Raw genomic sequence first — 71,516 nt, 5'->3', positions numbered from 1 at the left:
GTACTCTTCTAGTGCAAAGTTGGTTGTTCATCGTCCTAGGAGGACAGTGATCCTAAGCAAATACATGTTGACCCCTTATATAATGCCTCATTCGAAGATAACAGTGTCCAGACTTGAAACTGACGTAGATGAGGTTGTTTTGAAAATGGCAAAAACTGAACATTCCAAGTAAGTTTTAAATGTTTACAACCTCCTTAGCATTTTCACCACTCTTGAGTACACTTGAATCAAGTAATTTTGAAATGTTTTCATTTATTTTAGTCTTGCAGTAATCGATTATGGGCAAGTGGCTGTGAAATTAAGTGCAATTGCAAGTTCTCTTAAGCCTCAAGGAAAGGTCCATTACTTTGTAGTGAATGCTTTGTGCAGATTGTTATTCCATAGTAAACACCTTAAGAATTCTTACAAGCATTATTTCTTCTCTAAAGTTGGTGTAAGTGTCATTTATTTCTTGTTTTTCCTCAATTACATGTGGTAACTATATCAAATAAAATAATATTAACCAATTTGTTTTTATAGGACTATTTTATTGGAAATCACGGTCCTAATGATAGCAAGGAGAAGAGCTATATGATAATACAGTGAAATGCTTTAAGGGTGCTGGTCGTGCAAGGTCATTAGCATATAGCCAATATGTGAGTAACACATCCTTTTAATTTTTTAAGCTTTAGCACATATGTTGTGTGCATTGCAGTTATGCTAATAATCCCTTCTTTTTCATTTTGTGTTATTTTGTCAGCTTTATTTTCCAATTCTCTTCCATGATCGGTGGTATGTGGTTGTTGTGTATATCACTTGAAGATTGATTGTAATCTTGGATTCCTATACTCTACATTTTGGAATAGACTCACATTTCCATAAAGCTATCCGTGATGAATTTGTAAGTAGCAATAGCACATGGATTCACATCATTTTGTTTGAATGCAATGTGAAATTTTGTTCAAATAAGAAAAAATATATATATGTACTCTAATTATTTCCTCTACCTGCTTTTAGATACCAACCTTGACCATAATCTAGAGTGAAGTTGTTCAAATTGACTTTGGGTTCCATGGATATGAAGTTATCTATGCAGATGTACCTCAGTAGACTGAGAAGTAGGTAATGTACAGTCTTTTTTTAAATTTTTTAGATCATATCATTTTGTGTGGTGCTTATAATATTATGTCTTGTCTTTCTCATATCTTGTTTCAGCTTTAGCAATGATAGTGGTATCTTTATGATGAAGAATCTAAAGCTTTGGGAGCTAAATTTCTATTTGATGGACAAGTTTTCTAAAGCTGATATTAGGCATCTTCGTATCAAGTACGTCAATGACATGATTTTTAATGAATACAATAGTTCTGATGATGGTCGATCTAAAGTGATGAAATATGATGCTGAGGTAATACTAGTTGCAATGTCACTTTGTGTATTGTTCCATCATGTACTCAATTGATAGTTGTTTCTAATATTTTTTCTTAGGTCTACGAACAGTACTATAAGAGAGCATGACATGCGTGTTGTGTTTAGATCTTGTGTTTAGGTTCCTGTCATGTAGTGTGTAGGTTCATGCTATGAGTGCATGGTACTTTGTAAAGAAGCAGCTACGTTGATGAGAATAGTTGGTGCTCAGATGGTTGTAAATATTAATCTACAGTCAAGAGGCTAAACTAAAGTGGATGATAATATTTGGTTAGATGGTTTATTTGGATGCTTGATGTTAACTATTTTTACCATTATTCTAAGTTTATGTCCTTTTGTGTTAGTGTGTCTTTTTTGTCCACTATGTGTCAGTGTAGTAACCTTTGATATCGAAGACAAGGACAAGCTTGAGGGTTGTGGAGGTCCCTCTTGTTCTTGTAAAGATGACGGTCTGATCCGATTAGTGATCTTACATGCATTATGTTTTTTTAGTTTGAGCATGATATACTTTACTGAATGTGTTGTATGTTGTATTGACACATGCTTTATCCCATTACTTATTGTAAATATTTGGTTGTTTTCAGTTACCAATGGAGGAAGTTCACCCTCAGAGGTGGAACTCTTATCAGGAGCAGCAACCTGTTTGAGGAAGTTGCTTTTTCCTAAAGTTATATAGTTTGGTATGTGTTCTTCCATTTACTTCTTCTGTGTGACTGTATAATATTTGCAGTGAACTATGTATATAGGTCAATATTAGTCTTTCTGACAAGTGATTACAAGTCAATATCATTTGTGATTTGTGCTAGCACATTTTCAAATATGTTTATTTTGATTTATGCCAACACACACCTCTTTTTTGTCCTTGTCCTTTCATAGAAAAAATATCTCTTGTGATCTGTGCTAAAACATCTTGGAATCTATTTTTTGTGATTTGTGCCAACATACACCAAGTTTTTGTCCTTGTCCTTTCATAGAAAAAAATTGCCTCTTGTGATTTGTGCTAACACTTCATGAACTTTGATAATTCTAATTTGTGCCAACGCACATCTCATTTTTGTCCTTGTCTTTACATAGAAAAAAATTATTTAATGTGATTTGTGCTAACACATTTTGATGTTTGTTTTTTATGATTTGTGCCAGCACAAACCAATTTTTTGTCCTCTGAGCCAAATAAAATCATTCAGTTACACAATTGCAATTCTAAGGAAAATGGACCCTAGGCCCATTTACTTTGGATTTTGATGTTTGATGATCAACACAACTAAATTGGACTAATGAATTTGTAATGTGATTGTTTTGTAGTTCAATAGGGTGCAAGAGGTGACTTGGACGAAGGCAACGTGATGATCCCACGATTAACACCTTAAGAAAGACCCTAGAAGCATAAGAGAAGACCCAAGATATCAAGCAAAGTCTAAGCACGAAGATAGGAACCAAGCCGGACGCAAGATCGTGAAGAAACGAGCTCACAGAGGTGATCGGAACGTAGCCCTTATAGAGACGGACACGTCCGATCAGTTGCTTGGCACCAGAAGGTGCCTACAGTAGCGACCGGACTGCTGAGTACTAAAAGTAACCGGACGCACCGATGGCACTGTTCATCATCCATGCAACATATTCAGTACTGACCGGACTGCTGGCAGCAAATCGATCAGATGCTAGAACTGCAAGCGTCTGATCACGTACAAGAGGTTATAGAGCGGTGAAGTTGCGACCAGGACGCTGTCCGGATGGCAAGTGACCGGACACCATTAGTGTCCGATCAGTTGATCACGTGCTCTAACTATCGGGACGACCGGATGCGTCCGATTAGGACTGAAAGCAGCGTCCGGTCAGTAGCAGAAAAGCGGAATTTCATCGCCAACGGCTACTTTCTCCATGGGGCTTATAAATAGCACCCCCAACTGGCCATTTGACAAAAGTGGAGCTGAGGAAACATACCAAGGGTGTTGATACACCATTTTAGTGATCTCAACTTGCATAGTGCTTAGTGATTCATTAGGTGACTAGCGTAGGTGCTCTACGAAGTGCTTAGGTTGATTAGACCACCGCTTATGCGCTTGCTCTAGGTTCAGGCCTAGTGTTTAGTGAGGTTTGCATACCTTTTACCACTCAGTGCTTGCATGCACCATTGTTGTAAATCAGAGGGGCTTGTAGTCTTGCGAAATCACACCAACTACGTTTGTGGTGTGGCCGCCACCGTGTACCAAAGGGAACAAGGCCCGCGGCATTTTAGCCAAAAGCTTGATAGTAAAGACGGCGGGAAGCATCTGGGAGAGCCCTACCGGAAGGCACATCAGAGACCCACTTGCGTGTGGGGAAGGCCCAAGGCTATCTATGGAGTTACATGACTAGGAGCTAGCCCTTTCGAGGGATTCCTTGTGAGGGGCTCCAATAAGGACTAGGGGGAAGCTTGCACGCTTCTCAATACCTCGATAAAAATACCAGAGTCATTGACGGGAGTTTGCGTATCTCTACCTTGCTCTTTAGCTTCCACATTTACATTGTGTCGATTACTCCTTTTGCGGTAGAGATAGCAACACACTAGCAAAACTGTAATTGCACATTTAGATAGTTCATCTTTTGCATAGGTTTTGTTAAGGGTAGAACAAGAGGCCATAGTTTTGAATTCAAATTTTAAGTTGCCTAATTCACCCCCCCCTCTTAGGTGTCACGGTACCCTACAAGTGGTATCAGAGCCGGTTGGCTCAATTTGGACCTTTGGCTTAACCGCAGTTGAGCCGACGCTATTTAGAGTGGTTGGGATGGATACCTCTAGGCCTCCGCACTTTGACGGCACTAGCTTTCCTTACTATAAAGCTAGAATGGCTTGTCACCTTGAGACGGTAGACTTGGGTGTTTGGAGAGTCACTCGTGACGGGATGAAACCCATTAAGAATCCCGATAAACCCACAAAGAGTGAAGAAAAAGAAATTCATTTCAATGCTAGAGTTAAAATTGCTTGTTTGAATCATTTAGCATGGATGTGTTTAACCAAGTGTTCACTTTAATTATGGCACATGAAATTTGGTTAAAACTCTAAGAGCTCCATGATAGCACAACTAATGTCCGTGAGCAAAAACATTTTTTGGCTAAACAAAATTATGATTCCTTTGAAATGAATGATGATGAGCTTGTTCATGATATGTATTCTCATTTGAATTTAATTATCAATGAGCTTCATTCAATAGGATTAACAAAGCTAGATGATGCAGGACATCATGAGGAAGATTATCTCCATGCTACCACAAAAGAAATATGCAAGCATCATCATCATCCTTCACAACATGGAGGATTTGAGCACCATGACCCCGGCCATAGTCATTGGCAAGATAGTGGCATTTGAAATGTCACACAAGATGGATCAAGAAGAAGCCTCTTCATCAAGCAAAGGCAAAGCTCTTGCATGTAGTGAGAAAAAAAAGATGAAGGGCAAGCAAGTTGAGACAAGCTCAAGCTCCTCAAGTGAAGAAGATGAGGATGATGATGATGATGATTCAAGTGATGATGATCAATCTTCCTCCTCCACCTCTGACCTTGATGAAGAATCTATCAAGCTTATCAACAAGGTGGAGAAGATGATCCAAATACTCAATGTCCAGGGTGTGCCCATCCAAATTCAAGATTTCATCTTCACCAATAAAAAAATGAGCAAAGAAAGAGAGGATGCTATGGATGCGGCAAGTTGGGGCACTTTGTGGAAGTTTGTCCAAACAAGCCCACACCCAAGACAAAGAAGAAGGTGTGCAAGGACAAAGCCCTCACATCAATAAGGTCATGGGATGATTCTTCAAGTAAAGAAGAAGACCACCACAAGAGGTGCGGGCACAAGTACTCATCATCAAGCACTTCACGTGTGTGCCTTATGGCACGAGGTAACAAAAAGTCTATCCCTAGTGATAGTGACAATGATAGTGATGATGAGCTACCTTCTTATGATGAAATTGTGCAAGAAAATCTTAACTTTACTAAAGTTTGCACTAGTCAACAAAAGAAGCTTGAAAAATTAAAGGAAAAACTAGATAGCTCACAACAAGCTTATGCTACTTTGCTTGAACAATATGAAACTTTTGCCAATCTTAATATGGAGCTATCTACTAAAATTGAGCAACTTGAGGCTAGTGCAACAACAAGTGCATGCACAATCAATGATGATCAACTTGTAAAGAAAAATAAAAAATTAAAAGAAAAGTTAGCTAGCTCACGAGATGCTTATAAAAGTTTGCTTGCTAAAATGGAAACTATGTGCAAACATTGTGATGAGCTAACTAATAAAGTTGCTAATCTTGAAGCCATCGGTACTACCCCCACCGAGGCACCTAAAAAGAAAGGTTCAATCTTTGACATGCCTAAAATGGATGCCTCTACTTCTTGTAGTGATTTATTTTTAGACTCACCCTTGTGCAACCAAGTTTGTGTTGAGAAAGTTGTTGTAGATACTTGCACACAAGAGGTTGCAATGGAGAATGAGCAACTCAAGCAAGAAGTGGCTCTGCCTCACCAAGGACTTGACTCAAGTGAAAGGCAAGACAAAGCAAGCCCAACTTCATCAAGATAACATCATCAAGGGAGTGAAGAAGCTTGATGAAGGACAAACTATGGTTTGCTATGTGTGTCACAAGAAAGGCCACAAGTCCTATGAGTGCAAGGTGAAGAATGGGGGAGGAGCAAAGAAGAAAGAGAAAAAGCAAACAAGCAAGCTCTCCAACACCTACATCAACAAGGTAGACAAAAAGGCCTCCACACCTTATCTCTTGAAGAAGAAGAAAAACTGACAAGGTGGTGGCCATTAAGGTGAACAAGCAAGCCAACAATGGGGTCAAACGCTTTTGGGTGCCAAAGGAAATCATTTCAAATATGAAGAGCACCAAGAAGGTTTGGATCCCTGAAAGGGAAGTGAGAAGTCCGATGGACTTCGGGGAATTTAGAGACTTGGCAAAGTATGGGTGCATTTGCATGGGGTGCATCATTATGGACAAGGTAATTGCCAAGTGGGTTAGTGAATACTATGGACCCAAATTCCCCTTCCCATGTTAGGTAACTAGATTTAAGTTCTTACAATTGGTATCTTTTAGCATCTAGTTCCTTTTCATGCCTAGGTTTGCATTTGCATGCATTAATCTTTTATCTTGCATACACTAGGTATATCTTATGGTAGGCTTGCTTGGTTTCACTTTTAACCCTTGGAGCAAACCTATATGGTTTAAATTGTTTAGGAGCATGCAACATAGCTTGTTTTACAATTGTTCATCTAATATGTGCCAAAGTCCAAATTGTAGATAATTTCTCCTGAATATCACCTTCAAAAATGATTCTCACATTCAAGTGATGTCATCTTTCAAGTGGTATTGTTGATTCTAAAATCAATGTGCATGTCTCCTACAAGTATTCCATACTTATGTGCACAAATTTAGGGGGAGGTTACTCTACAAGTTGGATGCTTTGAGACCAACACTTTTTCAAGCTTATCATGTGTGTAGTAGTCTCATTGCAAGAAAAATGGAAGTCCTCGGAGTTAAGCATCATACTTCAAATATCCACCACCTATTGCAAGTGGTAGAATTCAAATTGGTTTCCACATGTGGTATTTCTAAACCAATATCATCATGTTGATTTCACTTTGGTAATTATATGCTTTCTCCATGCATTATATAGATTAAACTCCCTTGAGCATTAATTTGCTAATTATGCATAAACTTCATTCTCCAACATATGTATGCATATATTTAGGGGGAGCTTAGTCTATGTAATGTGAGAGTCAAACTTTGTGACCTATTCCACTCCACATACAAAGGATCACAATGTGTGACCCTCCCTTGTGCTACTAATGTCTTCCTTTTTGGTGTTTGATTCCAAAGTGGGAGAATTTGTAGGAGCAAAAGCAAGCCCGATCATAGTAATTTACAAGTGGTAATGGTCCAAAAAAGGGAGGATAGTGGATTATGGATCAGTCTATGTAATGGGGAGAATTTGTAAGACCAAAAGCAAGGCTTAAATCCATAATACCATATAAGGACATTTGCAAGGGCAAGATAAGTTTCCAAACATGTTTACATGTGGCACCTTTTAGCTTTACAATTCGTATCTTTTAGCATCATATAACCTTGCCCTTTGCATTGCATCCTAGCAAGTAGATAGTTTTTAAATTCCAAATTTTTATTATTTGCTTGCTTTGGTCGTGTTGTCATCAATCACCAAAACGGGGAAGATTGTAAGGAAAATGGACCCTAGGCCCATTTACTTTGGATTTTGGTGTTTGATGACCAACACAACTAAATTGGACTAATGAATTTGCAAGTGATTATTTTATAGTTCAATAGGGTGCAAGACGTGACTTGGACGAAGATGACATGATGATCCCACGATCAACACCTTAAGCAATACCCTAGAAGCACAAGAGAAGACCCAAGATATCAAGCAAAGTCCAAGCACGAAGATAGGAACCAAGCCAGATGCAAGATAACGAAGAAACGAGCTCACAGAGGTGATCGGATGCAGCCCTTATAGGGACCAGACGCTTCCGATTAGTTGCTCGGCAATAGAAGGCGTCTGCAACAGCGATCAGACGCTGAGTACTAAAAGTGACCGGATGTACTGATGACACTATTCATCATCCTAGCAACACATTTTTTATTGATCGGACGCTGGTGGCAAATTGACCGGACGTAGGAACTGTAGCATTCGATCGAGTACAGAGAGGTTCTAGAGCGGCGAAGTTACGACCGGACGCGTCTAGTGGCATGTGACCGGACGCCATCAGTGTCCGATCAGTTGATCGCGCGCTCTAACGGTCAAGACGACCGGACGCATCGGGTTAGGACGAAAGCAGCGTCCGGTCAGTTGCGGAAAAGCGGGATTTCGTCCCCAACGGCTACTTTCTCCTTGGGGCTTATAAATAGACCCCCAACTGGCCATTAGAGAAAAGTGGAGCTGAGGAAACATACCAAGGGTGTTGATACACCATTTTAGTGATCTCCACTTGCATAGTGCTTAGTGATTCATTAGGTGATTAGCGTCGGTGCTTTGCGAAGTGCTTAGGTTGATTAGACCACCGCTTATGTGCTTGCTCTAGGTTTAGGCCTAGTGTTTATTGAGGTATGCATACCTCTTACCACTCGGTGCTTGCACGCACCATTGTTGTACATTGGAGGGGCTTGTAGTCTTGTGAGATCACACCAACCACATTTGTGGTGTGGCCGCCATCGTGTACCGGACGAAACAAGGCGTATGACTGTTTCGACCAGAAACTTGATAGCGAAGGTGGCGGGGAGCATCCAGGAGAGGCTTGCTGGAAGACACGTCGGAGACCCACTTGCACATGGGGAAGGCCTGAGGCTATCCACGGAGTTACCCGACATGGGAGCTTGGCCCTTGCGAGGGATTCCTTGTGAGGGGCTCCAACAAGGAATAGGGGAAGCATTGCAGCGCTTCTCGATACCTCAGTAAAAATATTAGAGTCATCGACGAGAGTTTGCATATCTCTATCTTGCTCTTTAGCTTCCGCATTTACATTGTGTGTATTACTTCTTTTGTGGTATAGATAGCAAACACACTAGTAAAAGCTTAGTTGAACATTTAGATAGTTTATCTTTTGCATAGGATTTGCTAAGGGTAGAAAAAGAGGCCATAGTTTAGAATCAGAATTTTAAGTTGCCTCATTCACCACCCCCTCTTAGGCGTCACGGTCACCTACAACAAACATCAACAATGTAATTTGCATCTACTGGACACTGCAATTTTAGTTCTTAGCATAGGCAATTGTAGATCTAGGCATAATTTAATTTAAGAATGTAACATCCTGTTCATTAAACAAATTACATAAATTAATTGGTCGTTTAATTTGACTACATCCCTCCTTTTAATTGATAAATTTCGCTTTCCTTCTGTTGATCATCTTTTATTACCATGTCCTCAGTGTTCTGTTGCTTGGTGATCAATGCTACCATTTGATGTTTCCTTCCTCTTCTTTCTTTTTGGTTTCACTAGGGAGCCTACAAAACATTATGAGTTCACATAAATAAGAATTTTTGCATTTGGAATCAAATTCTATTTGTATGTACTCAATTTTTTTACCTGCACTGTCTATGTCATTTGTTTTATTCTTTTAGTGTTTATTACATATATCATTAGTCAAGTTACAAGATCATGGCTTTAGTTGAGCACTAGCATCATACTACCCAATGCAATAACCCAAAGATATCAAGGCACAAGGTACAAAGTACTAGGAAATCCTTAGTGGCAATCAAGGTAGACGCATGCAGTATGAATTAAGTGATTAACAGTGAATAGGCAACAAGGATGGTCCCATGCTATACTTGCCTTAAACTTAGATCCTTCTTCAAGTCCAAAACTTCAAAGATCTGCTTCTTGATTCACCACGTATAACTCACCGTCTGGACAGGATCATAAAGCACCACACAAGCATCTTTGCAATCATACACGAAGCAAGCAATAGATCAAAATTAGAATAGTACATCAATCATAGAAAAATAAATAAAAGAGTTTGAAACACGATTCTACGCATCACTACGAACACACAGTCGCAAGAGACACGCTACTCAGAGCTACGGTTTGAAAGAAACAGCTACCAAAAGATCTACTCATAAAGGAAAATATAAAACTAAAAGCTTCACATGTTTTAACTATATAAAAGCTTATATAATTGAATTAAATCAAATTTAGATTTGATTTATAAAACTTAATGTAAAACAGGTCATATTTTGCTTATAAAATCCGATAGCATAATTATTATTCAAGTTAGGAGTTAAACCATGAAATTCTAGAAATAGTGACATGGTAACCACTGTTACTAATGCGTAGATCTTGTTGCTATAAATCTAACGCAACTTGAACGGGTCAAAACGGAGCTAAAACGCAGAAGATATGATTTAAACAAGATTTCCTTTAATAAAATAATAGATTAAATCTAACCTCAAATTTTAAAAGTTAAAAACATATCTAAAAGTGGCATAAACATGTAGATTATGAAATTACGAACCTAACGCAAGTTGAATGGGTCAAATCGGAGTTAAAACCGAGAAGTTATGGCCTAAAGAAAATAGTGGCAAAATTCTAATTAACTGAAAACGTATTTTGGATCTAAACCAACGAAACTGCGCTTTCCAAAGAAGAAAACATAACCTGTGATTGCGCTTTGGACCGCGGGTTCTATTATTGAAAAATGCAGGGACTCTTTAGCAAGACGGCCACGCGAAGGGGTATCTTTGCTTTAGGACCGTCGGATTAGATTTATACGACCGGGATGGAAGCGGGTGGTGAGAGAAAGAACCTGGCTACCGGAATAGGGCCGGCGGTGAGGTATCCGCAGCGGCGCCATGGATGGGCTCACCGGCGCTATCGATTAGGAGCCTACGGTGCATGGTTTTCGATGGGAAAGACATAGGAAGAGAGAGAGCAGTAGGGCGAAACTTACCAAGGGCAACTACGGGGCCAGAGATAGCTCGGAGACGACGTGCGGCTTCAGGAAGGCAGACAATGGATGGTGGCGCTGGGTTGTGGCATGGCTGTGGTGACTCGATGAGATAGCTGCAGCGTTGGAGCTTGGATTGGGAAGGCACGGGCGTGGGCATCCGCTATTTAAGAGGCTGGCGCAGCTTGGGGCGCACGGCATTGGCAGAGGACGGGGGCAGCACGGACACGGCCTCCATGGCAGCAGCAGAGTATGATGTCATGATGAGGTAGGAGACCGACCTAACAGGGAGGCCCCACCTATCAGCACTAGAGAGAGAGAGAAGCACATGGATGCGGCTCGGCTGGGCTGCTTCTCAATACTAGGCCACACGGGGAGAAGTTGGGCCTACGCGCTGGCGTGGGCCGAAGCGTCAACGGACAGAAGGGAGACGGGAGTGGGCCTGAGCACGCGTCTGGGCTACGGGAAGAAATGGGATGGGCTGGGTCGGGAAAGACCTGAGGACATGGGAACAGGCTAGGCCTTTTGGCCAAAAGAGAGAGAGAGCATTTTCCTTTTTAATTTCTTTTCAAATCCAATTCAAATATGAACCAATTCAAATTTGAACACAGTTTAAAATACATTTTTCAGTTCAAATAAAAATGAACAATTTTGGGTAAGTTCCCAAAAATAAATTTTACAACTTTAAAAAAATACTTTTATTTTCAAGTTCTCTTTTTCTTTCTTTTCTTTTTCTTCAAAGCCATTTTTAATTTCATTTGCAAAAGCAATTTTAACCATTTTAAATTTTCAATCAAAACTACTCAATCAAATACATTCAAATGCAAGGGCATGTATGCACAAACATGTTGCTAAACCTTATGATGAATTTTAATTAAATGAAATTTTTTATTTTCCTATATTTTATGAGCACAAAATTTAGAAATAAATCAGTTTTATACCTATTTTCAAAAGAGGCAAATTTTAGGGTGTTACAATTCTACCCCCCTTAAGATGAATCTCATCCTTGAGATTCGGAAGACTGTCAACTAAGAGATGGGAATACTCCATCCTTGGAATTCTTCTTTACTTCCTTGTGCAGTTCCATCGTCTTTATAAAAAACTACTTTACTATGCATGCCTGTTGACCTTACTCCAAGTAATTTGCCTAACTAATTCCAAGATTTTGATAAATACTTCAAGCAATACTGAGGTATCTCCAATCACAAAGCCACCTTTCCTTTTGAGTCCACATTACCAATTCTTTTTCTTAAAATATACACCTTCCAACGCAAATTCCTTACTTTATTAGTCAGAAGGAAATTCTTCCACCAATCTTCAAAACATTAATGATTCCAGTTAAGTTGCTCGAACTTGGAATAAAATTCTTAGTCCTTGGTGTCACCCGAACCTTCTTAGCACAACTCTCCTTTGCTAAGGACATCGGCCATGACTTTGCTCCTTGATATAATAGCACTTCTCCAAGTCATAATCAATTTCATTCCAACGAGGATATCAAAAGCTCAAGACCAACTTAATGAAGATGTCCTGTACATTCTTTATCCTCCTAGATGTCACTTTTTCTTCCAAGAAGATATTACTTCCATGCTCCATAATGGATAACTCTAGATAACATGTTAGGTAGTTTAACTCACGCTTCCTTAATTGACTTAATGAACATGCCACTTCTTTTCTTCTCATACAAGGACACATTCCACACCTTGACAAGGTGCATCATTGTAGATATGAAGCTCTTTTCCGAATTGGCAAAGCTAATACATAGGTTTTACTTTAACCTTTTCTTGGACTTCTTCAACACTTAGCTGAGGTCTCTTGATCCAAACTAACTTGAAAAACTTCTTCGGTAGCTCTACCAAAATCTTTGATGATCTTGGATAAACCTTTGTTGAACCTTTAATCAAACCTCATTGAAACTATGAGTTTCTCTCATATCTTTGGGTACCACCATGCTTCTGTTGCGTAAACTAGAATGTAGGACACTTCATCTTGCAAATTCTTCACCTTGGCTACCCCCTTAAGAAAAGATAAACTAGGGGACACCGAAGCATAGCTTGCACCTCCTCCTAGATGAGCTAACTAATACCAAGACATTCTATCATCCCATTGATACTCTCGTGTAGGGGCAAGAACAAGAAATCTAAAATTCCTCATGAGCAGAAAAACAGCAGTGCAGTGAAACAGCTGTATCTCCCATTCTGTTAATCCAATGAAGTTGTAGCTTATACCGTTGGAAATCTTATAAAATTCTCCACAACTTCCTTATAGAACATTTTTCCAAATTACTCAGTTTTCTTGGTGGACAATAGTGCACAACAGAAACTGTTCTAGGTACCAAACAGCACAAATGCATGTCCTTGTGGTTTTTGTATCTCCATAACCAAAATACCTATCAATCTGATTCTTGTGCTCAGGGAAAGATATTGAAGTTTAATATTGTCCAGAATTTTTTCATGATTTTTGGTCATCTAAGATTAAAGATATAAGCCGAAGAGTGTAGGCTGCTACTGAAGAGACAGGATAGCGAGAACAGAAGAAAACCATAACCCAACTATTTGTTGCACTGATCCTTATACCTTAGGCCTATAAACTAAATGAAATTGTGGGAACACCCAACAAGATCATTGCAATCATTACAAAGATTCAAAACAATCATAAGCATAATGACAATACAACAAGCAATAAAGATGCACAATTCAATCATTGACTCAACTTACGATACTATCGTTTTTATTACATAAAGGGCACAAACTCCTATTCCTTAACTAAGGATCTTGGGTAGTCTAGCATGACTTCTTCATTGGTGTCTTTGATGATATTGCCTTCCTCTTCTTATCCACATTGTCCCTAGGTACAGGCTGAATACCATCATACTCAATTCTTTCTCCTGACGGTGTTGTTAGAAGAACCAAACGTTGGGCATACTTAATCACTCCTTTACAAGCAGCTAAACATCCCTGTCCTAGGATAACATCAATTTCCATTGACTCTAAAATGATAAGGTTTGCCACGAAGTTCACCCCCTTTATGTCAAGACTAACTTTTGGGCATATGTGGTCTGCCTTCACTTCACCTCCTAAAGAGTTAATTATGACCGGTTTCCTTATCGGAAGCATAGTTATCTTATGATCTTCTACATATTGGCTAGAGATGAACGAATGTGAAGCCCTAGGGTCAAACTACACTGTGGCGGGAACTGAGATTACTAGAATGAAACCATACACAACCTCCTTAGCTCCATGAGTAGTAATCATATCCACATTATTCAATCTTCCTTAGATGTAGTTTCTCTTTACTTTACTTGCTTGCTTTGGTTTCTTCTGTACCTTCTTGTCGGTACAGAAAGTGACCAACTAGTGAATATTTGTAGTTTTGTCGTACGTTGTGATCGAAGGTGGCCTAGCACTCAATGACACAGGGTTTATACTAGTTCAGGCAATGTGCCCTATGTCCAATTTGAGTCAGTCGGTGACTTTATTCCTGAGCCTAGGTGCTCGAAGTCTGTAGTGGGGTTACAATCGAGAAGGAGAAATATGGGGTGTATGAGAGGTCTGGTCGACTCTGGTCGGAAGGGCCGAGAGCGACAGGAGCTCCACTATGAGCTAAGTGTTCAAGCGTGTGCTTGAGGTACGAACCTAGCAGTTCTAGGGTTGTGAGCTAGTGAACTTGATCTATCTAATGAATCTGAAGGGACTGAGCATTAATCAACTTGGGTTAACTTGGTCTATTGGAAGAGAGCGCATCCCCTTTTATAGATGAAGGGGATGACCTTACAAGTGAGAGGGAGAGAGTACGAATGCTTCTAAGCCTTGTTGCCCATGCCGGCGGGTGTAGGATGATGGTAGGCGCCTACAATACTATTGGATGTTAGATGCACATGGGAGGTCCATCGTCTTATTTGGGTATGGCAGATGTTGGTACCTGCATATACTGTTGATGCCCAGAGACATGTGAGGAGTTTCACCATGTGCGCTCGGTACGGTAAATCCCGGTGCCCACAACACTGTTGATGCCCAGAGGCATGTGGGGGCCTTACCGTATGGGAGTCAATGGCGCCCACAACACTATAGAGGGAAATGTCGGCGCCTACTATACTGTTTGTGTTAGAGAGGTTGCTGAGTATTGTTCCTATAGGCGTTTAGGGTATGGTCCCTAGTATCATGGTTTGATTTGTGCACCCCACCTAGCTTTCTCTGTTTGTTCCCTAGTCCTTTCTAAGCGGGCGTCCCCCGTCAGTTGGTCCCAGTCAGCTCTGGTTGCGCCAGTCGAAGAAGAGCGGTGAGCAGGGCTTCTGTGAACCCCGGTTGGAGACGCGAGGTCAGAGTCAAAAGTAGTCCTTGGGCCTGGCCTTCCGATCAGAGAGGCTGTCGGAGGCGACTGGAGTCCAAAGCAAGCACTCTGGTCAGAGAGGTGGGCCAAAGGTAGCGCTTTGGTCTGAGAGGTGGGCCAAAGGAGTCGACAAGCGAGCATTGTTTCTCCTCGGCCAGACCTTCCGATCGGTGGCTGGACCGCCCTTTTGGCCTGTTGTTTTAGACTCTTGGGTCGGCCCATGAGCTACATGCTATCTGCTTGGGCCGAGCCTTGGCGTGGAAGCCGGTCCCCGAGGGACCCCGGGTTTACAAACCCGACAGGAGCCCCCGAGCCCCCGGGTGATTCGGACAAAATCATCCAGGGAATTTTTGTCTTGAAGGCTGGTGCATGCGAGCGCACCCGCGGGTGTAGCCCTTGAGCCCCCAGGTGGTTCGGGCAGAACCGTCTAGGGGGTGTTCGGTAGTGGGCGTGTGTGTGTTTTTTTAGTTGAGACAGAGTTTTGTCAACCAAGGCGTCGTTGTGTAGCCGATGCGGTTTTTAGGCATGGGGATCGGATGAGACAGAGCTCGTGGATCCTGGCGTTGGTGCACGCCATGGGATCAGGCGAAGTAGTTAGTAAAGGGTTTGGACGAGATGGAGCTCATTGATCCTAGTGTCGATGCGTGCCCTAGGATCGGGTGAGGTAGTTAGTTTTTAGTTAGTTTGGAATTTTGGGCGAGCAGGAGCTCGTAGATCCTGATGGGGCAAGTTTAGGGTCGCAGACCTGGGTGGTTTTGGAGCGTAGTTGGAGGATAGCCGGATGGGGCGAGATTGGGGTCACAAACCTAGGTGTTTGGAGCGCAGTCAGAGCGTAGCCGGATGGGGCGAGATCGGTGTCGTAGACCCTAGGTTTTTTTGGAGCGCACTGTAGCCGGATGGGGTGAGATCAGGGTCGTAGACCTAGGTTTTTTGGAGCGTAGCGTTGTTGGATGGGGCAAGATTGGGGTCACAGACCCTGGTCTTTTGGAGCACAGCGTAGCCGGATGGGGCGAGATCAGGGTCGCAGACCTAGGTGTTTGGAGCGCAGTCGGAGTGGGCGAGTTTGGGGTTGCAGACCTAGGCTTTTTGTGTCTTAAGCCCCCAAGCCCCGTTGGGCCTTAGTAGGGGTCGGTGTGAGTTGTGTGCATTACCCCATCCTTGGTTCCTCACAACCGGAGGGGTTGAGTTTTGTCGCTTGTCCCGATTGCTCGGGCTAGAGTGACGTGCTCGGTGAGTTCGCTAATGGGTATGATCGAGTGGAATCCGGGTCCGTCGTTCATGACGGGGTCAGCATAGCCCTCTTGTGACATTCCACTACTCCTTTACCTTCAACCCGGTAGATGCCTGGGTCATTTCAGAGAGCGACCCAGGTGGCCTAATGGCCTCCCCTCAATGGAGATTCTATGGGCTTGGTGAGAGGATCAGGATCGAATGAGAAGGTTGAGATGACCCGGTCTGCTAGACTGGGCGAGGGCTGCATGGGGCTCATCTATGTTTTTCTCCCCTAGCTCTATGGGTTGTTCATGTCAAATGAGGCAGCTGCCACTTCGTGATGCAACACGGAGCGTTGTGATGCATTTCGCTGCACGTGCGATGCTTAGTTCCCAAGCCCATAGGCGGTTCAGGGCCTAAATCATCCAAGAGGCATGGGTGTATGGGATGAATGTGCGTATGGATGTATGAAATGTTTATAAAGAAATAGAGGGGGTTGGTAGTGTTTACCTTAACGGTTTAAGTGACGGGGTTTGGAAAGCTTCAGTCGGAAACGTCCGACTGGGACCCGTGCTCGTCATTCGTGATAGAGTCGGAATGGCCTACATGGGGCGTCCCTTTGCTCCTTACCTGTCTCTCGGTGTTTATCCTGAGCGATTCGATCAACTCAGGGGGCCTGATGGTCTCTCCCAGCGGAGATCTCATTTTGGGTTTTTCTAGGTCTGGCCTAGGGAAGCGGGGAGCCGCCCGCGTGTGGTGGCGCTTTGGTTCTTGTGCCCATCGTGTGGTAGTGGTTGGTCATGCAGTGGTGGTGGGCCATGCCTAGGCCACATCCCATCTAATGAGGAACCGTTCCATCGAGTAGGGCACGTCTCATCGGTTAGGGCACGTCTCATCTACATTAAATGGGAAAGAGAGAGAGAGAGTTTCTCGCTCCACCATTTCGCCTTCTCCGATCAGTGCGCCCTTCCCGAACTATTGTTCCCTTTTCCTTAAGTAGGAGAAGGGGGAGGGTTTTCGCCTCATTCTTTTGCCTGTTCCTCATCTGCCGCCTCCTTTCCTCTTCCTTCTTGCCGTGAGCATTCCTAAGAGCCGCGGTGGTTTATAGGAAAGAAATGGGAGAGAGCGAGGGAGAAGAGAGGAACTCACCAATTCTTTTGTGATCCTAGAGCGAAATGTTGGACTAGATGTCGTCCACCATGAGGGAGTCAGTGTTGAAGGCCTTTGTTGCGAAGGGGTTCCTACCACCGAAGGAGGTGGTGCACTGGAGGGTTCCTAGGAGGGAGGAGTTCCCACAACCTTGGCCTTGCGAGGTGGTGTCTTTTCTTACCTTCCATGAGCGCGGGTTAGGGTACCCCACAAACTGGTTCCTGCATGGGCTACTCAATGAGTGGGGTCTGGAGCTGCAACACCTTAACCTAATGGGGGTGCAGCACATCGCCGGCTTCATCACCGTCTGTGAGGCTTTCCTCGGGATGGAGCCGTACACAGATTTCTTCCAACGGCTATTCTCTGAGAGAGCCTTGACGGTGGGGAATCCGGCCAAGATCATGCCGGTGGGGGGTTTCGCCCTGTAGAGGAAACCGAGCGCGGGTGGCTCGTATCCCGCGTACCTCCCCTGTGACTCCAACTAGGGGTGGCATGGGGAGTGGTTTTACATTAGGAATCCGATGGAGGCATTGTTCCCAGCTGTCGGGTACCATAAAAAGGGGCCCCCTAAGCAATAACCAAAAAATCGCTTAGACCTTGTAAAAATCGAAGCTAAGAGACAACCACCGATAAACCCCCACCTTATCCGAGGCTCGGCTGGACTGCCTGGCCCACCTCGAACAATATCCAGGCTCACCCGAAGCGGGCTCAGCCCAAAATGAAATCGTAAGGCCTCGGACGAGGTACCAATTCTCTGCCTCGCCCGAGGCTCCGCCCGTAAGGCCTCGGACAAGGTACCGATTCTCTGCCTCGCCTGAGGCCCTGCCTGTAAGGCCTCGGACGAGGTACCGATTCTCTGCCTCGCCCGAGGCCCCGCGCGTAAGGACTTGGACAAGGTACCGATTCTCCGCCTCGCCCGAGGCCCCGCCCATAAGGCCTCGGATGAGGTACCGATTCTCTGCCTCACCCGAGGCCCCGCCCATAAGGCCTTGGATGAGGTACCGATTCTTCGCCTCGCCCGAGGCCCCACCCGTAAGGCCTCGAACGAGGTACCGATTCTCCAACTCGCCCGAGGCCCCACGCATAAGGCCTCGGACAAGGTATCGATTCTCCGCCTCACCCAAGGCCCTACCCGTAAGGCCTCGGATGAGGTATCGATTCTCCGCCTCGCCTGAGGCCCCACCCATAAGGGCTCGGATGAGGTACCGATTCTCTGACTCGCTCGAGGCCGGCTCGGCAACAACCCCATCACCTCCGCCTTGACCAACTTCTCTGACAGGACGTCACATCCAACCAACGTGTCCAACCACTCCCGCGACGTCAGCCGAACGATGGCTCGATACAGCGGAGTGGCTGACGAGATGGGAGTCACATCGACGCCATGCCATCCAAGACAGGATGAGGTAGGGGTTACCGGCCACTATGCTCAGCACTGTGCCCATGACTAACACCCGTGCTGCATTGTGCTACCTAACCCCTGCTCCAAGGACAGCATGGCATGGAGAGTCATGTCTGGGTCCCTATAGCCTCGGAATCGACGTACAAAGACCAATTGCTCCCTCCGAGCCTTGGCTATCCGCTTCAGGGTCCCTGTAGCCTTGGGACTCATGCCCGTCGAGCCCCCCACAACAGTTTAGCCTCTGCACCGACTAGGCCTTGGCACTCTACGTTGTCAACATACAGCGACCGGCACGTTGTCCGCAGTACACACCATACCCTATGTCAAGCCGCAGGAGCTCCCACATCGCACAGGATCAGGCGTGACCAGCGCGTCGCTCCAGTGCACCGAGGACAAGGCCACTCCACCGACCATGCTGCCATAGTGACGAGCCATAGGGCTCAGACATGCCGCCTCTGCTCACAAAATGCCATGTAGCAAATCCATGTACCGCCCCTGTGCCTCCTTTTGACTATAAAAGGGAGTGACCGGGGCCGCTTCTAGGGGGACACAGAGACACACAGGTGCAAGCAACGCACAATGCTCTGTAACACACACGCTTCCTTAGTATAAGAGATCAACATCTTAAGCAACCCATGCCACTCCACATAGAGACCTGGGACTAGCTCCCTCTCTCGCTCAGCTTGTAAGCCCCTACTACAAGCACCTCGGTGCAAGGAATACAAGATCGCTCTCTTAGACTGGACATAGGGCACCTATTGCCTAAACTAGTATATACCTTGTGTCTCTTTGCATCACCATCTAGGATTAGGGGCACGCAGTACACTTTCACTAGTCAGTTGAGGACCCACCGGGCCCAAAACACCAACAGTTGGTGCGCTAGGTAGGGGAGCTACTGTGTGTCAGCTTAGTCATCCCAACAAGTTTTGGATGGCAGACCCCATGTGACCACTGCATCATGGCATGGTGATCTGGTTCGGGAGCCTAGAGTTCATGTCTCTAGGAAATGAGTACGATATGGTACTCCTCCCACCCAGAGCCCCATTGACCGACGATGACATCACGCACCAGCAGCCTAGGCGCAAGCGGCGCCCAGGCCGCTGCTCTCATCATGCTCGCCAGGCATGACGCAAGCGGGACCACCCCGACACCGCGTGAGCTCAGGGCGACGCACTGCGCTCCACCGGTATCACATGCCCGGCTGTTGGTACAGAGTCCCTGGTTGGGGACCTGTCTAGCTTAAGCCTAGGCAAGGGAAAGACGCCGATGGCGCGCAGCGATGCCCCATCATCAAGCTCTGCCCCACCACCTCTTGAGGAGTTGGCTCTGGCAGAGCAGAGCCCAGCGACGACATCGTCCCTGTACCCCTTCGGGTTGGGCAATGCCGCCACCACCTACCAACATTTTGCCCTCGACCTCATCGCCACAACCTCGACCCACACCCATGCTGACTCCTCAGAGGAGGATGAGGCATGGGCCAGAGTGGACTTCTCTAGGCTTCGTAGCCCTGAAGCCATGCGCCGCTTCATGGCCGCGAGCGACTACTGCTTCGGCTACTCCGACTCTGATGACGGAGGCACTTACGATCCCACTTGTGAGTGCTTCAATGTTGAGCTCAGGATGCCAAGCGTGAGTGATGAGGATGAAGGGGTAGGCAATCGCTCCCCGCCCCCTGAGGGGGCAGGCGGCGCTGCACCTCCACGCGTCGAGCCCCGGGTAGTGTGGAATGAGAACCTTGCCCCCGAGGAACTTCGACACCTGGACCTGGAGCAGCTCCGTGAGCTTCAGGCCAAGGTCGAACAAGACTGACTCCTTTTGTAGCAGCTCTGAGACACTCTTGAGCAAGAGCAGTGGGGTCGCGGTGATGGTGGAGTAGCCCGGCGAAGGGCTCGCGACATCAACCGCCACATCAACAACGACGAAGGGGGTGAGAAACCCCCTATCTTCAATCATGCTAGCTAGAACGTCATGGTAGCGGCGATGCTACTTTGAACGATGCCCAAGCCCTCTACCTCGGAGGGGCGATGGGTCCACGGCGAGCTCCGAGACCTCCTCGAGACCGTCGTGGTACAGCAGGCCAAAAGTTCCACCTCTCGACGGCGCGAAGGCGCCTCGGAACTACCCACGGCACCGCCTCAGTAGGATAGAGAGGCCTCGGTTTGTCTCGAGCCTGCTTGGCACCGACAGCCAACAAGGCCTTCTCGGTGCACGATCGCCTTAGCAACCAACGTGAGGCGTAGGGCGACCATGATGTGGTCAACAGCGACGGCGCCACGACAACAATGTGCCCGCCCCAAGCTATCACCCACACCGAGGCGGTCACTACGACAGTGGGGAGGACTGCAGTCCTTGTCCTGGGCCACCTGGCCCTCAAGTCTTCAGCAAGGCCATCCGCAGCGCCCACTTCCCGGCCTAGTTTCGGCAACCGGCCAACCTCGCAAAGTACAGCGGCGAGACCAACCCCGAGCTGTGGCTGGCCGATTGCCGCCTAGCTTGTCAGCTAGGCAGTGCGGACGATGACCTGCTCATCATCCGCAACCTCCCCTTGTTCCTATTAGACTCAGCGTGAGCCTGGCTCAAACACCTCCCTCCCTTACAGATCCACAATTGGCGCGACTTGGTAAAGGTCTTCATCGGGAATTTCTAGGGCACATACGTGTGCCCCATAAACTCCTAGGACCTCAAGAGTTGTCGCTAGAGGCCAGACGAGTCTCTCCGAGACTTCATCCAACGCTTCTCCAAGCAATGCACTGAGTTGCCCCGCGTCGGCGACTCAGAAATTGTCCAGGCGTTCCTCTTCGGCACCTCCTACCGAGACCTAGTCCGAGAGTTAGGCAGGAACATACCGACCATGGCGGCCGCGCTCCTCAACATCGCCACCAACTTTGCCTTGAGTGAAGAGGCTGTTGGGGCCATCTTCCTCGACAACGACGCCAAGGGGAAGCGGAGGGATGAGGCCCCCGGGGCCTCGGCCCCCCACCTCCCCAAGTAGAAGAAAAAGGGTTGCCAAGGGAAGCAAGAGGTCCTCGAGGCTAGTCTAGTCACAACCACAGATCGCAGGAATCCCTGAGGCCCCGCTAGAGGCCCTAGGCTCTTCGACGACATGCTTATGAATCCCTGCCCTTACCACCAGGGCCCGGTGAAGCACACCCTCGAAGAGTGCACCATGCTCCGGTGTTACTATGCCAAGCTTGGGCTCCCCAACAATGATGCCAAGAAGAGGGACGCTGGCGATAGGGACAACGATAAGGACGACGGGTTCCCTGAGGTGCACAACGCCTTCATGATCTTTGGCGGGCCTTTAGCATGCCTCACGGCGCGTCAGTGAAAGAAGGAGCGTCGGGAGGTCTTCTCGATGAAGGTGGCCACTCCTCGGTACCTCGACTGGTCTCGGGAGGCGATCACCTTTGATCAGGATGACCACCCCGATTATGTCCCAAACCCCGGGCAGTACCCACTCGTCGTCGACCCGATCATCGGCAACACTTGGCTCACCAAGGTGTTGATGGTCGGAGGCAGCGGCCTCAACATCCTCTACGCCAACACCCTGGAGCTCCTGGAGCTCGACTAGTCATAGCTCCAAGGCGATGCCGCACCCTTCCACGGCATCGTGCCAGGGAAACGCACGTGACCCCTCGGGCGCATTGACTTGCCCGTCTGCTTCGGCACTCCCTCCAACTACCACAAGGAGCTCCTCACCTTTGAGGTGGTTGGGTTCAAGGGGACCTATCATGCCATCCTAGGGCACCCGTGCTATGCCAAGTTCATGGTGATCCCCAACTACACCTACCTCAAGCTCAAGATGCCAGGCCCCAATGGCGTCATCACTGTCGAGTCCACGTACAAGCATGCATACGACTGCGACATCGAATGCATCGAGTACACCGAGGCTCTCGAGGAGGCCGAGACCCTCATCGTCAACCTCGACCGACTTGGTAGCGAGGCGCCTGACTCCAAGTGTCATGCCGGGACTTTCGAGCCCACAGAGGCCGTCAAACTCATCCTGGTCGACCCCACCTGCTCCAACGACCAGGCGCTGAGGATTAGTGCCACCCTTGACAGCAAATAGGAAGCCGTGCTCATCAACTTTCTCTGTGCGAATGCTGATGTATTCGTGTGGAGTCCCTCGGACATGCCGGGCATACCGAGGGAGGTCGCCAAGCATGCCTTGGACATCTGGGCCGGCTCTAGACCGGTGAAACAGCACCAGTGCTGATTCGATGAGGAAAAGCGCAGGGCCATCGGTGAGGAGGTGCAGAAGCTCTTTGGCGGCCGGATTCATCAAGGAAGTGTCCCACCCAGAGTGGTTAGCTAATCCCGTATTAGTTAAGAAGAAAAATGGGAAGTGGAGGATGTGTGTAGACTACACCGGTTTGAATAAAGCATGTCCAAAAGTTCCATTCCCATTACCCTGAATCGACCAAATCATTAACTCCACTATGGGATGCGAAACCCTTTCTTTCCTTGATGTGTATTCCGGTTACCATCAAATCAAGATGAAAGAATCCTACTAGCTCGTGACTTCTTTCATCACCCCATTCAGCATGTACTGCTATGTGACTATGCCGTTCGGCCTCAGAAACGCAGGGGCCACATACCAGCAGTGCATGACCCAGGTCTTCGGCGAGCACATCGGGCGAACCATCGAGGCCTACATGGACAACATCGTGGTCAAGTCCAGAAAGGCCAGCAATCTCGTCGATGACTTGGAGGTAGCCTTCAAATGCCTCAAAGAGAAAGGCATCAAGCTCAACCCCGAGAAGTGTGTCTTCGGGGTCCCCCAAGGCATGCTCTTGGGATTCATAGTCTCAGAGCGCGGCATCGAGGCCAACCCAGAGAAGGTCTCGGCCGTGACCAACATGGGACCAATCTGAGACCTCAAGAGAGTGTAGAGGGTTATGGGATGCCTTGCGGCCCTGAGCCGCTTCATCTCGCGCCTTGGTGAAAAAGGCTTGCCTCTGTACCGCCTCTTGAGAAAATCCGAACACTTTTCTTGGACCCCCGAGGCCGAAGAAGCCCTTGCCAAGCTCAAGGCACTGCTCACCAATCCTCCTGTCTTGGTGCCGCCGACCAAGGGCGAGGCCCTCTTACTATACGTCGCCGCAACGACCCAAGTGGTCAGCGTGGCCGTAGTAGCCGAGAGGCAGGAAGAGGGGCATGCTCTACCCGTCCAACGACCTATTTACTTCATCAGCGAGGTGCTCTCCGAGACTAAGACACGCTACCCCCACATCTAGAAACTGATCTATGACGTAGGCTTGGCTAGACACAAGCTGCGTCACTACTTCAAGTCACACCTGGTGACCGTGGTGTTGTCTTTCCCTCTAGGAGAGATAATCCAGAACTGGGAGGCCTCGGGTAGGATAGCCAAGTGGGTCGTCAAACTCATGGGGGAAGCCCTATCTTTTGCGCCTTGGAAAGCAATTAAATCCCAGGTCTTGGCCAATTTTGTGGCTGAGTGGACCGACACCCAACTGTCACCTGCTCAAGTCCAGGCGGAATGCTAGACCATGTACTTTGATGGGTCCCTGATGAAGACCAGGGCAGGCGTGGGTCTGCTCTTCATCTCACCCCTCAGAGTGCACATGCACTACATGATTCAGCTCCACTTCACCGCCTCCAAGAACGTAGCCGAGTACGAAGCCCTCGTCAACGGCTTGCAGATCGCCATCGAACTTGGAGTACGGCGTCTCGACATACGGGGCAATTCACAGCTCATCGTCGATCAAGTGATGAAAGAGTCAAACTACCATGACCCCAAAATGGAGGCGTACTGCAAGTTGCTACATCACCTAGAAGACAAGTTCGATGGTCTCGAACTCAACCACATTGCGCAAGAATTCAATGAGACCGTGGACAGACTAGTAAAGATGGCATCGGCATGGGCCCCGGTCCCCCCGAACATCTTCGCCAGAGACCTCCACAAGCCTTCCATCGACTATGCCTCGGCAGCGGAAGAGGGCCCACCGGTCGAGCCCACCGCAGGGCCCGAGGCCCCCTCTGTCACCGAGGCCCCTGCGGCCAAGCTCAAGGCCATGGAAATCAACGCGGAGCCTCCCGAGGTCGACCAGGGCATGGACTGGCGAGTCCCATTCCTTGATTGCCTCGTTCGAGGAGAGCTTCTTGCAGATAGGACCGAAGCCCGATGGCTTGTGCGATGAGCCAAAACTTACGTCCTCAACAACGGCGAGTTATATAGGCGAAGCCCATCTGGCATCCTCCAACGGTGCATCACCACCAAGGTAGGCCAAGCCCTACTTTGGGACTTGCACGTAGGAGCCTATGGGCACCATGCAGCGCCTTAGATGCTCATCGGAAACGCCTTCCGCCAAGGGTTCTATAGGCCAATGGCGGTTGCTGACGCCACCAAACTGGTACGCTCCTACGAGGGATGCTAGTACTATGCGCGGCAGACGCACCTCCCGACCCAAGCCCTCCAAACCATCCCCATTACATGGCCATTCGCCGTATGGGGGCTGGACATGGTTGGGCCTCTATAGAAGGCCTCCGGGGGCTATACCCATTTGCAGGTAGCGATCGATAAGTTCTCCAAGTGGATCGAGGCTCGTCCGATCACCCAAATCAAATCCGAGCAAGCGGCGTTGTTCTTCACTGATATCATCCATAGGTTCAAGGTTCCAAACACCATCATCACTGACAATGGGACACAATTCACCGGCTACAAGTTCCTGACGTTCTGCAACGACCACCACATCCGTGTGGCCTGGTCGGTCGTAGGACACCCTAGGACAAACGGCCAAGTAGAACGTGCCAACGGCATGATCCTACAAGGTCTCAAGCTAAGAATATACAACCGGTTGAAGAAATTAGGCAAGAAATGGCTTGCCGAACTCCCGTCGGTCATCTAGAGCCTGAGGAACACTCCAAGCCAAGCCACGGGGTTCACACCGTTCTTCCTGGTCTATGGAGCCGAGGCCATCCTCCCCACTGACTTGGAGTACGGTTCCCCGAGGCTACAGGCCTACAATGAGCAGAGCAACCACACTTCCCGTGAGGATGCCCTTGACCAACTGGAGGAAGCCAGAGACGTTGCGCTGCTACACTCGGCCAAGTACCAGCAAGCCCTACGATGCTATCAAGCCCGACGCATTCGAAGCTGTGACCTGAAGGTGGGCGACCTGGTGCTGAGACTGAGGTAGAGCAATAAGGGACGACACAAGCTGACCCCGCCATGGGAAGGGCCATACATCATCGCCCAAGTGCTAAAGCCCAGGACCTACAAGCTAGCCAATGAGAAGGGCGAAATCCTCACCAACGCTTGGAACATAGAACAGCTACGTCGCTTCTACCCTTAAATTTCCAAGCATTGTATACATTGTTTCTCGAAATACAATAAAGAACGTTCTTTAGTTGTTCTTATTTTTTGAGAAACCCCCCGAGCCCATCGATGGGGGATCGGCGTTACGATAACACTATAAGGGAGACTCGGCTCTGCCTCTGCAGAGGTGCCCACCGCGGGGCTCGAACAAGACTCGGCTCTGCCTCTACAGAACCGAGCCTCCCTTAGGGGCTAGAAGGGGGGACCCCCCCTAAGTCCCAAACACCGTTTTTTAGTTGTTTTTCGAAAAAAAATTCTACGCCAAACTCTCTCACGTACTTTGGCAAATCGATTGTAAAAAACCTAAGGACCGAAAGTCTGTCTTAGGGCCAAAAGGCCAGCCGATCCGCGAGACGGCCTACGCCTCTAGGCTACGGCAACTCCCTCACCACCTTTTGCCCGAGGGGCAGCTTAGGCTCCGAGGAAGTTTTTTGCAAGAGATATGTTCAAAGACGAGACAGAGGGTAGAGGCTCAGAAATATAATAAAAAATGATTAAAAGCATATACGCACAAGTACTTTAAAAGGCCTCGACGGCCACAAGCATTATGGTACAATAATGTAAGTCCTAATCTATTTACATGGCCGTTTTGGCCTAGGTCAAAGCTCAGGGTCGCCAGCATCGGCGGTCGGTGTAGGAGGAACCACCTCCTCTTTGAACAACCCGGCTAGTGCCATGCCAGGGACCTTAGCCGCCTCCACCAGCTTCATGACCTCCTCCTCAGCCTTCTCGTCATCATCAGCCACGACGTAACCATTGCTAACGGCCTCGAGGTCGATGCCAGTGTAGTGCGAGGAGACAATGGCCAGGGCACGCTTGATGCTCGTGTGCAGTGCCCCCCGGAGCCACTCGTGCACTCGGCCACTCAACACGATCAAGCAGCTCCCGAGGGAGCTGCCTGACTCAACCCCTCCGACCTCCAGGGCCTCGTAGGTGGTACGGGCGGCGCTTTGCAGCACATTGTGCTCCCGGATCTTGGCCTCGAGCATTGCCTACACTATGATGGAGGCCTCGGCTGCCCGGGTAACCTCCTTCTCCAACCATGCGCCAAGACAGGCGGGATGGGGTCAAGCATGAAAGAAAAACAAGCCGAACAGGGGTGCAAACCTATGAGACTCACCCTCGGCTTTCTCCCTCTAGTTTTGGACCTCAACCCAAGAGGCCTCGGCCGCCCTAGAAGCTTCCCTCTCCAGCTCTACGTCACGTCGAGGAGTTAGGGGTCAAACGCAAGAAAAACAAATAAAACAAGGGGCGCGGCTCAACGGGACTCATCCTTGGCCTTTTCCTTCTAGGCTAAGGCCTTGACCTGGGAGGCCTCGGCCACCTTGAGGGCCTCCGCCAGGGCACCTTTCGTCAGCAGGTGCGAGCCCTTCTCCACACCCAATTGCCCGGTGATAGCCTTGGCAGAGGCCTCCACTTGTTCAGCCCAGGACCTAAAGGTGTCCCGCTCATGGGCCACCCAGGTCAACTCCTCCTCCAGCTCCTTGATCTGCGCCACCAAAGGGGAGGCCTGCTCCTAAGCCGTGGCTGCCTCGGCGTTCATATCAGCACAGCGAAGGTGGAGATCCTCCACCTCCGCGCTCCGCGCCGATAGAAGCTCATTGGCATTGGCGAGCAGGTCCTTCTGTTGCCGGAGCTGCTCCTAGATGTCCCTCTCTCGTCGGAGGAACATCGACTTCCTGAGGGACCGGGCCTCGAGCTCTTAGATAGGCAGAACAGACGTCAAGCACTGTGAGAAAACTTGGGAAAAAGATGACACAGCACAAGAACAGAAGGCGTGTACCTGGGCAACATCGGGCAGGTCGTCAGCCATGATGGACAGCGCTGTCCGTAGCGACCACTCTGCCAGCTGGTAGAATTGCTCGAAGGAGCCCCAGCGCCCCCCTTGGCCGTGTCCTCAAGGGCGAACAGAGGCTCCCCCTCAGGGTCATCCTAGCTCCGCCACAAGACACGCGGGCGATCTCACCCGTGGGGCTCGGGTTGTACCCAGATGAGGGCCAAGCTTCCCTCGCCAGAAGTCGGAGCTAGCTGCTCCGCGGTGCTGGCCGCCTTGGCGTCCGCCACCTCCTTCCCCCAGGAAGTATCGTCGAAGGAGATTGAATGAACCTCCACCTCCCGGGCGCTCTCCGGTGATGGCGGCAGGTCTTGGACCGAGGGTGGTACCAAAGCTTGCCCCGCCTCCATCTCTGCATCCTAGGCCGCCGGCTCCGCCACGCCTAAGCCGGCCTCGGCCGCCTCGGCCTCGGTGGTCCCGGGAGCTCTAGCCTCCGCCACCTCAGCCTCAGAGGTCCTAGGGGCCTTGGCCTCGCCCTCAGTGGCCTCAGCGATTGAAGGCGCCTTGGCTTCATCTAGCTCGAGGGCCCTAGCCTCGCAGGGCGTAGGCGCCTCCAACCCCGCTGACTTCGTGGCTGCCTTGATAACCTCTCCTTGGTTGACCGGCTCCTTCGGGTCAGCCCTGGCCGACGCCGTGCCACGCTGTATGGTGGCCTGTGCCTCCACCACCCGATGGGTGGTGGAGCTGGTGCTCACCTTAAGCGCCTTACGTGGTGCCAAGGCGGGTGCTTCCACCTGATGCTTCCGGCTGAAGACAAAATACTCACAAGGTCAGCATACGGCCAAAGAATGAGTGGAAGATGCTGCAAACTCCACTAACAAAACACTTACCTCGAATGGGGATACAACAGCTTCCGTACTGCGTCCCTCGTCCTCTACAACGGCGATGGCGGCGGCGGTGGCACAGCCCCCGTGTCCGCCGGTGCCGGCCGGCCCTCGCCGGACTCTGACGCCCCCTTGACCCTCTGCGGAGGCTGTTGGGTTGCCCCCGCCGTCGCCTGTTCCACCTCCATCATCGAGCCCATCGGGCTGACGGGCGTGCTTCCCCAACGCCCATGTCTCGGGCGTGTCGGCCTCAGCCCCGGGGTAGGCGGTCACTAGCCCTAAGGCATCTTCTCCTCCTCCTCCTAGAGACGCTGAGCCGCCCACCGACGCCCCGGACGCCGTCCCCCTAACGTCAGGGAGATGGTCTAGAGGACCCTACCCCGCCTCGCTCTCGCCGTCATCACTCGAAGAATCTGTTGATGACGGTGACAGAGATGGCTCCACCGGGAGACCGTCGTGCCTCTATTGCCGATGATGTTTCTCTAGCTCATCGTGCTCGAGGCTCTTCCTCTTGCGCCTTGCCTCCTTGGCATCCTTTCGCTCCTTGTACACCTTAGCATGCGCCCCGTTCGCCACCCACCGCTCTGCATCCTCAGGAACGGACGGCAGGGAGGCTCGCACATCCCCCATCCTCTGCAGGAACGACAAACGCAAATAAGGGAACTGATTGAAAATGTAAGGAGCAAGGAGGCCTCGAGGGCCACAGTGGTGCGTGACTTACCAGAGAGATGTACCCCCACGACAGGCACATCGGGAACGGGGTCAGATCACTACTCCTCTACCGCCCCTCCACCGTCTCTCTCACCCGACGTAGACCCTCCTCGTCGAAAAGGGCGACGGCGGACAACCGGATGTCGTCGATCAGCTCACTGGTGTCATCTCGAATAGGCGTTGCCGCCGAGCCATCAGCGGCAGCACCCTCTAGTGGTGGAATGCCACCACGTCCATGGCCGCCGTAAGGCCACAGCTGCGCAGCCTCTCCAGCGCCTTCAGGAGCGGCTGCAGCTTGGGCTTATCAACCAATGGGACGCCATACCTCCACCTCTCCGGTTGGCTCTCCACAACCCGCCTAGTATAGGGGGAAGCCCACTGTCATCATTGTGGAGGTAGAACCAGCTGTTGTACCAGCGGCGGTTGGACGACGCAAGCTAGGCTAGGATGTAGAAGGGCTGCCTATCTTGGCGCACTTAGAGAGTGTAGCCACCGGCCCTCAACGCCTTCTGCGTGCCTGTCGTGCCCGCTGACTTGGTGTTGAGCCCTGCCCGAAAGAAGTGGAGCCACAGCTCCCAATGGGGGGCGATGCCCAGGTACCCCTCGCAGACGGCGACAAAGATGGCCGCCTGCGCGATGGAGTTGGGGTTGAAGTTGTGGAGCTCCACATTGTAGTAATGCGGGAGCGCCCACATGAACCAGTCCGCCGGCAAGCCGAGACTATGCTCGTGGAAGGCCACGAAGCTCACGAAGTAGCCATCGCATGGCCTCGGCTTCGGCTCACCCCTCGGAGCAATCCACTCTGGTCTGTTGGGGTCGGTAACCGAGTGAGGAGACCATCGTCGACGAGCGACTACAGCGTCGCCGCAGACATGTCGGATGGACCCCAAGGATCTACCTAGATGACAACAGTGCCACCGCCCATGGGTGCGGTGGAGAATGTAGCTATGGCAGTAAGGCGTGCTCTCGCTATCCCTCTCGCTCTCTCTCCTTTCCTCCCCCTTCTCCCTTCCTCTCCTCGGTGCTCTCTGTTCTTAGCAACCGCTCAAGGGCAGAAAGGGCGAATGCAGGAGGGCAAGGTAAGGAGGGGTGGGGCAAGGCTCGTCACGTATTTATGAGGGAGGGAAGGGGGCAAAACAAATGGGCGATGAAACCAGGGAAGTTTCCCTCAGATCTAGCGTAGTTAATCCAGATCCAACTAAACCGCCCACGCGTCCACCTCTTCCTTATTAACTGTGCGCACACAGTAACATCCCATCCGTAGATGTCGCATCGCATCCGACCATAGCGATGGCAGGCGCCGATCTGTCTCCCTGAGGAACCGCCTCAAAAGGCGCACCCGCCGTTGTCAGACGATGGGAGGGGAATATCCCCCACCCGATTCCTTTCAGACTAAGGAACTGGGCACCGAGCCCATTATGGTCTAGGGGTTCGAAGGCTATGCCCCCGAGGGTCTCAATAGCTGCCTCAGGACAAACAGAGTCAGGGATGACTATGGGCGAGCCCGTACATGGCCGAGGCCCAAGCAAGCGATTGCTTGGGATGCCCTAAGTCATGTCCGAGACCGGCAGGGAGGTCTCTGAATGGGATCCCACCGTAGGGAGGCACCGAGCCCTCGGGGCTAATCGAACGGCCCTAGGACCCACTAGAGAAGCCCTTTGGTACTGTTGGAGTGTGTCTCTAGACCACTAGTCGACCCCTATTGAATGGGGCATGGGCCCCCACTTGGACTTACCTGGTAACAGCTCACCGGAGGTGTCACTACTCGTGCCCACCGAGGGTAGCCTGGCATACTCCACCCCACCTTCCAAACAAAAAGGATGCACGAGGGCCACACAAAAAAGATAGGGAAACTCCTGATCACCCTCTTGCTCCATGTAGAGGCTCGGGGGCTCTTCCTGCAAACAAGCCGAGGCCCAACAACCCAAACTCACACTCGGGGGCTCAGCAAACGTGATAAAAGGCACCGAGCCCGTTACGGTCTAGGGGTTTGAAGGCTGGGCCCCCAAGGGTCTCAATAGTCGACCCAGGACAAACAGAGTCAGGGATGACTATGGGCGAGCCCGTACATGGCTGAGGCCCAAGCAAGCGATTGCTTGGGATGCCCTAAGTCGTGTCCGACACTGGCAGGGAGGTCTCTGAATGGGATCCCACCATAGGGAGGCACCGAGCCCCCAAGGCCAATCGAACGGCCCTATGACCCACTAGAGAAGCCCTCTAGTACTTTTGGAGTGTGTCTCTGGACCGCTAGCCGACCCTATCGAATGGGGCATGGACCTCCACTTGGACCTACCCAATAATAGCTCACCGGAGGTGTCACTGCTCGTGCCCACCGAGGGTAGCCTGGCATACTCCACCCCTCCTTCCAAACAAAAAGGATGCGCGAGGACCGCAGAAAAAAGATAGGGAAACTCCTGATCGCCCTCTTGCCCTGAGCAGAGGCTCGGGGGCTCTTCCTACAATCAAGCCGAGGCCCAGACGATCCGAACTTGCACTCAGGGGCTCAACAAACATGATAAAACCCCTCACTCAACATGAGAAAAGCCCCTAGAGGAATAAATCTACTCCTCCAGGGCCTCGGGGCTACACCCGGTGGGTGCGCTCGTGCACCCACCGAAGCCTCGAGTATGAAACACCATCCTGCTAGGAGCTGCCACGAGCCAAGTCTCGTCAAAACCTCAGGGAGAGCGCTCACACTCTCCCCGAGGCTCGGGGGCTACTGTTGGCTACCATAAAAAGGGGTCCCCTAAGCAAGAACCAAAAAAATTGCTTAGACCTTGTAAAAATCGAAGCTAAGAGACAAGCACCGGCAAACCCCCACCTTATCCGAGGCTCAGCTGGACCGCCCGGCCCACCTCGAACAATATCCGAGCTCACCCGAAGCGGGCTCGGCCCAAAATGAAACCGTAAGGCCTCGGATGAGGTACCAATTCTTCGCCTCACCCGAGTCCCCACCTGTAAGGCCTCGAACGAGGTACCGATTCTCCGCCTCGCCCGAGGCCCTGCCCGTAAGGCCTCGGACGAGGTACCGATTCTCCGCCTCACCCGAGGCCCCGCCCGTATGGCCTCGGACGAGGTATCGATTCTCTGCCTCACCCGAGGCCCCGCCCGTAAGGCCTCAGACGAGGTGCCGATTCTCCGCCTCACCTGAGGCCCCGCCCGTAAGGCCTCGGGCGAGGTACCGATTCTCCACCTCGCCCAAGGCCTCACCCGTAAGGCCTCGGACGAAGTACGATTCTCCACCTTGCCTGAGGCCCCGCCCGTAAGGCCTCGGACAAGGTACCGACTCTCTGCCTCTCCCGAGGCCCCGCCCATAAGGCCTCAGACGAGGTATCGATTCTCCGCCTCGCCCGAGGCCCCGCCCATAAGGCCTCGGATGATGTACCAATTCTCCGACTCGCTCGAGGCTAGCTCGGCAACAACCCTGTCGCCTCTGCCTTGGCCAACTTCTCTGACAGGACATCACATCCAACCAACTCGTCCAACCACTCCCACGACGTTAGCTAAACTACGGCTCAATACAGCGGAGTGGCCGACGAGATGGGAGTCACATCGACGCCATGCCGTTCGGGATAGGATGAGGCAGGGGTTACCGGCCGCTGTGCTTGGCACTGTGCCCACGACTGACACCTGTGCTGCACTGTGCTGCCTAACCCCTGCTCCAAGGATAGCACGGAGTGGAGAGTCATGTCCGGGTCCCTATAGCCACAGAATCAATGTACAAAGACCAACTGCTCCCTCCGAGCCTCGACTATCCACTTTGGGGTCCCTGTAGCCTCGGGACTCACGCCCACCGAGCCCCCAACAATGGTTCAGCGTCTGCACCAACTAGGCCTCAGCTCTCTACGTTGTCAATAGACAGCGACCGGCACATCATCCACAGTACGCACCATACCCTATGTCAAGCCGCAGGAGCTCCCACGTCGCATAGGATCAGGCGTGACTGGCGCGTCGCTCTAGTGCACCGAGGACAAGGCCGCTCCACCGACCATGCCGCCATAGTGATGAGCTACAAGGCTTGGACATGTCGCCTCTGCTCACAAAATGCCACATAGCAAATCCATGTACTACCCCCGTGCCTCCCTTCGACTATAAAAGGGAGTGACCGGGGCTGCTTCTAGGGGGACACAGAGACACATAGGTACAAGCAACGCACAACGCTCTGTAACACACATGCTTCCTCACTGTAAGAGATCAACATCTCAAGCAACCCACGCCACTCCATGCAGAGACCTGGGACTAGCTCCCTCTCTCACTCAGCTTGTAAGCCCCTACTACAAGCACCTCGGTGCAGGGAATACAAGATCACTCACTTAGACTGGACGTAGGGCACCTATTGCCTGAACCAGTATAAACCTTGTGTCTCTTTGCATCACCATCCGGGATTAGGGGCATGCAGTACAGTTTCACTAGTCGGTTGAGGACCCACCGGGCCCAAAACACCAACACCAGCGTTCATCGGTGAGAGGCCAGAGAAGTAGGAAAGTTGGTCATGGGGTTGCGCCTGCAAGGAGAGGAAGAAGGTGGAGGTCATTGAGGAGGAGCTCCGGAAGCTTGTGTAGCGTGGTCATTACAGGGTGTGGGTGTTCCACACCCTCTACTGCCACTGGGTTGCACCATTGGTAGAGAGGACACGGCTGATGTGGTTGTACAGCGGCCTGTCATACCTGGACCACGCATCGTCGAAGGATCTGCTCGACGATGAGGTCTGGAGTCACCTTGGCCGGGTGCTGTAGCTGAAGCCCAACAAGAGGGTCGAGGGGAAGCATGTGCCCTTCAACTCTGTGATCATGTCCAGACTGGTATGCTCCCTTCTCCTTAGCCCATACTTCTTCCTCTGCTTTTCCTATTTTTTGATTTGGAGCCACACATCCCATAGGAGCTTAGAGTTTACAAGTCCCGGCCGCACCTTCCCAAGGGTCCGAAGGGCGTGGCTCGGTAGGCCACTCAGAAGGAGGTGGCAGACGCCAGGAAGAAGAAGAAGGTTGAGGTGGTTCATCGGAAGTACAAGAAGGAGAAGGAGGTTGCCCGGCGTGTGAAGGCTGGGGAGAGGAAGAGCGACGTCGAGTCCGAGCTTGAGTCGGAGGATCCCACAGATGTGGACGATATGGTTTTCTCCGAGGAGGAGGAAAGCTAGGAGGTCGTTGTGACCTCAGCGGAGCATCGCGACCCTGCGGCAATGTCTGTTGGTGATGAGCTGGAGGTCGCACAGCGCGCAGTGGTTCTCGCTTCGAGGACGCATGCGGCGAGCGTGGAAACCGTCGGTCAGCAGGAGGCAAAGTGGATGCGATCACTATGCCCCTTACTGGTGTCGCCGGTCCTGTCCCCGCCTGCCACAGATGTGGCCAAGCAAACCAGGTGGTCCAAGGAGCGGACTGGCACTAGTGCATCACCGGGAGCAGTGCCAGCGCACGACTCACGGCCGGAGGATGCCCCACCTGTCGTGGACACGGCCGAGCATGCCAGGCGGTCCGAGGAGCCGACAGGAACTAGTGCATCACGTGACTTGTAGCCAGAAGTTGCTCCGCCGGCTGCTCCGGTCGAGGAGTCCTGAGCCGAGGGTCACAGCGACCAATAGGCCGTGTAAGAGCTGGTTAGGAGGACTCTGCCCTCGGCTAAGGTGAGGGGGCATGGGTCGCAGCCTAGGAGTGGTCCTGGCCCTATAGGCCCATTGACGCCGGGTCCTGCCTTCAGAGTCATGCCGCTCACCTCCTGGTATGTTTTCCTTTGTCCCTTTTCAATCTTTTGCTATAGAGTCTTTTTGGAGCGTGACTTATCTGCACCCTCTGTCAGTGGCCGGGCGATGATGGGGTTGAGTATCACCCCAAACCCCATGCAGGAGGCATGGAGGCCCACCCTACAGCTTGTCGCGGTGAGTGGTGGAGGGAACAGGGTGGCGGCGGTGAGCCCTTCCTTTCTAGGGGTGGTTGTTGCTATAGTGATAGCGGTGGCAGCGGTATTGGCGGCGATTTTGGTGTCGATGGCGGAGGTCGCGTCGAAGGTAACCCTTGCGGCCCCTCCTCCATCAGCTGCAGCAGAAGAGGAGAGGGAGACCGAGCAGAAGGCGCCGGGGGGAGATGTGGTCAGGGTGGAGTCTGAACACCCGGTGGTGGTCCACGTGACCGAGGTGGTCGACATTGCATCCGACGACGAGGTGGAAGGTGTGGCGGAGCCATAGGTGTCGTCGCGGGAGCTAGCGGTGGTCCAGTCGGAGGCTGGGTCCTCTGGCGGGCTATCGGAGGGCGACCTAGAGTGGCCCTGCCCTGAGGACCCAGCAAAGGTGCGGTTCATGCTTTGGGATTCCTAGAAGTGTCAGTTCTCGGACATCCTTGGGAAGCAAGGGCATGCCACGGTGTACGAACTCGCCAACCTGTCCGCCAAGCTCAGAGATGCCCAGGAGTGGGTTAAGTCCACTCAACAGTTAGTCAAGGTTGACCTGTAGCTTGCCGCGGAGGTGAGTTTCATGTACTTGTTCTTGACCTCTAAATCTTTTGTTGGTTGCCTTAGCATGCTTTGTTTTTCGTAGAGTCTGAAGGGGATGTCATCCCGCAAGTCCTGTTTCCTTCAAATGGAGTGTGCACGGATGGCTGAGCTTGAGTGTTGGCTAAAGTCCACTCACCATGAGTCCTAGGACCGGGGGGCCGAGGTGACCATGGCATGGGTGGAGGGGCAGCGTGCAGCAGAGCGGGTGACTGCCGCAGAGCAGGGGCTCAAGGCGGCGAAGGCCCTCAAGGTGGAGACCGAGGCGGGGTTGTGGACATCCCTGGCGAACACCGAGGCAGTGCTTCAAGAGTCCCTAGCGGACCTTGAGTCAGAGCAGAGCAGCCTAGAGTTGGTGCAGAAGGACCTGGAGTCAGAGCGAAAGGCCTGGTCGAAGGCAGACCAGGAGGTGCTTTGCGCTCCGGGGCCAGGTCATGGGGATGGAGGAGGCAAACGCCCGGCTGTGCGCGTGGCGACTCGACAGGCAGAGGAATTCTCCGTCCTTGAGAACTTCCATGTTGGTACGTACCTTTTCTATTTTTCATCGTGTTGGTTTTTCCTTCAACCTATTTCTAAGCTTGCCGTCCTTCTTTCAGAGCTGGGTGGAAGGGTGAAGACGCTGGAGCAAGATTTGGAGACGATCAAGGCGACCTTCAGCCAAAATGTAGAGGAGCTGGCCAAGTCCCATGAAGAGTGACATGCTCTCAAGGGGGATCCTGACTAGATCCGCAATGTTGCCCAGCTCGTCGTCTCGGAAGTCTTTGGGTCGACGCCAAGCACTAGTGTGCCCATCGTCCAGCTGGCAGAGGTCCCGGATGTAGTCTGGGACCTTATCAGGAGCGGGATGTTCTACGGAGAATCAGTGGTGCTGATTTCGGTGGCGACGCACCACCGAACCTAGACTTTGCTACTATCTGTAGTGGGTATGCTGAAGGCTTGAGCATGGAGGACATGCAATCGATCGGGGAGAGCTTGCTGCCGCATGCAAGGTCGGTGGCAGAGCAAGTCTCTACTGAGTGGGTGATGGACGTCTGTCATGAAGACATGGCGAGAAGCATGTGTGGGGAGGATGCTGCCTAGTCTATGGATGGCGTGGAGCCTGGGTCGGAGGTGGATGTTGCCCCGGCTTCGACCGAGCCATATGTCATGCCACTAGGGAGTGAGCAACCCACGCCTTCATCGGTCGCGCTGACAGTAGATGCCGCCGGGCCGGTCCAATAGCTTGTAAAATATAAGTAGTTTAGTGAGTGTTAAAGGTTTAAGTTTGTGGGGGAGCCTTTGTGTAAACGTTCCTGTGTGCTTAATGACTACAGTCTGTTTCATTTTCTATAATGGAGTCACTCCATTCGGGGAAGCTTATTCCCCTTTTGTTCCTTAGTTTTTCCTTAGCATAATTTTGTTCTTTATTCTTTCTTTCTCATACCTGCCCATTTGTCCCATAGGCTGCGACCTTGGGAGCCCAGGGCGTGGCCCGCGAGGCTCGGCTGCTCGTAACCGTAGGGAAAGGCGGGGTGTGATCGGTCGGAATGTTTTTAAAGTGAAGCTATGTAAGGCAAATTAAAGGAACAAACTATCCTTTTGGTTGGGTAGGAAGGAATTTCACCATATGATAGTAAACAAAACAGAAAGGTAGTAGTGTACCCTAGTGGAGCCCCCGAGCTCCCCGGGCCGAAAAAGTGTTCAGGTCGAGGTGCTTTTATAGGAGCATACGCTAAGTAAACAATGGTAAGACTAAAACTTAGGGGGGAAAGCGACATAGTTGTTCCAAGCATTCGGAGAGAAGGGTGTCATTGTTGTCCTTTGGTCGGTAGGCGTTCGGTTGGATCACTTCATCCTTCAGTCGTCCGGATCCTTGCCCGCTATGCCTCCTTTCTCGGTCGTTGCTTCTTTGCCTTTTTCTTTCTTTGGCCTGCCAGCCTACCATAGAAGGCGCTTGAGGAGCTGGCAGTCCTTGTAGAGGTGTTTGATGGGGTAGTCGTGGTTGGTGCACGGGCTTTCCATGAGCTCATGGAAGTGGCCCAAAGGGTCCTGCTAGGGCTGCATGCCAACATGATCAGCCATGGCGTCCAACGTGGAGTTGGCCGGTCGGTTGCGATCCTTTCTGTTCTTTTTCCCCTCTGCATGGAGGGGCCCTCGTCCTGATCCTGGCATTTGGCCTTTCCTTTTCCCCGGCCTCCATTGGAGCACGGCAGGAGCGGCGAGAGCTGGAGGTTTTGGACATAGGTCTACGGTCCCAGGCCATCAGGGCTGGGACTCCGGTCGCTGCTGCGTGTGTTTCGGTTTGGCCCGAGCCGCACGTAGATAGGCGGTCGGTACGGAGCAGTCTTCAAGTCAAGGCGAGGTGCCAATGCGGCCTCCTGTGCCGTGCTCGGTGGCTATCGTGGTGATCGGGTGAAGCGACCCATCTGTTGCATCCCCATTCCCCTGGTGGGGAGTGAGCTCATGAGTTGGCGTCGCGATACAGAGCTCTTCGCTTGTTGCACGGCAGCGGTCTCCACTAGTGCCCAGAGGTTTCAGTGGATCGCCTGTTCATGAGGGTCATTCGGCCCGGACAGGTCGCGCAGAAGCATTGCCGCAGCGGCGATGTTCTGACTGGCTCGAGCGAACTATGGGGGATCGGTCCCCCTGTCCATGGTGTTGCGCTGGACCTGACGGGCATGACCCCAGGCGTCGCTTGCTGGTCTATGCGCACGGGGCGCAGTGTGGTGCGCCGAGCACACTGGCGTAGTCGGTGGCTAATGTAGCCATTGTTGTCGTAGTGCCTTGCCATGCTCCCGTGTGAGCCCAAGGGTCTCCGCATGAGAGTCCGGTGAGGTGTGAGTCTGTGAGGACTCTACTTCCGCCGGTGGGTGTCCCAGAGCGTCCGCCATGGCACACTCCTAGGACAGACGGTGGCTAGGCTCCATGTCACCGATGCTAGAGCCATCACTCTCGCCATCGTCATCCATGAGGTCAAGGAAACAGGTGGGAGCATAGTCCACCATTCCCACGAATTCGAATGCGCGAGGGGGCGGCGCTGGCATCCTTCAAAGCCCCCAGGCGTATGCATCCGTGGAAGACGCGAGGCCGTAGGGGAACCGGTCATATGGCGATCGCATCGGGGACAACGGGGTTCCTCCGGGTAATCGGCGGAAGATAGAGAATAGTAAGTAAATAATAGCATATACATTACTCATAGCGGGGTTTGAGCAGAGAGTTTGCTCGGAAAGAAGCACATATGTTGTGTCATCGAAGTCGTGCGTCCTAGAGTCGATGGAGGGCACCCCTCCAATGGGTGCTGGGACGTGAGCCTCCTCGCGGAGGTGTAGTACGCTGAGTCGGTCAGCGACGAAGTCTAGGCTTTCAAAGAGGAAGGCCTAGGATGGCTCAAAGACAGGTGGAACCCACATCCCAACAGGTGAGAGTGTAGGAAACTCCAGCGAGCCAAAGCGAATTGTATCGCCCGAGCCTGCCATGGCGAGGGTGGCAGAAAAGTGGGCCATCCGATGATCAAAAAGTGTTGAACGTACAGCGTCCTCCCCACGGATGATGCCAACTGCCGGTACAGAATGTGACCAACTAGTGAATATTTGTAGTTTTGCCATATGTTGTGATCAAAGGTGGTCTAGCACTCAATGACACAGGGTTTATACTGGTTCAGGCAACGTGCCCTACGTCCAGTTTGAGTCGGTCGGTGACTTTATTCCTGAGCCCAGGTGCTCGAAGTTTGTAGTGGGGTTACAAATGAGAAGGAGAAAGATGGGGTGTACGAGAGGTCTAGTCGGCTCTGGTCGAAAGCCCAGGATGTCAGATGCACATGGGAGGTCCATCGTCTTGTTTGGGTATGGCAGATATCGGTACCTACATATACTGTTGATGCCCAGAGACATGTGAGGAGTTTTACCATGTGCGCTCAGTATGGTAAATCCCGGCACCCACAACACTGTTGATGCCCAGAGGCATGTGGGGGGCCTTACCATGTGGGAGTCCATGGCGCCCACAACATTGTAGAGAGAAATGTCGGCGCCTACTATACTATTTGTGTCAGGGAGGTTGCAGAGTACAGTTCATGCAGGCATTTAGGGTATGGTCCCTGGTATCGTGGTTTGATTTGTGCGCCCTGCCTGGCTTTCTCCGTTTGTTCCCTGGTCCTTTCCGAGCGGGCATCCCCGGTGGTTGGTCCCAGTCAGCTCTGGTTGCGTCAGTCGGAGAAGAGTGGTGAGCGGGGCTTCTGTGAACCCTGGTTAGAGACGCGGGGTCGGAGTCGGAAGTAGTCCTTAGGCCTGGCCTTCCGATCGAAAAGGCTGTCGGAGGCGACTAGAGTCCGAAGCGAGCGCTCTGGTTAGAGAGGTGGGCTGAAGGTAGCGCTTCGGTCGGAGAGGTGGGCCGAAGGAGTCGACAAGCAAGCGTTGTTCCTCCTCGGCCAGACCTTCTGGTCGGTGACTGGACCGCCCTTTCGTCCTATTGTTTGACTCTTGGGTCGGCCCATGAGTTGCGTGCTGTCTACTTGGGCCGAGACTTGGCGTGAAAGCCAGTCACCGAGGGACCCCGGGTTTATGAACCTGACACTTCTGTTCTTGCTTCTACTATGCTTGATCCTAGCATCCATGCACCGTTCTTCCAACACCTTCATTGGACTTCATTTTCTTCCAATCTTCTGCCACTTGTCTCTTCACTGGTCCCTTTGGCATGTTGGCTTGACCTCATAGCAAGCACTGTTGGGAACTCCCATATTGAGTCATTACTTCTAATACTTGTTGTTGCATAGCTTCAAGCTTCTCCTTGTCGAATGCAGTCAAGGACAATGTAGTTTGGTCCTCTTGATGTATGATGCTAGTGGTCTCCTCATTATGTCCCATCTATTTAGATGAAAAGAGAAGGTTCAGAATAGAGACAAGGTTTTCACAATAGAACAAAGGCCAAAGTGAGCATAACTTTTAGCAAATATCAAGGTTAGAGAGAAAGCAAGAATTAAGCAGAGATGAAAGCATGCTAAAACATATAGTTCTATCTAGGCTTGTGTCCTACAGTCAGCATTGCTCTAATACCACTTTGTAGCACCCGGTTTTAAGAACAAAACCAGATACACACCATATGTGAGCCCAAGAAGTCAAATCTCACATATAGCTACAAATAAGGGTAATATCAATAGTCAATGCTCAATACATAACGTACTTATAGTATAAAGAACATAACCTTAGATAGCAAACAGCGGAACGACAACTCCGGTCTTGGGGGTGAAGACTCCAATTCCACAGGGACAACTAACTGGTTGATCACAAGCCTAATTCCTCCAAACTCTAGCAATCTAGTACCCATTCAGGATTTTCATCCAAATATTTGAAAAGTAAAGCAAGCGTAAGTACATGTCGTACTCAACAAATATAACATGGGATTCATGAGGCTCAAAAGGGTGACACTAGTGTTAACCGCGATTAGCTTTTAATGAGTCATCTTTTATCAATTGAGTGGCAACAAGTTTATCCACAAGCCCATATAAACACATGATCAGGTAAACATGAATAATGAATAGCATAAGTAGTAATCATTAATGAGCATCTTTATCATCAGTATCATTAGTGTCTATCATCTATTTCATAAGAGTTCCAAGGCCGCTCGTGACCATGAGCATGGCTAATATACCAGTTTACACTCTGTAGAGGATGTACACTTTCATTGTGAGTTGTGATTTACCCTTTCACCCGAGGTAGCTAATCTCTTGACCCACTTCCAAGGAAGGTCGGTAGGGTTCACTATGAAGCCTTTCAAAGGTTCATCTAACAAATTAGGGCCATTAGATTCACTCGGCAAACATATATAGGAACCCCCTATCGAATGGCACAATTCCATCACGGCTATACACATAAGAGTAGAGGTTGTCCTATACCCGATTCGTCAAGCCATTCTTATGCCAATAAAGTAACCTCTAACAAGCTAGAAAAGGTCCTCATATCGAGCTAAAGCCAGAGTCATATAGCCCTCACAGTTGTACTGTAAGTCTCGGATGATCACTTACAGATAAGTCCTTAGGGAGAGAAATCTAGAGCACTATAAAACAACTCAATGCTCTAGCCCCCTGATTCCATGTTGCTAAAAAGCATCTTTTAGTGTTTATTGCATATACCATTAGTCACGTTACAAGATCATGGTTTTAGTTGAGCACTAGCATCATACTACCCAATGCAATAACCTAAAGGTATCAAGGCACAAGGTACAAAGTACTAGGAAATCCTTAGTGGCAATCAAGGTAGACACATGCAGTATGAATTAAGTGATTAACAGTGAATAGGCAATAAGGATGGTCCCATGCTATACTTGCCTTAAACTTAGATCCTTCTTCAAGTCCAAAACTTCAAAGCTTCTTCTTGATTCACCACGTATAACTCACCGACTAAGGATTATGAAATTACGAACCTAACGCAAGTTGAATGGGTCAAATCGGAGTTAAAACGGAGAAGTTATGGCCTAAAGAAAATAGTGACAAAACTGTAATTAACTGAAAACGTATTTTGGATCTAAACCAATGAAACAGAGCTTTCCAAAGAAGAAAGCATAACCTATGATTGCGCTTTGGACCGCGGGTTCTATTATTGAAAAACGTAGGGACTCTTTAGCAAGACGGCCACGCGAAGGGGTATCTTTGCTTTTGGGCCGTCGGATTAGATTTATATGGCCGGGATGGAAGCGGGCGGTGAGAGAAAGAACCTGGCATCGGAATAGGGCCAGCGGTGAGGTATCCGTGGCGGCACCATGGATGGTCTCACCTGCGCTATCGATTAGGAGCCTACGGTGCATGGTTTTCGACGGGAAAGACATAGGAAGAGAGAGAGCGGTGGGGCGAACTTACCAAGGGCAACTACGGGGCCGGAGATAGCTCAAAGACGACGTGCGACTTCGGAAGGTGGACAACGAATGGCGGCGTAGGGTTGCAGCGTGGCTGCGGTGACTCGGTGAGACGGCTGTAGCATTGGAGCTTAGATTGGGAAGGCACGAGCATGGGCATCGCTATTTAAGAGGCTGGCGTAGCTTGGGGCGCTCAGCATCGGCGGAGGACAGGGGCAGCACGGACACGGCCTCCATGGCAGCAGCGGAGTCCGACGTCGTGACGAGGTAGGAGACCGACCTGACAGGGAGGCCCCACCCATCAGCATAAGAGAGAGAGAAGCACGCGGATGCGGCTCGGCTAGGCTGCTGCTCACTACTGGGCCACGCGGGGAGAAGCTGGGCCTACGCGCTGGCGTGTGCCGAAGCGTCAACGGATAGAAGGGAGAAGGGAGTGGGCCTGCGCACGTGTCTGGGCTGCGGGAAGAAATGAGATGGGCCGGCTCAGGAAAGACCTGAGCAGAAGGGAAGAGGCAAGTCCTTTTGGCCAAAAGAGAGGGAGAGCATTTTCCTTTTTAATTTCTTTTCAAATCCAATTCAAATATGAACCAATTCAAATTTGAACACGGTTTAAAATACATTTTTCAGTTCAAATAAAAATGAACAATTTTGGGTAAGCTCCCAAATATAAATTTTACAACTTTAAAAAATACTTTTATTTTCAAATTCTCTTTTTCTTTCTTTTCTTTTTCTTCAAAGTCATTTTTAATTTCATTTGCAAAAGCAATTTTAACCATTTTAAATTTTCAATCAAAACCACTCAATGAAATACATCAAATGCAAGGGCATGTATGCACAAACATGTTGCAAAACCTTATGATGAATTTTAATTAAATAAAAAAAATATTTTCCTATATTTTATGAGCACAAAATTCAGAAATAAATCATTTTATACCTATTTTTAAAAGAGGCAAATTTTAGGGTGTTACATTGTTGCTCTATTCTGTAGCCAAATATAAATTCCTTTGGCCTTTTCTGCTTGCTATAGCTGTCCTCCAACTTTTCTACTCGATTTATGGTATCAACAATCCAATTGTACTCTTTCATAAAGCTAACGATACTATAAGTTGGCCCCACATTGTCTTTGAACCTTGCATTTGGTGCCTCACTTCTGGATGTGGTCTTTATGAAATGGAAGAAGTCATTTTTGTAGTAGACCAGGATAAACATTTTTCCAATTTACCACATTTTGGAAAAGTAGTTATTCCCTTGCAGGTTTCTTTCCTCAATCATTCTCTTCTAAAGTTGTTCAAATTCTTCCACTGTTTGACTATTGTTCATTGTATCTTCGAAGTCTTTATATAGTCCTTCGTTTGCTGCAAACACCTTGACATTTTTATTGTAGCATTTGTTCTTTATGTGGAACAAGCAATTTCTGTGTTTTATGTTTATGAAGACTTGCTCTATTGTTGATTTCATCATGTCTTGGTTTGTGATGATCGTTTCAGGGTGTTTTCCTCCCATTGCTTCAAGGAAAGTTTGAAATACCCACTTAAAAGTGTCCACTGTCTCATCATGCAGGAAAGCACATCCGAAAAGGCAACTTTGCCCATGTCCTGTGATTCCAACAAATGGTGCAAAAGGTAAGTTGTATCAGTTGGTCATATATGTCGTGTCGAAACTTACACATTCTCCATAATCTGCATTATATTTCATAGAAGAACAGTCTATCCAGAACAAATTTCTTACTCTCTTGTCCTCATCTAAATCAAACTTGTAAAAGAAATATGGATCCTCAGTTTGTTTCTTTCTGAAATAATCTAGTACTTGTGTCGTATCTGATCCTTTTAACTTCTCTATTCAGCTTTGTCCTATAGTTGCTGATATCTTTCTTTTTCATCGGTAGAGCTGTAAGCCCCCCTCTCAGATATGATAGAATAGAAACCATTTTCCTAGTCGGGATATTGTTATCGTTTAGAGTCTTGATAAGTCCTTTTTCTATTTATGTCATATACTTGTGACCAGAAAATAGCTTATCCCTGTCTCCAGGGCATAGCTCGTGATTATGCTCTAAATCAAGAGTTTTAATCTTCCATACACCTCCTTCTTCTTTCACCATCATAACACATGGATAATCTAACTTCTACTGAACATTTGTTTTTCTTCTCCTTACCAGTTTCTTTCCAACATCCTTGTCTACTTCAGTTTCTTTTTGCTCTAAAGACTTTGGTTCCTTTTCTTTTCCTTGACGATTGCATCTTATTGTCACTTTGACTACCTCATTATTTCTCTTCTTACTTTGAGTTCTTGTCGTATGTGTTATGCCAACTTGAAATCCGGCTAGGAACGCATAGAAGTTGAAGAAATGGTGATCATCATGCCTAGTCTTAAATTCCATCGATAGTTGTGGGGTGTACTTGTTGTCGATTGGTGCATTGTTGCCTTTAGATGCTGCAACCTGCTCATTTTTTATGAATTGTTCAATCTCTTCCTCCGTGGCTGTCATTTACATATTCATTATCATCTGTTATAGCTGATGTAATATCTGAACTTGTTGGTTCTGTTGCTATGATCTTCAAGTCATTTTCTCCCATTGTTGGTTGATCATCTTGATTTTCATGCTGCACCTATAAATATATTAGCAGCAATCTTAGTTTCTGAGTAATGTCATTTATAATATAAATAAAAAAAATTCAATGTGGACTGAAATAGTTGAAGAGATCATTTTTTATGTACCTCATCAATGTCCATGTTATTGAATACATCAGTTTGCCAATGGTATTGTTGAATTTCATATTTATCATCATCGGCTATGGTTGTCGTTGCTCCATCATCATCAGTGACGATTGTCATTTCTCTATCCTGTTTTTACAAAGATAAGTTTTGCTTTGATGCCAGTACATATTTGTATTGCTTATAAATGTAATCAAATTGGCTCAGCTGTCTATATCTATGAAATTTGTTTTTTACCTCAATATCTATGAAATTTGTTTTTTACCTCAAGTAATTGATCAAAATGGACGGGTGCTTGTATCAAATGCATTAGGGAACCAAATGAATGCTGCAGCAAAATGTAGAATTCAGTAGTTGACATATTTTTATTGTTTATGACTGTATTTTAAATTAGGAGTTATTTTACCACATATATGTCCTTAGTGTTGACACCATTGTTGTTGTATCCTTGCACTTTCTTAGAATTCTGAATCTAATATTGGTGGCTCTGACATTTGCTCCTACCTTGTACCCTTGGTTCCAACATCCAAAAATGCTTGTTTAACCAGTATAATTGCATTAGCAGCAAATACCAGTTGCACTATTTAAAATGTGCAATTTGTTTTTCAGTATTCTGTATTGTTGTTTCCTAAGTTCCTTAATTTATGAATCTGTAATTCTGATTCTTGAATTTGATTGCAGCAAATACTAGCAGTCTTGGATTACATCTTCATGAAGAAGTCGGTGTGCTTACGTTGGCTGTTCAGGTTAGTGGTTCCCCTTCAATCTGTTGGTTGCTTGCCCCTTTTCTCTACTCTGCTTGCCCCCCGTAGAGGAGATCTTCATTTTGATGTGCTGATTGTTTTCTCCTTTCCCCTACTCTGATCTCCACGCAGAGTAGATCTGATCTCCACGCAGATCCTTTCCCCTGTTTTCTTTACTTCTTTCCCAGGTATACCTGTTATATTCATATGGAATTTCTGTTTGTTGGGCTTAAGGGCTACTACATGTTAGTGGGCCTCTCTCTTTCATCTTAGTTATTGGGCTTTTTAATAGCACAAAACTTACATCTAACAAACAACAACAGATCTAGTCTGCGTGGGCCTTTTTTGTTTGATGAAATTTGTATGCTAGTTTCTCCTAAAACGCATGATTTTTTTCCCTGTTGTAATTTGTGTATTTTTTAGACAGTCAACAACCATGTGCTAGCTTCTCCTAAAACACATGGGTTTTTCTGTTGGGATTCGTGTGTTTTTTAGGCAGCCAACAACCATGTGCTAACTTTGCCTAAAACACACGGTTATACAGTAGATAGACTCTTTCTTTTTCCTATTTCATTTTTTTTTTCTTCAAATAAATAAATGATACATGTCGTCCCCATGGGCTAACGTATGCTTGACTGATTGCATGCACGGGCAAACTGAAGCTGTTCCTGTGTGCTGATCGAGTCACAGAACCAAGGAGACTGCCTGAGTGGAATTCACCGTCAACGACCGAATCCATACACGCAGCAACAGGCAAGAAGGAGACGGCCATGAGATCAAACATGTGAAGACATGCAAACTGACTGTGGATTACTTCGGCTTGCAACGTGACGCACGCACATATCGAGCCGCCAGCGAGCTATGCGAGCCACAAGCGAGCCGTCCAAGCCATAGAGCGAGACATGCCAAGCCGCTAGCGAGCCGTCTGAGGCACAAGCGAGCCGTCCGAGTCGTAAGTGAGCCGTCCGACCAACATCCACCTATTCGAACATTATGACACGCTAACTACTCCACTCGGCATCAATCGAACTTAGTCATGTTCTTTATTTTAATTAAAAATTCTATAATACATGTATACCTCTCGATATCTGCATGTATCAACACAATTAATATTGGCAGGGGCCGACAATAGCCCTCATCATCGTCGCCCCGAGGCAGCTCTCATCGATGTCCCGCGTCGTTTGGTCGTCATTATGTTTTGACTCTCGATTCGTCGTTCTAGGTGCCCTCCGCCATCAGCACACCATGTTTCGTTGATTCGTCTTCCACATCATCGAACGCGTCAATAAACTAGGTGTACGGCGATAGCATCATTGGCAACGACTAATCGGGCGCATCATCGATGGACTACTTCAGGCTAGCCATGCCGCTCCCGACAACGTCATAGACAAATACTATTTGAGCAACGTCGGTAGGCATCCTCGGGACAGTCACGATCAAACTCTCATCACGGCTCTCGACCTCCCGCCATCTCTCACCATGGTAACACTCAGACAACAATGGCACCAACATCCCGTTGGATCAGCTAAGTCACTTCAATAATTATTTTCATTATGATACTTTTGGTCTTACTTTCTATTAAATTGGTCTCCAACTTAGTAGAGAGTCCGGGCTACTGCACATAAACAACCATGCGCTCTGGTGCATGCCTGCCTTTTTTCTTTGCGATTTAAATACCTGCATGATATGCCTATGTGTAAAGCTTTGTTAGCAACACCGACTTACGCCACAACCCAATATTGTACGGGTCACACCGTCATATGGCTAGTGTCCTACGCACGGGGACAACAGTCAAGTGGACAAAGTGGATAACACAAAGGGAAAACAATATCAAGGAGAAAAGTGATAAGTCAACTACTTGATAACGACCACCGAGTGGTCCAAGCCCATCTAGACATGTGAATCTATACGAAGCGCCTAACCACAAGAGAGTCTGAAGTACTCGATGGGGTACTTGATCTCAAGTTGGTCTAAGGTAGTCAGTCTATTACTATTTGTGCTTGATCGTAAGAGAGTCCATTGTGCTCGACAAAGTACTTGATCTCAAGCGAGTCCAAAGTATGTTATGAAGTACCATCACTCGAGGGTCCGTTGTGCTTGACGGAGTGCTTGACCTCAAGTGATCGAGATACTCGTTAATATCACCGAAGTACACCATCATGCAAGGGTACGAAGGCTCGACGAAGTTCTTGACCTCAAGTAATCGAAGTACTCATTAATTTTGAAGTGCTATCATGCGAGGGTCCGTTGCGCTCGACGGAGCGCTTGACCTCAAGTAATCAAGGTACTCATTAATATTATCCAAAGTACTATTACAAGAGGCCCATTGTGCTTGGCGGAATGTTCGATCTCCGGTGATCAAAGTACTACAAATCAATAAGTCACAAAGTACTCCTTTTATTTTCACCAAACCCGAATACAATGCTCAGGGCTGCCCTCAAAACATGTTCGCCCGAGTATGATGGCTGGGGGCTATTACTGTTAAGCGGATCGTGCCTGTCACGCTCTTATATTTCAGATAAGTTCTTTTAACTTTTCAAGTTTTATTTCTTGCAATCTTTTACTCTACTCTCAACTCGGTTACCTGCTAACCCAAATAGAGAGTCAGGGGCTACTACAATACTCATATCATATAACCAAAAAGTTGCTGGACTACAACAAATCGAGTTATTTATCAAGTGTGTTGTATACAAGGGACTAACACATGGAAGACCGCTCGAGTCTCAGCTGCTAACGTCCCTAACAAATTCTGCGCACTTCGTTTGGTTATATTGATTAATTTCCATTCTCGCTAAAAATTAAAATAAACAATTTTATTGTCCTATTTTTCTTTTAAGCAATTTTCTCTATTAAACCCCTCAAGTATGTAATCAGGGTTGGTTGCTAATTATTTTGTTTTGAGGATTTGAAACATGATACATTCAGAAGCTCCATCGTCAACCCTGAATTACAATAGGGGGCTCTATCGTTCATCCACCCGAACACATGTTCAATAGGGGGCTCTATCGTTCATCCACCCGAACACATGTTCGGGCCTCGACATTGACATTATCATCTGCTAAGCAACTCTAAATGTTTAAAGTCTACTACGCGGAATACATAGTACGGCGGACCACTCGAGTCCCGAATGCTATAAATTCCCAAATATGACTTAAGCATGTTAGATAGCTAACGAAAAATACAGAAAGTCACCGTAGTGTTTATACAACGTACCACATATCAACAGGCTAAGCAACGAGACGCACGACAGCTGAATCCGAATCAATCTGCGTTAGAGTACATGGCCGCAAGCAGGGCCAGGTCTCGGGATCCGACCACATACAAGCAACAATTGTCGCTGTGTCCGATAGCTTGTGGTCCGGAATCCAACTCGTTTTCAGCGCCACGCGTCACCAGGAGGAGTCCGTGCAACCATGCAAGCTAATTATGGAAATCACAAAGACGTTGAAGCCTCCAAGTGTCACCAGACATGCAAGCAAGGAGACTTGTGCATGTAAGAGCATCTTCACATTTACTCTCAAGAGAGCCGCGGGCCTCGGAGGGAACCTGGCGTGGCCGCGTCGACGTTTTCACTGTGGGGCGCTGGATCTTCATCGCCGGTCTGGGGTTGCCGCCGTACGAGCGCAGCGCGTCCTTTCGCGGCCGCCCGGCACTGGCCGCTCGTCGCGGTGAACACCCCGGGTGGCTGGACTGGGGGCCCTTGTGTTGTGTGGCCCGCCTAGCAGTGGCTGGTGTGGATCTGCATCGCCGGGCTGGGCCTGCCGCCGTACACACGCAGCGCGTCCTTTCGTGGCCGTCCGGTGCAGTGAGCGGCCCTGGTGTCTGGAGTGTGGGTCCCCTGTGCTGGGTGGCCCGCTTGGTGGTGGTTGGTGTGTGGTCATGGGCGGGGTATGCTGGCCAGGCCAGTACTGTTCTGGCCGGTGGTTGTCGATGTGGGATTGGCGGCCGGGAGATGCGCGGCGCCCAAGTTTCCGCGCCTGCAGCGGCCTCGACTGCGGGCAGCGTGGGCCGAGGCCGTTGTCGGCCAGCGATTGGCGTGGGGGGTGATGGTGGGTCCGAGGCTTCAGGAGCAGGCAGGCGGAGGCACGGCCGGTTCGTCGTCGGGTTTACTGTTGGCGCCGGACGGGGAGGCCGTTGTCGAGGTCTGGTTGGTTGGTTCGGTCGTCTAGGCCCACCTGTCGGCGCTTCCCAAAGAAGAAACCTCGGCAAATAAGAGCTGCCTCCGACGGTTCAATCATTCCCTTTCGGTCCATTCCTTTCCAGGTGCGTAAGCGGTCTTCCTTTCTCTCCCCTTCCTCGCTCCTCTCTGTTTGTGCGATTTCTCCCTGTCGCCGCCATGGCAGGAGTGCGGGCCGTGGCGTGTAGCCGCCATGGACGGGATGCGGGCGGTGGCTCCGCCATGCGCTGTTAGGGTCGGTGTGTGGTCGGCGGATGGCGTGTAGCCGCCATGGCAGGGGTGCGCGCGGTGGCTCCGCCGTGTCTTTTCCTAAGCGCCGTTAGGGTCAGCCTGTAGTCGGAGGATAGTTCTGAGTCCGCTGCCTCGGCATCGACGTTGGGGGCGGGTGGTCCCATTGCGACTCCATCCTCCGGCGGCGGTCACGGTGTTGAATCTGGAGTGGTGGCGGACGATTTGTGTGGACTCTGCATTCAGTTTCGAGGGGGGGTGGTTGCGCTGTGTTGCGGCGGCGGTCATGGTCTTCCTCCGTCCTCCGACGGCGGTCGTGGTGTTCAATCTGGAGTGGTGGGGCGATTTTTGTGGCCTCTGCTTTGAGTTTGGAGGAGGGTGGCTGCGCCGTGCTGCGGCGGTGGTCACGGTGTTCAATCTGGAGCGGTGGGGAGCGTTTTTTGTGGTCTGTAGTTTGGGTTGGGGGGATGGTATGGATGACCTGTGATTTTGATTTCCTTTTGGTGTTGGTGGTTGCGGTGAGCTATGTTGTTCATCCATGATTTCTTCAGCTGCAGAGTGTTGTTCTTAGTTTCTTCTTGTGTTATGCACAGTTTCTGTGGATTGATACTTCCTTCTTCCTGTTACTCTCTGATACATGCTATAATTTCGTTTTTCCCAGGCGTGGTTTCTGCGGAAAGTGGGTTCCTGTGCTAGGGAGTCCAAGGGAAGAGAAAAGAAGTTGAGGCAACTCAGGTATGAATTTTTTCACATGCATTCCTGCTTTTCAGTCGAAGTATGATGTGCCTTTGTGCATTGCCTTCTTGTGCTAGACGAAACTAACTGAATGACAGTTTTCGTTTCTTTTTACTTGGGGGTTTGCGTTTTCTATATTTGTGTGTTCCTTGTGTTTGCTTTGAAACAAATATTCCGTTTGGGAAAAACTTGGCTTTGTGTGTGGAACTTTGGAACAGTTAGGAGGACAGTGCCCGATGTTTATTGTTGGTGCATCCTACCTGTCGCTGCTACAAGCTGTGGCTGTTAGATGTGCCTTACCCAATGTGTCTCTCGTTTCTGAGGTTGCTGCGGATGGAGGTGCAGTCTACGGTGTTGAAGTTGAGGTACCCCCTGCTCATCCCAATTGTTTCGGGCGCACGGTGATTTTTTGGGCATCTGAAAATTTGGGTGGCAGTGCTGGTTGTGAGGAGGCTGCTCTGCAGGCTGTTTCTTTCTTTCAGAGTATCTATGGGTTTATTCTAGTGGATTATAGCTTCCAGGGTCTGATGTTATAGGAGCATCGCCCAGACGGCGATTTCTGTTGCTGCTAGATCTGGTTAGTTTGGTTTCAAGGACACTGGGCGTAGCTTGGGTAGTCAGCCAGATCTAGCCACTGAGTCTGAGCGCGTGTTTAGTTGGGTGAAAGTTGAAAATTTGGCTACTGTAGCACTTTTGTTTTTATTTGGCAAATAGTCTTTAATCATGGACTAATTAGGCTCAAAACGTTCGTCTCGTAATTTTTAACCAAACTGTGCAATTAGTTTTTTTTTCGTCTATATTTAATGCTCCAGGCATGTATCGCAAGATTCGATGTGGTGACTACTGTAACACTTTTTTGAAATTTGGGGTGGAAACTAAACACGCGCTGAGTGTTTTTTAAACGAGGTGTCTATGCGAATAAATAAAGAGGTACTTTGGGTTGGCTACCGTCTCTGCTTTTCCTGGGTTCTTTATTAGTGTTGTTTGTATGTGTCCAAACAAATGTAGGGGATTGGCTGATGGAGACTTACTGCGTTGATGGTGGCGAGGCATCCTGTATGTTCTGTGCTGTCTAGACCGTTTGATATGGTAGCCTAGCCTTGTAGGTGGCCTCTACGAATATTGCTAAGGCTTTACTCTTGTCTGTTTTGACGTCCAGCCTCTACCGTGCTGGCCTAGTCGCAGTCAGGATCCAGGCAACCAAGGAAGAGATGTATGTGTGGCCTATAAATATTTTCCTAATTACGTGACAAGGATCCGATGTCAATTTTTTGAGATGAGTTTGTCTAATCCTTTTAGCCAGGGGAGCCTATTATGTCCTGCCTGTCTTTCCCCCTTCTCACAATCGACGCAGGCGCCGGACGTATTTAGACCAGAAAGAAATAGCTTCGGCAGGTACTCCGTCATTTGTGGGGTGATAGACATTGGTTCTCTTCCTTGTGTGTCTTCTTTGTGCTGCTGTCATTGTTGTTCTTCATGTTGGATGGTACTATGGAGCGCCCGAATATGAGTGTACGTACTGTCGTGCTGTATTTTGGCACCAGGAGAGGCTTAGGTCTGAATTCAGTGTTGGTAATATAGTTTACAATAGATGTTGCAAGGGTGGAAAAGTTGTGCTGCCACGTTTATAGGACCGGCCTGAGCCTCTTGCATCTTTGGCTAGATTTGATGGTGATGCACGTTGTAGACGTTTTTGAAGAACATAGGACAGTACAACTGTCTATGAGCTTTCATATCCATGGGGGCAAATATAGATAGGTCTTTGGTGGTGTTTGATTCTTTAGTCGCTCCTAAAATTCATGTCACATCGAATGTTTAGATACTACTAAGGAGCATTAAATATATATTAATTATAAAATCAATTACATAGATGGAGGTTAATTTACGAGACGAATTTTCTAAGCCTAATTAATCTATCATTAGCACATGTTTACTGTAGCACCACGTTGTCAAATTATGGAGTAATTAGGCTTAAAAGATTCGTCTCGTAAATTAGTCACAAGTTGTGCAATTAGTTTCGTAATTAGTCTATATTTAATACTCCATACATGTGTCCAAATATTCGATGTGACAGAAATTTTAGAAGGTACTGCAGAAACCAAACATGCCTTTGAATGATGGTCGCGGGCCTCCTGTCTTTAAATTTTCTGGCCAAGTTCATCATCGTATTGGATCATTGCTTCCAAGCGATGGTAGCCCTCCTAAATTTCTCCAGCTCTATATTTATGATACTACAAACCAGGTGAGAAATAGGTTGCGTGCCCCCAATCCAAATGAAAGGCCAGAGGATGGAGAAGATGGTGACTAGGCTGCCTCATATCGAGCACGCAGGCGAGCTATGTGACAGCTGCCTGGTCGGGAAGCAAAGAATGCTGCTGTTCCCGAAAACGGTGAAGTACCGCGCGGCAGAGGCCCTCGAGCTAGTCCAGGGTGACCTCTGCGGACTGATCACGCCGGTGATGCACGACGGGCGCAAGTATTTCATCTTGCTGGTGGATGACTGCAGCCAATTCATGTGGCTGCAGCTTCTGACCAGCAAGACCGAGGCAACGGAAGCGGTCAAGAAGTTCAAAGCGTGCGCGGAGGCGCAGAGCGGCAAGAAGTTGGGCGTGCCGCGGACTGATCGTGGCGGTGAATTCACTTTGGTGAAGTTCGCTGCATACTGTGCGGATCAGGGTGTGGTGCGATACCACACGGCGTCGTACTCGACATAGCAGAATGGTGTGGTGGAGCCACGGAACAAAACTGTGGTCGGCAAGGCTCGATCCATGATGAAGGCCAAAAGCATGCCAGCAATGTTCTGGGGAGAGGCGGTGACCACGGCAGTGCTCATCCTCAACCACGCACCCACCAAGACCCTGAAGGGCAAGACGTCGTTCGAGGCTTGGCATGGACGCAAGCTGAATGTGTCCTTCGTTAGGACATTTGGCTGCTTCGGCCATGTGAAGAACACCAAGCCTCACCTCGGCAAGCTGGAAGACAAGAGCATGCGCGATGGTGCTCCTAGGCTACGAGGAGGGCACCAAGGCATATCGGCTCTATGATCCCAAGAGAGGCAAGGTGGTGATCTCTAGGGATGTGGTGTTCGATGAGATGGCGGCCTCGGACTGGGAGGGTCCGGGCACGGGGGAAGCTGGCAGCTTGAGCAGCACCTTCGTTGTCGAACACTTAGTCATCCACGGTGGTGGAGACGCTGGAGAAGAGGTGCCGACCATCCTAGGAGTGGTGATGAGTGGTCCAGCAGCAATGTTGACCACTCTAGAGGGGGTGCCAAGCACTTCAGCAGCAGTGCGGAGCGCTCTAGCAGTGGAGCCGACCACTCCAGGAGTGGTGCCAATCGCTCCAGCAGTGGATTCGACCACTCTAGCAGTGGTGCCGAGCGGTCCAGCAGCGATGTCGACCACTCTGACAGAGCAGGGAGGCCATGGACCACCGATCAAGTTCACCTCTCCACCCACCGACATCGACGAGTACGTGGACGCTTTCCATGACAACAAGGAGGTACGGTTCAGGCGGGTGGACAACATCGTCGGCGAAGGGGGAGCTCCTGGGTTGGCCAGTCGTTTTCTCGATGACCCAGAGCTGCTCCTTGTTAGTGCAGAGGAGCCACCAACGTTTGCAGTGGCTGAACGCGACGACAATTGACGTCGGGTGATGTTGGAAGAGATGAAGGCCATCGAGGACAATGGGACATGGGAGATGGTGCATCCACTGGTGGGCTACAGGCCGATCGGGTTGAAGTGGGTCTACAAGGTGAAGCGGGACGAGCGTGGCACCATTGCCATGTACAAGGCTCGGCTCGTCACCCGCGGCTTCTGCAGCGTGAGGGCATCAACTTCGAGGAAGTCTTTGCTCTGGTGGCGCGAATGGTAGTAGCGAAGGATTGGTGCGTCCACCACCTCGATGTCAAGTTTGCGTTCCTCAATGGCGAGCTTGCGGAGACGGTCTTCGTCAAGCAAGCTCCGAGCTTTGCTGTCAAGGGCGCTGAGCACAAGGTTCTCAAGCTGCGCAAGGCGCTCTACGAGCTGCGACAGGCCTCTCGGGCGTAGAACGTCGAGCTCGACGCCACCTTGGGGGAGCTTTGGTTCACTTACTGCGCCACAGCGCATGCGCTGTACACGTGACGACGGGGGAAGAAGGAGCTCATCGTCGGCGTGTATGTGGACGACCTGATCGTCACTGGAGCGCGGGCGGAGGACATCGACGGCTTCAAGCGTGAGATGGCTGCTCGTTTCAAAATGAGCGATCTCGACGCGCTCTCCTACTACCTCAGCATTGAGGTGAAGCAGGGGAAGGAGCACATCTCCCTGGGCCAGCGCGCCTATGCGGAGAAGCTGCTAGAGCGCAGCGTCCTGGCGGAGTGCAAGCCGTGCGCAACTTAAATGGAGGAGCGACTGAAGTTGTCCAAGCACAGCATGGCGGCGAAGGTGAACGCAACGCGCTACCAGAACATCATCGATGGGCTGCGCTACCTCACACATACTCGGGCGGACATCATGTTCGCGGTCGGGTATGTCAATCGCTTCATGGAGGACCTACACAAGGATCACTAGACGACGGTAAAGAGGCTGCTGCACTACGTCAAGGGGACGCTCGATCAAGCGATCATCTTTCCCAAGAGTGGCAGCAAGGGTGGGCTACGGCTCACGGTCTTCATTGAGGCACCCCCAAGGCAAAGGAAGGTGAGTCGGAGCTCACTCTTTTCAGCGACGCAGACATGGCGGGTGACATCGACGGGCGACGGAGCACCTCCGGTATGCTCGTCTTCCTTGGAGTGGCCCCCATTGCTTGGGAGTCGTTGAAGCAATAGATCATGGCGCTATCGACGTGCGAGGCGGAGTACGTCACTACAGCCACGGCGTGCATGCCAGGCTGTCTGGCTACGTCGGCTGCTGGGCATGCTGACTGACGAGGAAGCTCACCCGCTAGCTCTGATGGTGGACAACCAGCCCATCATCGCCCTCGCCAAGAACCATGTCCTCCACGATCAGAGTAAGTACATTGACATCAAGTTCCACTTCCTCTAGGACTGCATCGATGGAGGGCAGATCATCATCGAGTTCGTCGAGATTGGCAGACAGCTCACTGACATCCTCACCAAGTCACTCGGGCGTCTGCGGTTCATGGAGCTGAGGAAGATGATTGGCATGGATGAGGTTAAGGCATCGGGTTAGCAGCAGAATTAGGAGAAGAATTGTAAGACATAATCTGCTGTTGATCTCTCTCTTGCTGCAGCAGAGTTGGCATTTGGTCAGCTCAGCTGTCTAGTCTCTACTGTTGTAGCAGTATGGTAATAGGTCACCTTTAGTACATTAGTTGGTAGCTATTACATCAGTCATGTCTTGGTAGTGGTCTGATCTAAGCTTTGTACTGCTAGTACTAGGAGTAGTTGGTGTACCTTAGGAGTAGGTAGTTGGTGTACCTTAGGAATAGGTAGTTGGTGTACTCACCAACAACTACGTACCTAGTAGAGGTACTAGCACTTGTATATATATCACACCTAAGGCAATGCAAAGAGTAGTTCAGTTTACCACATCTAGAAGCAAAGCTTTCGGCCAGCGATGAGCTTGTGCTGTGTGTGTGAGTTGTTCTCAATATCTTCTTCTACCTCTAGTCATAGTGAGTGAGTGTGCTGATAAACTTACTGCTTACCTGTGCAGGACAGCCGAGGGACCAACAAGCGGAACACCTGGACAAAGTGCGCTGCCAAGTTTTTATTTGAAACATTCCTTCTTATATGCATGGATGCTCTCCTACCACTCACACTTGCTCTCTCTAGGTACCTGGAGACAATACTGCTCTTTTGCTCTCCCGGGTTCACTCCCGGTGATGATTCAGGAAGACTTCTGGTTCTTTTGTTGGTGTGTCCTACGACAGAACTGATGCGCTCAGTGCCGGAACGCCAGGGTCTCCATTGGTAGCTATGCGTGAAGGAGCTGGCCTGTTCAGACCTCTCTGCCCGTCTCTTTTGTAGATGTGCACTAGCACATGGCTAATACGCTCGATGCTCCATCGTCGTCTCAATTGGCAATTGTACCTGAAGAACTTCCTAGCTTATCTAGACCTGTAGTATTCGGTTTGTAAATATAAAGGTTGCTCCATGTGCCTTGGCTACACTGAAACTCCGCGGCTTAGCCAGCTGCCTAGGCAAACATTGTAATGTGACTCGGCATGGTTAGGCATTGCGGCCATCCCGTGTCGTCCATGCTATGAATGCTCTGGAAGACAGCTAGAACTCCTATGTTGTCTGATCAATCAGCCTGTTCGGCTGGGTACGATCGTGGATTATTACTGCTGGCTAGTTTGGTGTGAGAGAAAAATACTATTCTGGCTAGAAATTTACGATCGTTTACGACCAAGCGAACAGGCCGAATGTTAGCTTGATTTGCTGAAATTTATCATCGTTTGGTTTCCCTCCCTTTGCCTTGTTTATTCGTGCCTATCTGTCTCTTCGTTGCCGTGCTCTATTTTTACCTGCTTATCTAACAAGTGTTTTCTTTGTTACGGGATATTCTTTCCAATCGGTCATTCCTTTTACCACTTTCCTGCTCCATGGATTTGGTCTATTTCCTCCATGGATTTGGTCTATTTCCTCCATGGATTTGTCTATTTCCTCCAGTTCACAGCTATGAACTCCATGGATTTGGTCGGCCTCCAACAGAGGTAAGACGTGGCACCGAAGGTACTACCCGTTGCTCCATAAGCATCCTCTTGGACCTCTTCTTACTTCCAGACCACGCAGATCTAGTTATTGCAAGGATTTTTTTTTCCTTTACTGAATGGGACTCTCTGTTTCAGGCCCCAATCATTCTCAGGATCGATAGGAAGCACCTGTTCGCTCTGGCCACACAGGAGCTTGGCTTGTCAGTTCAGACAGAGAAGACGATGCAGATCGGTGATAAGTTCATCACTGTGATCGAGATTGTCAGCACTGAGGCAAGCACATGGCTAGAACAAGGAAATAAACAAGTTTATGGTGAGTTTGCTTCCACAGATCAGCTGTCTATCCAAAACGTGTATCAGGCTGCGTTAAACTATGTAGAGGAAAAGGAATTGGTTAGAGTTGATGATTATAACTTTAAGGCCCTGTTTGGTTTACACGTGCTTCTAAAATTCTTGTCACATCGAATGTTTAGACACATGCATAGAGTATTAAATATAGACTAATTACGAAGCTAATTACACAACTTGCGATTAATTTGCGAGACGAATCTTTTAAGCCTAATTAGTTCATGATTTGACAATGTTGTGCTATAGTAAACATGTGCTAATGATAGATTGGTTAGGCTTAAAAAATTCGTCTCGCAAATTAGCCTCCATCTATGTAATTGATTTTGTAATTAATCTATATTTAATGCTGTTTATTAGTATCTAAACATTCGATATGATATGAATTTTTAAAACGACTAAAGAACCAAACACCCTATGAGTGCATCATGCAGCTAAAGAGTGATGTGTCTCGCTCTAAATCATGGGCAACACTTCACGAAACTGATGCAGCTTTGCTCAGAAGGAACATCAAGGCACTTGGCATTTCGTTCCACAGCCTGCTACGCAAGATGGACCCTCTATCCTAGCTGAGGGTCTGTTCGTGCTTCCCGATCTGCTCTCCGCTCAGCCAACGCGTTCGACACCGAGCCTCGGAAATCTGTTCGCTTCGTTGACTGGTATACACAGCAGATTAATATCATTGCTTGGTAGTTCGTCGCAGGACTAGCTTTTCTGTGCGTAGAGGACCAAGAGGAAAAACTATGCAGACTAGCTTTTCTGTGCGTAGAGGACAATCGTCCTGATTTGCCTGTGCTTTTGTTATCGTTTAGCAAATGTGCTATCTATGTACACGTAAATTATGTCGCTGCCTTAATTAAACCAGTCTTTCTTCCTCTGTTTAGTTCCTGTTTGAGATAGATTGTGTATCGGTGGTTAAGTTAGACGATCTTCTTAGTTCGTCGATTCACATATCTTCTTACAACCTCGCCAACGATGGCCGTCCGCACAGCACGAACAGGTGGGACCCACACCCATTGCCCGTGAGACTCAGACAAGTGGGTCGCGGCGAGCCAGCCAATCGCCATGCGACAACGCCCACCTCTCGTCCAGTCACTATTCACACACACAGCTCGTCGACAAGCCGAACGGACCGCTTTTCTCACGCTTGACCAATACTAGGTCGACAACGGCCTACTGAAACAGGACCCCGTTGCGAACATCACGCCCCTACAGGCCTACACACACCCACGCCGCCGTCATGTGGGCCGCACCTTCACCAGGTAGGCCACGACCTAGGCGGGACCAACCAGTTAGCGAGCGCGTGCCACTATACACGCCGTTGGACACGAGCGGATAACGCGCGGCCTGGTTTCTTCTTCCCCTCTCAACCGGTGGCTTTTACATTTTTATCATTACAAAGATCGACACTCATCCGAATATCATTCTTAGAATGACACTTGCAACTTTACCAGATGAGAGAAGTTTTAGTTTTAGATTTACCACTTTTTGTGCATGTGGCATGCCACGCCAGCTCGACACGCTGACGCCTAGTCAATATGGGCACATGAAATGTCCTTGCTACCCCTGCCTTGCTCCTCTCTCTTCATCTCCGACAGCCGGGTCCCACAGCACCTGTCACTGCCAGGTGGGCCTTACTCGTCAGTTTTGTCTTCCAGCTCCAGCACCTGGATGGGAGACAGCCCGCTCGCATGGGGTTGGAGGTGGAGTTGGTGCTGGCCACCAACTTGTCCCGGTGCCGGTGCACTATCGGATAAGTGGTTGCCATGGCCTGAAGCACACGCATACATGCATGCATGTGGAAGAAGGAAGATGGAGAGAGACGTGCAACGCAGGCGGGCGAGGCCGCCGTCACCAACATAGGAAGCGCGGGGCGAGTTCATGTGGCCGCGCGGAGAAGCCGTGCGAGTAGACGACCTTGAAGCGCGCGCGATCCCTGCTGGCCCCGAACTCGGCGTACGCCAGGTACCGCTCATCCTGGAGCCGCACCCTAGGCGCGGTCACCGACGGGCCCTGGGCGTCCCGCACAACATCGGCGGAGGCAGCCGGACGACGTTCAGGAACCACCCCGCCACCAGCGCCACGGCCGCCAAGAGCACGAGCAGCCCCACCCGCGGGGTGCTCATCGTGCTCCCGGTCATCGTCACTGCCGCAGCAATGGTAACCAGTCACACACACCGCGCATGTAGGCCAAGCAGACCCAGCACACCATGGCTGCACGCATTGCGCCGATCGCGAGCGACTAGTAGCCTGTGGAGGCAGTTGCACGCATTGCGAAGGCCGAAATGGTGGCTCATCCGCTGGGGAGCTCGCATGGGGAGCAGCTGCTCCGGCGAGCTGGGCGTGAAGGCCGTGCCGAGCCTGTGGTGTGTGCCACATCCGGGCGCTGGGCGATGGTGCTCCTGCGCGTGGACGGAGGAGCGTGGCCTGTCTGGCTGTCTCCCATCCAGGTGCTGGAGCTGGAAGATGAAGCTGACGAGTGGGGCCCACCTGACAGTGACAGGTGCTGCGGGACCCGGCTGTCGGAGATGGAGAGAGAGTTGCAAGGCAGGGATAGCAAGGACATTTCACGTGCCCATGCTAACTAGGCGTCAACGTGTTAAGCTGGCGTGGCATGCCACATTCGTAAAAGTGGTAAATCTAAAATTAAAACTTCTCTCATCTAGTAAAGTTATAAATGTTATTCTCACAGTGATATCCGGATGAGTACCGATCTTTATAACGGCAAAAATGTAAAAGCCCCTCTCAACTCTATCCCTTGGGCGTTTTCTCCTTTCCTCCCCCCTCTTCTTTCTTTCTCGCTCACGCTCACGCAGGCGACGGCGACGCACCGGCGAGAAGGACTAAATCTGCGTCCCAGCCGGTTGGCGTCGCATAAGCCCGAGCAAACCCTGGTTCCGGTGAGTGCTGACAAACCCCTCCCCCCGCCCCACATTTTATCTTAATATCTTCTGGGGTCTAGAAGCTTAGCAGCGGTCCCCGTTTAGATTTTATTACCTGCTGCCGTCGCATCCTTGATGCTCGAGCCCGCGGTTACTCTGGTGTCATCCCACTGTTCTGCTCTAGCAAAAAGCTAGGTTTTTTTCTAATACTTCAGCACATTGAGGTAGACAAAGAAGATTCGAATCACTGCATAGCACTGATTATACTTTATACTGAAAGATGATGTAGATCCAGGGACGTTTGTTTTTTTACACGCATGTGCGTGCTGCTAGAGATATTTTTAGTTAGTTATGCCAGCCACTGTCCTTTGTTTAATGTACGGGAGACAGAGAGATGTGTAGCTGATAAATAAATTGATACGATATGCGGTCTGATTGTTTAGTTCATTACTGCCACGCGCGTTAGCAGCTAAAACTCAGGGTTCGACAGCACCACGGATCCTTGCACCTACTTACTGGATGGATGTTTTCGCCTCTGCTTCATCCCCACTGCACTAACATAGTCCAGCCTTACTTCTGTTGCAGATAAAGGCGAGTGGATTCCAGAGTTTCAGAAGCACGCTCCAAAATGGTATGTATCGATCTATCTATGCCCAACACAGTTATGGGTGTTTCGTGAATCGTACAGTCGCTGTACACAAATATGTTCATACAGAATGCAGGAGGTGCGCCGTTCCTCTCGGTTGTCGAACCGAGCCCAGAGATGAAGATCATGGAGATGAATGTCACAAACACAGTGGTTGCTATTGACATTAATCCTACCACAGCAGAACCATCCATAAGAGATATCTATTCTGCCCTTCGAAACCAATTTGGTTTCGGGACTAGCCCGGTGCATGTTGCATCCTTTCACACAGACTGTCATTCAGTTTGCCACAACTGAGGAGCGCGATCGTGTGCTCCTGCATGAGTTCCTTTATGGCGACAACTTCAACATGATACTCATACCATGGAACAGGAACTACCGGAGCAGGACCATTCTTTGGCAGACTCTGGTAGTAATAGATGTTAGTCACCTGCCTCCACATGCATGCTATGCCGATTCCCTGCAGCCATTGCTTTCGCCGCATTGCAAAGATGTTCAACCATATTTTTCGATCAAACAAGATGCCTGATGAGTAGAGGAGAAGTATATTGGTACCGTTCTACAATAATAAAGGGGATATTCAAAGTTGTACAAATTACCGGGAAATTAAGTTGATGAGCCATACTATGAAGCTATGGGAGAGAGTTATCGAGCATCGCTTGAGAGCAATAACGCGGGTCTCTATGAACCAATTTGGTTTCATGCCCGGAAGGTCAACCATGGAAGCCATTTTCTTAATAAGACAAGTTATGGAGCGGTATAGGGAGAAAAAGAAGGACCTACACATGGTTTTTATTGACTTGGAGAAGGCTTATGATAAAATACCAAGGAATGTTATGTGGTGGGCTTTGGACAAACATAAAGTCCCAACGAAGTACGTCGGGCTCATTAAGGACATGTACAACAATGTTGTGACTAGAGTTCGAACAAGTGATGGAGACACGGATGACTTCCCGATTAGGATAGGACTACATCAAGGATCAGCTTTGAGCCCTTATTTGTTTGCTTTAGTGATGGATGAGGTCACAAGGGACATACAAGGGGACATCCCTTGGTGTATGCTTTTCGCGGACGATGTAGTGCTAGTTGATGAAAGCCGGACATGAGTGAATCAGAAACTGGAGTTATGGCGGGAGACTTTGGAGTCCAAAGGTTTTAGACTTAGTAGAACTAAAACTGAGTATATGAGATGTGACTTCGGCACTACTACTCGGGAGGAGGAAGATGTTAGTTTGGAAGGTCAAGTAGTGCCTAGGATGGATACCTTTCGATATTTAGGATCAATGCTACAGAGGGACGGAGATATTGATGAAGATGTTAGCCATAGAATCAAAGCAGGGTGGATGAAGTGGCGGCAAGCGTCTGGTGTCCTATGTGACAAAAGGGTACCACAGAAGCTAAAATGCAAGTTTTATAGGACGACGATTAGACCTGCTATGTTGTATGGTGCAGAATGTTGGCCTACGAAAAGATGACATATTCAACAGCTAAGTGTCGCGGAAATGCGTATGTTGCGTTGGATTTGCGGGCATACAAGAAGGGATCGAGTTCGGAACGATGATATACGTGAGAGATTAGGGGTAGCGCCAATTGAAGAAAAGCTTGTCCAACACCGGTTGAGATGGTTTTGACATGTGCAACGGAGACCTCCAGATGCACCGGTGCGTAGTGGAATCCTAAGTCAGGATAGTAACGTGAAGAGAGGCAGAGGAAGACCGAAGTTGACTTGGGTAGAGGCAATAAAAGGAGACTTGAAAGGATAGAATATACCCAAAGACTTAGCCTTAGATAGGAATGCTTGGAAGACAGTTATTCACGTGCCTGAACCTTGATTGTTTCTGTTGGGTTTCAACTCTAGTCTACCCCAACTTGTTTAGGACTTAAACGTTTTGTTGTTGTTGTTGTTGCAACAAGCGAGCAGGAGCTTGCCGAGCTATTGCCTTTGCCCTTAGCACATCATCAATCCCTAGACAAGGTCATGTTGCTGTTCAGTATGCCCAGGAAAACGGCAAATGCAACCAAGCTTTCCCTGTCACAATGCAGGCATATCTTCATAATCAGGCACCCCCGTTTAAATCTGATTGTTCGCCGTCTGATTCGCCTGCCTCCCCATGGTCCTTGGATACAGGTAATTTTCCTAGCGCATATAAAGTGCACATCTGTCTTACACATAGTTTGCTTTGCTAACTACCAATAGCTGGACTGCTGATGTACCTTTTCATCTAATATCAGCCATGGAGTTTGGAGTAGACAGGGAGGTGCTTAACGAAGCATATGAGCAGCAGCACCTAGGTAACGTGTGTTCACACTAGATATATAATAATAAAATTACAAACATAAAAAATAGCTCTCCTATTTTGCAGCTAACCAAGAGCTTGAACGGCTATCATTGCATACGCCTGTGCGCCCGCTGTACACACCAGGTAGATAAGATTTCCATACATGTGGGTTCTGTTACAATGCTTACTACAGAATCTAAGATTATACGATCATTCGCTGCTTGTCTAGCTTCTTCGTCGGGAACAGCAGACTTCGAAGATGAGTGAAATTTTTGTATTTTGGTCTCTTTTGAAAATATTTTTTACAAAAAAGACCTACGCCAAAACGTTTGCTGAAAATAGACCATTTTTAGGCGTCTTAGAACATGACGCCGAGGTATAAGGGTCGGCGTCGACTGACACGACGCCGAGGTCTTGCCACGTCACGGACGACCCCGGTCGACGGTGACACGGTGGCGCGTGGGGTCCGAGACGTCGGCGTCGTCAGCCAACGCCACGGGCCGAACCTCGGCGCGGCGGGACTACGCGCCGAGCTATTGGCACCATCCGGCGCGCGGCCCAACAACGGTTCGTGGCCCAATAGCTCGGCGCGGGGTCACTTAACGCCGACCCACCAGGCTTGGCGCGGCCCGACTCAACGCCGAGGTCTGGTCCCTTGAAGCCGCGTCGCGGCCCCCTTCTTCTTCCTCTCTCCATTCTGAAACCGCCGGCTCTCCTCTCTGTTCTTCTCCCCCATGCCGCCACGAAACCCTAACCCCCAAAATCGACCCTAGGAGCCAGGATCTCGTCTCCCGAAGCTTCCTCGAGGTAATGGTCCCTCCCCTCCTCCAATTTATCCGCGTAGATGTGCTTGCATTGTCTCTAATCATGTGGAATCATGTGTGTATGGTGTTTTGGTATATGTGTGTTTGTATTTGCAAAATGTATGGCTTAGGATGATTGAGTGCATTGTTGTTTAACTATTTTATGTGCTGAACATGTTATGTTAGTTTGGTTTCTAGTTATTTTGGTCATTAGGGTTCTTTGTTTATTGTGGGTGTCATTGGGGTTAGTTATTTGTTGGTGATTAGGGTTAGTATGTATTTTAGTTATTTGTTGGTCATTACATTTCAATTTTTTATGACTAGAAATGATTATGTTGTTGGGGTTGAAAAAGATTAAATGATATATTTTACTTTCTACTTATTGGATTGAAACTCGCATGATATATTGATATGTGACACTACTTGTTGTGTGATGGCTGTAGATGGATAAATTAGTGCGGTTGTATCATGGAGGCCGTATTGTTAGGACAATAGATGATAGTTTGGAATTTCTAGACATGTGTGAGGAGTTGTTGATTTTTTCTGAAACACCATCTTTGACACAGTTAGTGGAGCGAGTGAAGGTTAAGTTAGGCTGGAATGAAGGAGACGTGCATGTTCAGTTTGAAGGTGTCATAGATGTTGGGTCGTTGAAGGGTCCTCGGATCAAATGGTTGCTCAAAATTACAAGCGAGTCTGAATGGAATGATTACAAGGTAGTTGTATTAGCCTCAGAAGTGTGATCTTTGGATTTAGTAGTAAGTAAGGAGTCCGGCTTAGGAAATGATAGCTTCCAAGCATGCCCATCTTCCCCCGCTCACATAGGTTATGGTCCTTTGTCTGAAGAAGAAATACTTGTCACATAACTAGGCTACGGTGGAGATGAGGAGGAGAATCCGGTTGCCGGTGGTGAGGGCAATCATGATAGTTATGAAGAGGATGATGATTATGTAATTGGTGATGCAGAAGAAGGTTTGGACGACGCTAGTGGAGACTTTTCTATTGAGGATGAGCTTAGTGACGAAGATGATCTTAGTGGTGAAGAAGACTTTGGTGATGCTAGGGCTACGAACCGTTTTGACATGGAGATAGCTGGAGATGATGAATCCTTCGTAGGGGAGATAGCCGAAGACTGATGACGATCGGCCTGTTGGTCGTCTTAATTTTAGGGAAATGGAGATATTGTCTAGAGTCTTGCCTTAGAGAGATTCACTAGTTGGTGATTTCGAGAACTTTAACCATGGTCACAGGGCAGTAGCTGATGGTGGGCCAAGTGATACAACAGTGATTCATCCATGGTAGCAAACAATATGTCCTTCCATATGATGAGCCAAACAGTGCCAGATGTTAGCGGTTGCCTCATCATATGGAAGGGCATATTATTTGCTACCATGGATGAGTCACTGTTGTATCACTTGGCCCATCATCAGCTACTGCCCTGTGACCATGGCTAAGGTCCTCGAAATCACCAACTAGTAGATCTCTCCAAGGCAAGACCCTAGACAATATCTTTATTTCTCTAAAATTGAGACGACCAACAGGCCGATCGTCATTAGAGTCTTCGGCTATCTCTCCTACGAAGGATTCATCATCTCCAGCTATCTCCATGTCAAAACGGTTCGTAGCCCTAGCATCACCAAAGTCTTCTTCACCACTAAGATCATCTTCGTCGCTAAGCTCATCCTCAATAGAAAAGTCTCCGCTAGTATCGTCCAAACCTTCTTCTGCATCACCAATTACATAATCATCATCCTCTTCATAACTATCATGATTGCCCTAACCATCGGCAACCGGATTCTCCTCCTCATCTCCACCGTAGCCTAGTTATGTGACAAGTATTTCTTCTTCAGACAAAGGACCATAACCTATGTGAGCGGGGGAAGATGGGCATGCTTGGAAGCTATCATTTCCTAAGCCGGACTCCTTACTTACTACTAAATCCAAAGATCGCACTTCTGATGCCAATACAACTACCTTGTAATCATTCCATTCAGTCTTGCTTGTAATTTTAAGCAACCGCTTGATCCAAGGACCCTTCAACGATCCAACATCTATGACAACCTTCAAACTGGACATGCACGTCTCCTTCATTCCAGCCTAACTTAACCTTCACTCGCTCCACTAACTATGTCAAAGATGGTGTTTCAGAAAAAATCAACAACTCCTCACACATGTCCAGAAATTCCAAGCTATCATCTCTTGTCCTAACAATACGGCCTTCATGATGCAACCTCACTAATTTATCTATCTATAACCATCACACAACAAGTAGTGTCACATATCAATATATCATGCGAGTTTCAATCCAATAAGTAGAAAGTAAAATATATCATTTAATCTTTTTCAACCCCAACAACATAATCATTTCTAGTCATAAAAAATTGAAATGTAATGACCAACAAATAACTAAAATACATACTAACCCTAATCACCAACAAATAACTAACCCTAATGACATCCACAATAAACAAAAAACCCTAATGACCAAAATAACTAGAAACCAAACTAACCTAACATGTTTAGCACATAAAATAGTTAAACAACAATGCACTCAATCATCCTAAGCCATACATTTTGCAAATACAAACACACATATACCAAAACACCATACACCCATAATTCCACATGATTAGAGACAATGCAAACACATCTACGCGGATAAATTGGAGGAGGTGAGGGACCATTACCTCGAGGAAGCTTCAGGAGACGAGATCCTGGCTCCTAGGGTCGATTTTGGGGGTTAGGGTTTCGTGGCGGCGTGGGGGAGAAGAACAGAGAGGAGAGCCGGTGGTTTCAGAATGGAGAGAGGAAGAAGGGGGCCGCGGTGCGGCTTCAAGGGACCAGACCTCGGCGTTGAGTCGGGACGCGCCGAGCCTGGTGGGTCGGCGTTAAGTGACCCCGCGCCGAGCTATTGGGCCACGAACCGTTGTTGGGCCGCCTGGGCCGCACGCCGGATGGTGCCAATAGCTTGGCGCGTAGTCCCGCCGCGCCGAGGTTCGGCCCGTGGCGTTGGCTGACACGACGTCGATGTCTCGGACCCCACGCGCCACCGTGTTGCCGTCGACCGGGGTCGTCCGTGACGTGGCAAGACCTCGACGTCGTGTCAGTCGACGCCGACCCTCATACCTCGGCGTCATGTTCTAAGACGCCTAAAAATGGTCTATTTTTAGCAAACGTTTTGGCGTAGGTCTTTTTGTAAAAAATGTTTTCAAAAGGGACCAAAATACAAAAATTTCACTCGAAGATGATGGCTGGGAATCAGATCGAAGCTGGCACCTTCGCTACCAGCAGTAGATCATAGGCCTTCAGCAGTTATGCCGTCCTTGATATCACTATCTCAGAACTTTTATGTATTGTCTGTGTATCCTATGCCGCACTTTGGCACCCTAGTTGAAGAACTCTACTGACTATTGTACGTTCCCAGTTGTGGCGCACTGCTCTTTAACGTATTAGTTTCGGACCATATGTTCCAGGTTATTTGCTTTTGTATTTGTTTTTCCATCGATTATGGTGAGTTTTTCACCGTTGCTTTTTTTCATCTGGATAGGGCTGATGAAGAAATAGTCACTTCTTAGTGTTCCTATACTTCGATTATCAGCATGAACCGTTACAATGACAAAATATTTGTGGCACCAACCCCGCGGGCGCGCGCTAATCACTAGTGAGTACTCGTCCATAGTTGGATCCATCCTGCACGAATGCAACTCGGCAGCAGCGCTACACAGCGTCGAGCCAACTAGCGAGCCGTCCGAGCTGCCGTATGATCCGCAAACAAGCGAGCCATCCGAGGCGCCGTCGAGCTGCAAGCGAACTATCAAGCGAGGCGTCAAGCCACAAGTATGCGTTACACTGCATCCGTACGTCTACACGGATACTACAGCTCGTCGACTCCTACTCGACCATTGTTTCGGCTTAGTCGGCATCACCCTAACTACGTTCGGGGGCTTAGCCATTACCACTGCTATAACAAAAGCTCGGAGTTGTCGATCAGCTCCCGACCAAAAATAATCGGTCGCAAAGTACCCGATTGCGAGGTGCCCGATTATGAGAAATTCCAAGGATAAAATTTATCAGATCTAGAGGACAAGATTGTGAGCACCCGATCAAGATGCCCGATCACAAGTTCTCCAAGATTGAATCTTAATTGCATAAGTCTCGATGACTACCAAATGCCCGATCTCAAAAGATCCCGAGGCATATCGCAAGACTCCGGGGTATGGCATTTTTTATTCAATAGTTCATCACCCAACTGCGAGACTCTACAACTTCTACCTGATCAACCTCCCGATCACGGGTGTGAGTTCGGACCTCTTCAACAAAACCCGACTCCAAACACCTTCGGAAGGCCCGAGTACGAAAAAGTTGCCGAGTCCCGATTGGCAGACAAGCTTGGGAGCTACAGACGATGCCATACTTCTAGAAATCCCGACTACCGGATATACTGGCTACCGAATCCATACCAAAGAAGACCCGAAGGCTCACGACTCACCCATTTAAGGAAGGATATCTCAAAATCATGCCAAGACTCCGACTATGGCACGACTACGTAGCTTGTACGGCAAGTGGGTCTCGGATATAAATAGCTAGCCATACCCCCTGTTGTAATCATCAAAACTCTCATAGGCATAACCATCTTGTAATCGCCATCTCGCTATTCGACGAGATCGTAATATAAACAAGTAGCAACTGGACATATAGCCTTTACTTGCTTCTCGGGGGCCCAAACCAGTATAAATCTTGTGTCTCAACTGTAATTGTTTTTTGCACCAAGCGAGTTCCTCTCAGAACTGAAATATTTGTCGGTAAAAAACACCGACAGTACGTTTGGTGTAAACCGTGCACCTATCTTGCACCAACACTAACACTGTCTGCGAATGGACCGAAACGAGAGTCCACATGACCCACGTCACCTAGGAGTTCCATCGGGTGCATCCAAAACGATTTAAGAGCCCGTGGTACGTTCGCCGCAAATCGTGCACCTGTCCTGTGTCAAAATTAACACTATCTCCAAACGGACCGAAACGAGCTTCCACTTGAGTCTCGTCACCTAAGAGTACCATCGGCTGCGTCCAAAACGATTTCTGAGCCTATGATACGTTTGGTGCAAACCGTGCTCCTATCAGGCACCAACACTAAAACTGTCTCCAAACGGACCGAAACGAGATTCCACAAGACCCACGTCACCTAGGAGTTCCATCGGGTGTTTTTAAAATGATTTTCGAGCCTATGGTATGTTCGACTCAAACCATGCACATATCTTGTGTCAAGAATAGCACTATCTCCAAACGGACCGAAACAAGTTTCCACTTAAGCCTCGTCACCTTGGAGTACCATCAGGAGCGTCCAAAACGATTTCTGAGCATATGGTACGTTTGGCGCAAACTGTGTATCTATCTTGCACAGGCACTAACACTGTCTTCAAATGGACCGAAATGAGATTCCACATGACCCGCGCACCTAGCAGTTCTATCGAGAGCATCCAAAATGATTTCTAAGTCTATGGTATGTTCATCGCAAACTGTGAACCTATCTTGCGTAAAGATTAGCGCTATCTTCAAACGGACCGAAACGAGCTTCCACCTAAGCATCGTCACCTTGGAGTACCATTAGGTGCGTCCAAAACAATTTCTGAGCCTATGGTACATTTGGCACAAATCGTGCACCTATCTTGCACCAACACTAACACTATCTCCAAACGAACTAAAACTAAATCCCACATGACCCACGTCATCTAGGATTTCTATCAGGTGCATTCAAAATGATTTTCTGAGCCTGTGGTACGTTTTGTCACAAACTATGGACCTATCTTGCGTCAAAATTTGCCCTTTCTCCAAACGGACCGAAACGAGTTTCCACTTGAGCCTCGTCACCTAGGAGTACCATCTAGTCCGTCCAAAACAATTTTTAGCCTATGGTATGTTTGGTGTAAACCGCACATCTATCTTGCACTAACACCAACACTGTCTCCAAACAGACTAAAATGATTTTCCACATGACCTACGTGACCCAAGAGTTCTATCGGGTGCGTCCAAAATGATTTATGAGCCTGTGGTACGTTCAGCGCAAACTGTGCACCTATCTTGTGTTAAGATTAACACTATCTACAAGCGGACCGTAATGAGCTTCCACTTGAGCCTCATCACCTCGGAGTAGCATCGGGTGCGTTTAAAATGATTTCTGAGCCTATGGTATATTTCGTTCATACTGTGCACCTATCTTTTATCAACACTAACATTGTTTCCAAACGGACTGAAATAAGATTCCACATGACCCAAGTAACATAGGAGTTCCTTCAGGTGTGTCTAAAATGTTTTTCGAGCCATTGGTACGTTCAGCGCAAACCGTGCATATTTTTTGCGTCAAGAAAAGCACT

The 71,516-nt window shown here is 49.0% G+C and overlaps 2 protein-coding genes across 5 annotated transcripts; one reads left to right on the top strand and one right to left on the bottom strand.

Annotated features, from left to right (window-relative positions):
- Positions 1 to 28,452: 28,452 nt before the first annotated feature.
- LOC136526115 (uncharacterized) lies at positions 28,453 to 29,117 on the bottom strand. The gene is made up of 2 exons (XM_066518882.1): positions 28,972 to 29,117; positions 28,453 to 28,840 (listed from the first exon to the last, which is right to left on the bottom strand). Exons 1-2 carry the CDS (start codon positions 29,115 to 29,117, stop codon positions 28,453 to 28,455), a joined length of 534 nt encoding a protein of 177 aa, XP_066374979.1.
- A 20,907-nt stretch (positions 29,118 to 50,024) lies between these two features.
- On the top strand, positions 50,025 to 59,376 carry LOC136525378 (uncharacterized). Of its 4 annotated transcripts, XR_010776508.1 has the most exons (6): positions 50,025 to 50,648; positions 51,452 to 51,890; positions 57,186 to 57,223; positions 57,305 to 58,207; positions 58,324 to 58,501; positions 58,968 to 59,299. XR_010776508.1 is itself a non-coding variant. In XM_066518385.1 (5 exons), the coding sequence occupies exons 3-5, from the start codon at positions 58,078 to 58,080 to the stop codon at positions 59,100 to 59,102; spliced, it is 366 nt and encodes a 121-aa protein (XP_066374482.1). In that variant the 5' UTR covers positions 50,664 to 51,890; positions 57,186 to 57,223; positions 57,305 to 58,077; the 3' UTR covers positions 59,103 to 59,376. The 4 variants fall into 4 exon arrangements, 1 of the variants encoding a protein (XP_066374482.1); XM_066518385.1 differs by lacking the exon at positions 50,025 to 50,648 and having other exon boundaries at positions 50,664 to 51,890; positions 57,305 to 58,188; positions 59,026 to 59,376; XR_010776506.1 differs by lacking the exon at positions 50,025 to 50,648 and having other exon boundaries at positions 50,665 to 51,890; positions 58,968 to 59,308.
- Positions 59,377 to 71,516: the final 12,140 nt, after the last annotated feature.

Source organism: Miscanthus floridulus, chromosome 19 (genome assembly GCF_019320115.1).
Source record: "Miscanthus floridulus cultivar M001 chromosome 19, ASM1932011v1, whole genome shotgun sequence".
Taxonomy (NCBI): Eukaryota; Viridiplantae; Streptophyta; class Magnoliopsida; order Poales; family Poaceae; genus Miscanthus; species Miscanthus floridulus.
Note: the sequence above shows the minus strand (reverse complement) of the source record. Positions and strands in the feature narration are given on the sequence as shown.

Coding starts and splice junctions, on each gene's coding strand:
- LOC136526115 (XM_066518882.1), bottom strand. CDS start 29,117: ATGGGCTCGATGATGGAGGTGGAACAGGCGACGGCGGGGGCAACCCAA. Junction 28,841..28,971: donor CCGCCGCCGCCATCGCCGTT/GTAGAGGACGAG, acceptor TTTTGTCTTCAG/CCGGAAGCATCAGGTGGAAG.
- LOC136525378 (XM_066518385.1), top strand. CDS start 58,078: ATGGATTTGGTCTATTTCCTCCATGGATTTGGTCTATTTCCTCCATGG. Junction 58,189..58,323: donor TTGGTCGGCCTCCAACAGAG/GTAAGACGTGGC, acceptor TCTCTGTTTCAG/GCCCCAATCATTCTCAGGAT. Junction 58,502..59,025: donor AGGAAATAAACAAGTTTATG/GTGAGTTTGCTT, acceptor AAACTGATGCAG/CTTTGCTCAGAAGGAACATC.